This window comes from Pinus tabuliformis, chromosome 4_2, assembly GCF_031772625.1.
Source record: "Pinus tabuliformis cultivar Carrire ecotype Pingquan chromosome 4_2, CPIR1, whole genome shotgun sequence".
Taxonomy (NCBI): Eukaryota; Viridiplantae; Streptophyta; class Pinopsida; order Pinales; family Pinaceae; genus Pinus; species Pinus tabuliformis.
This window is the reverse complement of record NC_142304.1, coordinates 223,092,455-223,164,543: the sequence shown is the minus strand read 5'-3', so window position 1 is coordinate 223,164,543 and position 72,089 is coordinate 223,092,455. Positions and strand designations below refer to the sequence as shown.

At 37.7% G+C, this 72,089-nt stretch overlaps 1 protein-coding gene across 1 annotated transcript; it reads left to right on the top strand.

Annotated features, from left to right (window-relative positions):
- The first annotated feature begins 31,958 nt into the window (after window positions 1-31,958).
- On the top strand, window positions 31,959-65,349 carry LOC149168890 (uncharacterized). Its single transcript, XM_089425006.1, has 2 exons — window positions 31,959-33,103; window positions 65,259-65,349. The coding sequence occupies exons 1-2, from the start codon at window positions 31,959-31,961 to the stop codon at window positions 65,347-65,349; spliced, it is 1,236 nt and encodes a 411-aa protein (XP_089281132.1).
- Window positions 65,350-72,089: the final 6,740 nt, after the last annotated feature.

Genomic DNA, 72,089 nt, shown 5'->3' with positions numbered 1-72,089 from the left:
TTAATCACCATTCACAAATCCATTTCAAACATTACTCAAAACATCTTATTTTCAATGATACGGGCGGGGTCCCACAGCGAGGAAAATTTGACAGCCTCGCATAGCTCTAGATCCGTCAAGGGGAACTTTGAATCCTATAGCATCCTCCAAGCTATCAGCGTGATCAACAACAACAGCCACGCATAGTGGAATGCTTTTCCTTCCTCCTATGCTTCATGGTAATCATCTAAGAATTCTTTGCATAGGTACTTCGCCCAATTAAATTGAACCCCCTTGCTACATTGCACAACCAAGGATACCACTGGTATCGGCACTTCATCAGCTCGACACTCTCTCATGATTTTTCCTACCAAGATCTATGCAGCAAACTTAACAACTTCATCGAAGATGGAACTGATGGCATATCCTCACAACTTCTTTATCAACCTAAAGTCACTTTTCGTTTGATTTGCGAGCTTTTTCTCCTATGACTTCCCCAAAAACGCATCTACAAGGTTCACGCCCTAATATGGGAGTGTTGCGATTCTTCGTATCAACATGTCATCAATTGGGATAGGCCCTACTAGCCAGAGACACCCATCATGGACCAATGACAACAATTGGCGTACACAAATAGTGTTAATAATGCTTTGGCTAAAGTGCAGGACATATAGCATATTGAGCAATCATGTGCGCTCAATACCAGCCGCCAGCTTCATTGGTTCAAGTCTTGTAACGCCTGCCTCCTCATAGTATATCATCTTCAAGTACTTCTTGGGTTCCAGTTGTGGGAATTTCTCATGGTCATGCAAATCCCATTCTTCCATCTTCAGATATGGTACCCAGACCAGCAATTCACCCTCAATAGGTAGTTCCTCTGGCAACAATGGTGTAAATACCTTGAATTTTACAGAGTTGGGGTCCTTACTTATTTTGGCGGTAGACTTCTGCGTTGGTATATACGATGGCAACTGAGAAATTGGCTCTGCGCCTTCTGCCTCTTCTTCATCCAAGTCCTGAGGCTCCATAGGCTGCTTGTTTTTATCCATTCTTCCCTTCTACATTTTCTCAGTTGGGATCTTTCGCGGTGATTGTCGAACCAAGAGCTATTGCGTCTTTTTCTGCTTTTTCTCTCCTGTCATGGAGGAAGTAAGCTTTAGCCTCAAAGACCTAGGTGTTGTAGTAGGGACTGGCAGTGTTGCAGTCATGATGTTCCGTAATCCTCTCCTCAATAACTCTTGCTCAACTTCTGCCCAACTCAGGTAACCAAACATGTAGCAACACACTCGGCTCTTTAATCATAACAACACATAACAATTTCTCAAGAAGCAAAGTGTCCAAGTGTGGAGCGGGATGCAATGATTATAACCCGATTCAAAATCAAATTGTTCATTCCGCAACAAATCTTCCTCATAAATGCAAATTTGGGGCAGATTTTCCCAGATTTATGCCTTAAATGCATTTCCCCCATTCCTTTTAATGAAAAAACCACTGTCAAATTAATTGTAGTTGTTCCAACTATCACTTTCTAGGCAGGTCACGCAGTAGTCCTCCTTGTGGCGCAGCTACCTCTTGTAGCTTCCACCTACGTGATCTTCCAAAACATCGCGCAACCTTCCTTATTTGATAATTTTTTTCCTCGGCATAGTAGTTTATAGTCCTCTGATTTCTTTGAACTGCAAGAAGCACTAAGACTTTCCTACGGCCATGTAGTCATCGTGCAGGGGTGGGATCATCCCTATAAACCTTCAACCTGCTCCCATTTATCCTACTAGGAAATACTTCCCCATTCAGCTTCGTGAGTTGAACCAGGGACTTCCTACATGTATCCAACATCAAGCGTAGAAAAGAGACATGTTTTTTGACCAGCCCAAACATTGTCCAATCATCGAAGTAGACTTCCAAAAACTTATGAATGAATTCCTTTAATGCTGCAACAACCACCCTTGTAAAAATCGCAGGAGCATTTTTTAGTCCGAAAGGCATGACTATATATTGGAATGACTCCCATTCTGTAGCAAAGGTAGTCTTACTTATATCCTACGACGTAATCTTAATTTGGTGGTATCCCTAGAATCCATCTGTAAATGAATAGGCTTCCTATCTGTTAGGTCCCTATACTACTAGTGTAACCCCTTATTGTTATCCTTGCAACCCCCTTATTATATTGTTGTGCCCATGTAGTCCCCATATTCTTATTATGGTGCCCCATAGAATCCCACTATTGTTATTGTTGTGCCCTTACATTATTATTGTTATGTCAACTCTGATTACATTATGACCCCTTAGACTCCTATATATAGAAAGAAGATCTTGTCATTTGTATCATCCAAAAATTGTTCATTTGTATAATGTAAAGGAGGTTTCCCCCTCGAAGAGGCTGATTTTTATGTCGTTGATCTATCTTTTCTATCCTTTTGTGAGATGGGTTCATAACATTTGGTATCAGAGCTTTGGATTCTAGGGTTTCACTGCTCCAAATAGGTCATCGTGGCATTTTCGCTATAATTTTTTTTGCGATGTTTCAGAAGCTAAAAAAACCCATTTGAACCAAAATCTCACTGAACCTAGGGTCCGAATTGTAGAGCTTGTCTCTCTATATTTTCGAATATATGATCTGAGGAAGTTGGTGCTTTTAGAAGCTCCAGAATCCCATCTCAAATAGGTCATCGTGGAATTTTCGCTCTAATTGGTTTTCTACAATGTTATAGATTCTAAAACTAAAACCCATTTGAGCCAAAATCTTGTTGAAGGTCGGGCCCAAATTTCAGATCTTGTTTCGCTATATTTTCATAAATATGGTCTGACACATTTAGGGTTTGTGCAGGCTCCCAAATTACACCCCAAACAGGTGACCTTGGTAAAATCATCATAAATCTCTCTCTGAGCATCTGATTTGAATTTCATAAAAAGTGGTAGAAAATTGACGGACTATAGTTTGTTGGGTATCATTTTTAGAACCTAAGGTCCAAACAGTGACACATGGCATGTCGTATAAGTTCTCTCTATTGAACCAGTATATAATTAGGTCATCACAGGAGATTGGACATAACTCTTTCTTCGAGAATCCAATTGCAATCATACTTTCGGGGTTAGAAATAGGACTCAGAATGACATCACAAAACGAAATTTCAGAACTTAAAGATCTTAAATTACAGAGTTACAGTCGTTTCAATATCAAGCTCCTAAAAACAAGAGAAAACGAAATGAGGAAGTTTGATGGCAATGATCCTTAAATTGGATACTACACACGGAGAAATATTTTGATCTACATGAGGTGCAACTGTTATAAAAGGTACATATTGCATATTTATATTTAGACCTGAATCAGTTTTTATGGTATGAAGGGGTTTGTTCTCGTAAACCACTTGTCACGTGGTCAATTTTCACGGAGGAAATGATAACAGATTATGAGGATACAAAGAGAAATAGCTTCTTTAGCCAATTGATAAATCTCAAACAAAAGGGTTCAATGGCAGAGCACATTAAGGACTTTCAAAAATTGAATATAAGGATAAACGATATTCCAGGGAAGCAAAGGATTGATGTCTTCATAGGGACTTTAAAGGATAACATTCAACATGAGGTTCATCTTTGAGAACCTGATTCATTAGAGAAGGCATTCAGGTTGGCAAGAAAAATTGAAAGCGGAATTATGAAAACAAGGAATCCCACCACTCACAAATATGAATATGGAAGTGTTTTTTCTCCTAGCCTTCCACAACATTCAAGGTTTACACCACAACAATTGGAAGAGAAAAGAGAAAAAGGGCTTTGTTACATTTGTGATAGCAAATACACTAAAGGTCATAAGTGTGCTAAGAAGAAATTATTTTACGTAGATTGTGAAGAGGAGGAAGAAAATGATCAAGAAACATCAAAAGAAGAGTATATACACCAGGAACCAACCCCAGAGAAAGAAGAAATGAATCTGACCATATCTTGTAAAGCATTGGAAAGAACTACCACTCCTCAAACTCTCACGATAGAAGGACATATCAAGAATAAAAATGTTCAAGAAGTGAAAGATCACATCGAGCATCAAGAAATGAATCCAAACATATCTTGTAATGCATTGGCAGAAATTACCATTCCTCAAAATTTCAAGATGGAAGGACATATCAAGAAGAAAAAATTTCAAGCAGTGAAAGATCACATCGAGCATCAACAACAAGTTCTCCAACTTTTAAAGGATAATGCCACTTTTTTGCAAAACTGAATGAAACATTAGGCAGATCAACATTGCAGTGAAATAATTTTTGATAGGTGATTGGGTATTTTTATGGCTACATCCATACAAACAAATTTCCTTCAAGCAAGCTATTTATAAGAAGGAAATGTTGGCAATACAACATGCACTTAAGAAATGGCAACCTTACCTAATGGGAAGACGCTTCAAGGTAAAAATAGATCATGATAGTCTTAAATACTTTTTAGAACAAAGATTATCTTCAGAATAACGTTAAAAATGGGTCAAAAACATGTTGGGTTATGACTTTGAAATCATATACAAAAAGGGAAGCAAAATGTGTTGCAGATGCACTCTCAAGAAAGGATTAGGATGTGGAAGCATTGTTTTGCGCTATTTCTATCCAACCAGATTGGATAAACGAAGCAAGGGATGAATGGATGAATGACAAAGAAGTGTGGCCACTCATTCAAAAGTTCCAGAAGATCCCAGTTCAAATAATATTTCTAGAACTTGACGAGGAAGGAAGAATCATATTGGAACCTGAAGTAGTCACAGAAACAAGAAATCGACAACTACGAAATCAATCAATTTCAGAGTATCTCATCAAGTGGAAGAACTTACCTGCTGAAGATTCTACATGGGAGGATGAGAATTTTATACGGAAGCATCCAGAACTACTCAAGCATTGAGGACAAAAATTTTTGAAGGAGAGGGGCATGTTAGGTCCCTATACTATTAGTGTAACCCCTTATTGTTATTCATGCAACCCCCTTATTATATTGTTGTGCCCATGTAGTCCCCATATTCTTATTATGGTGCCCCATAGAAGCCCACTATTGTTATTGTTGTTCCCTTACATTATTATTGTTATGTCGTATTTGATTACATTATGACCCCTTAGACTCCTATATATGGAAAGGAGGTCTTGTCATTTGTATCATCCAAGAATTGTTCATTTGTGTAATTTAAAGGAGGTTGTCCCCTCGAAGAGGTTGATTTCTAAGTCATTGATCTATCTTTTCTATCCTTTTGTGAGTTGGGTTCCTAACACTATCTGCCAACATTCTCGAGGACTTCATCTGTAAATGGTGTAGGGAATGGATCATGTACACATGCATCATTCAACTTCCACAAATCTACGCAGATCCTGATATCACCCTTCATTTTCTTCTCTTGGGCCACCATACGATTAACCCATTCGGATTCTTCTACATGCTCAATTATTCCAACCGCGAGCATCTTATCGAGTTCCTCTTGTACATTTTCCTTGTATTTGGGATTCAACCGATATGGGCGCTGCCTAACTGGCTTCACATCAGGTTTTAAATTGATCTTCATCATCCCCAAATCACCTACTATCCCTTTCAAGTCAGAGAACTTAGTTGGAAATAAATCATAATATCCATGTAATAATTCAGCTACCTTATCCATTGTATATTCATCCCAATAATCGCCAATGTTCACAAATTTTGGTCTTTCTTATGAATCAGTGTTTACCTACTTTGTGTGCACCGGTTGCGAATTATCAAGTATCTCTACATTAGGTCCACCAACTTTGTGATGTCCCTCCGATTCAGGGTTATTAATTCTCTATGGATCCTCATCACCTTCTTCCATCATAATATTGTAACATTCTAAAGCATGTTGTAGCTGCATACTCCATTTAGGTTGTAACCACGTGATAGGTTTGACGGGTGTTTGAAAGATTGCTTCTTTAATTTCCTGAAGCACTTAATTAATGAATTTGAACCCATCTTTGAAATTGAACGTCAACAAGAAAATTTCTTGCATCTCATCCCAATCATCTGTCCCGTGTTGTAGCTCTGTCTCTAAATGCCAGTTATTTGGGATAACATCCAGGGTATGAATAAAGATATGCACCCACTGAAGTTGAGGTATGTCACCCCACACCTTAGTCCATCATGCTAGATGTTCGCGCAGATCATCCTTCTCGATGTATTTTTCAGTGAGTCGGGTGTTCCCGTAGCCAAATCTTAATCGCATCATTCTACGATATTCCTTCCAGTCAGCAAAATTATCCATGTGCGTACCCCACCATCTTGTAGGTGTAGCTCTTAATGTTAGATCTAAGGCTTGGAACCGATGTTCCTCTGGTACATCCCTTTCAAAATTTTCAAAAAATATATTGACATCACCCAAGCCATCATAATAGAGTAACTTACATATCTCAGTAGATACACAGTGTATGAATTTTGTGAGTTGATTACATTGCAACGTAGAGACCTCATGCAACTGATTCTACCAGTTTTCTAACTCTTTATCTGAATCTAATTGGCAGGAACTGTCCTTCTCCTAGCTGATCTTTCCATCCGTAGTGGGATTGATCCAATCATCATTTCGTGTAGTTAACTTATAGATGTTCTCAATGTTGTCACCTTCATAATAGTCACGATTCGGTTTTGTGTATCGTGCACCTTTAGTTGGATCCAACGAGATAATTACACGAAGATCATTCTTTTCAAATACCATGATTCACTTCTTTAAGTTAATGATTGTTTTCATGTCAAAGGCCCAATCAATCCCCAGCAACATTGGGAATGGATTACTATCATCAACGATCTCAATAACTTCGAAATCAGCCACTGCTCATGCACCTTCAATATCTACAGTTACTCCATGTAGGCAACCCATTGGAATTATTTTTGTTAGTTCGCCATGCGTCGCTGAATTGGTGACCACTGTAACTTAGGATTTCCCATACATTCCCAAGTTTGCTTCAACAGTATGTTAGCATCAAAGCCCAAGTCTAGGATTACTTGATCCATTTCAAAATCACCAATTTGCACAGTCAACTGCATCTCCCTACCAGTTCTCTTCTTGCTTTGGTTCCCCTTATTGACTGTGTGTTGTTCTGATAATAGCTTATCCTTGTCACTGCAGTTATCTATCAGTTCTTGTAGTCCATCTACCACCTTTTGATCCCATAATAACTTCATGCAAGTTTGTCGAAATTATTTTAACACTATGGGATCTGAATCTTGTGTTAAAGTAGTATCTGCATGTTTCTCCTTTTGTGAGACTATCGGCATCTAGTTCTGAGATGTAGAAGCACCTAAACCCATAAAACTCTTTCTTTCCTCCATGAACGTCTCATTTTCTCTATGTAAATCAAACTCATCATTCTTCTCACCGGTTTTTTGAAACCATGAATCTGATTATGGTTGTTTTCCTTCGAGATTTTCTTCACCAGTGGCTACACCGCTTCACGTGACTATGTTGATACAAGGATCTTCCTCATGCAGCTCAGATCTCATCATCTAAAAATTCTACGTCGGCTACTGGTTCTTCTTACCCTGCCTCTTCTCTATTAAGATCAGGAAATCTTCTATAACATGATCAAAATGACGATACTACTGACACAAAGGGTGCATTGGATTCTGACAGTCATGTGCAAAGTGTCCTGGTTCTTTGCAGTTGTAACAAATAATTTGGCCCCAACCTCTTCCAGCTCCTCCTCCTCGTCCTCTTCCCCATCCTTGAAATCCTCCACAAGCTATAGGTGAGCCATGGTCATTTTGCGTGTGGTTTTCAACCTTCATTCTATACAATGGATTTATGTCCATCATTAGTTCATAGCTTCGACAATTCCTCTCATCATGACCAACCGATCTACAAAAGTTACAAAATAGTTGCTTTGGAGACTATATAAACTTCTGTAAAAGGGAACAATTATCTGTTGAATGTTTTCCTGATACTTGGCAGATGCTACACTAGGTACTTGCACTGGTGCTTGATCCAAGGGAAGATTCTATCTTTAGCGGGTTAGGACCTCCTGCATCTATATAATCCTGGAATACAGGGCATTGGTCTTTATGATGACCTTCAGCTTTTCATTTTGTGCACCAAACTTCAGAATGTGTCTCTGAATTAACCTCCTTTCCCTTCTTCAGATCCTGCAACTCCATATGAAAGCTTGTTAGTTGCGTCTGGATCTGCTGAAGGTCCCTTTTATATCTTTAGACTCACTAAGACACCCTTTTATATACTCTTTTCTATTACAATGCCATGGTCCGCAAACCATGGGCAGATCTTAAAACAATAAGAAAATGTAATGGGTTTTGACCTTCCTAAAACCCCTTGGCTCCTATTGACCTGCGCTCTACGTGCTTCTCTCCTCAAAATGCGGATACTTTACAATAGTTTATCAAAACTTGACCCTGGGGACCCCGTCCCAACAACTTCCGCATGATTTCTCTCTTTGCACGGTTATCCCACATACCTTAGTGAAATAAGCTTCCATTGTGCAAAGTGTGGAGGTTTTCTTATAGACACGATACTCTACCTCTTACATAGCACATCAATTCTACACAATTAAATCCATCTTCCTACATAACGAAAGAATGCTTTGCATGCATTATCTAACTGCACAGTTCTCCCACACACCTTCCTACCGCATAGAGGCAGGTATAACCATAGTGGGAGAATATTTCATTTTTCAAAGTGTAGAGGTTTCCTTATAAACATGGTAATCTAGCTTTTACATAGCATCTCAATCCCACGCAATGAAATCCATCACTACAAGGAAAATACCTTCTAGTGGAGGTTATGACGAAGGATTTTAGTGTTATAAAATTGGAAAAATTGTCAAAATACCATCCTATAAAACATTCGTTTGTGATAGCGGATGCTTTAGCGGATATTTTAATAGAACTTCATCACAACAGAAAAAATATGGGCAACCAAAGGTTTTAGCAGATGTTTTTTTTTGTGTGATTCATAGAACAAGTAGCACTGGTGCGCTACATGTATAAACTCACAGGGATGCATAACATATACTGTGTTGGTGCTAATACATAAAAAAAAAAAAAAAAAAAACCCTAGGGAATTCATGTAAGGTATGACACCGGGGCATGCAAAAAATAATTGTTGTGTCAGTGCTTTTGTTTAAACTTGCAGAGCTGATGCATATAGTTTGTATAAATTCCCCAATGCATTAGTTATATAAAAGGACCGTTGTTTTTATGTTTCATAATGCACTGAAGCTAATAGATAAAAAAAATCCTCGGGCCATTTATGTAAGGAATGACACAAGGGCATGCAAAAATAATTGCAATTCAGTGATTTTGTTTAAACTCGCAGTGCCGATGTGTGTCATTTACATAAACACATTGGTGCGTTTGTTGTATAAAAGTACTAGTGCTATTAATTTTAATAATGCATCAAGGATGGAAATAATATTTTGTAGGACCGGGGTGTTAGTTCTATGAAAGCATTGGTGCATTAAGAATTACAATGCACCGGGGCGTTAATTGCAAATAATATTGGTGCTTGAAGAAATAAATGCCCTGGTGCTATCGTTTTCCAAAAAAGGCATCGGTCATGGAAAATAATGTTGTCGTGGTACTTTTATATTTCATAACGCACCGATGTGTTTTTATGTTATGGACACATTGTTTTTTTGTATGAGATTTTCTCCTTTTTGGAAACATTAACCTATGACAGTGAAATTACTATAATTTTTTAAATCCATTATTCATGGAAAAATCAACATATATCTTATAAAAATATTCATATAAATTAAAACTTGATTAGTGCATTTGTATATGATGTTTGGATTATTTTTTATATTATCAAATTTTTCATCTCTTCATTATAATGTTTAATCATCAATATAATTAGTGGTGTAACATTTCAAAGTGATATTGGATAACACAATATAATAAATTAAAATGTATTTTGTTATATATCAATAAGAGCCTATTTTTCATACAAAGTGGAATTGTTATTGGTAACCTTGTCTTTCAATTGGGACACTATGTCCATTACATTAAACAAAATGTTTGATTCTGTCCAACAATTATTTCAAAAAATACAACAAGTTGCATTGATATCCAAATAGATCATCATTCTTTGTTCGAATTGTTGTGAGTGCTCAAGCTACTTCCATGAATTAGTTTAGTTGGATAAAATTTTTGTTGATTACATCAATTGTTTTCGTCTTCTTAATCTTATTCCATCTGCAAACATAAAAGTAAAGTGTAATGAGTGCATTTACATTTGTGATAATAATGAAAATTGAAATAAATAATATACATCAATGTAAATTGATTAGAAATGTACCATAGCAAGAAGTGACTCATAAAATGTGCACATGGTTTCAAAACCAAGTCTCATGCCTTGTTGTAACAAGCCTTCTGCTGGCATAGTTCCATACTTCATTTCCTGCATGTTTTAAACCCCATTATAAATCATAGATTTAATATATATGATTTTTTTGTTCTATTAATTATAAACTCTGAGAAGTAAAACAACATAGATACTTACAAATTCCACAATTTATTTTTTATATGCCAACATATACCCACAACCCTTATTTAACCCGATTTCAATGAATTTTTCAGATGGATCTTCTTTGTATGTTAGCACCTATTTCAAGGCATTCAAGGATGGTTGCTGTAAAACAACTTAAAATATACCAAAATGAAACCTTGAGTTGTTATAAGGAAATATTAACAATTACTCACAAACTTGGAAATCAAGAATTTTCTTCCTTTTCGTCGTGATTAATGTGTTGAATGAGTTCCATTTTGTTTTCTTTTCTGCAAGAAAATATTTGAAAATTAATATTCAATGCTAAATTATGCTTTTATATGTACAAATTTGATCATGATTACATACATTTGAAGCTCGTTGTTATTGAGATGGCTCCTCCTGTGATGCAATTATGTCCATTTCTTTGACCATATCTTTGTACATGTTTTTGGACATTCCTACTGGCATGTTTCGCATATCAGCTCGTTGATCAGTTAGGATTTTCATAATCTTCTTTAAAAAAGTAATAAACTATTTTTATATTGATATATGAAATCTAAATATAACAAAATTGATATTAATAAATGAATGGTTTAATTAGGAATATTACCTTTTGAATGATTCTTTTTTGTTGTTGTACGTTTTAGCTATTGCAAGTATGACATGTCTCATTGACCATTTCTCTCGAAACACTTCCTATAGTTTAGATATAATTTGGTTCTTAAAATCATTGGATTGATTTTTGTATTGTAAGTGGAAAGTACATCTGTACATTCGTTCCACTAGATCCCTCATAGTTTTGTAAAAAAATTCCCCCATTTCATTAACCTCCAACACCAATCCAGATGAGCTAAGGACAAATTCATCGTCATTTACATATTCTATAATTTTTATTTTCTTAGAACTACATTGATTTCTTCCTTCGTTGTTGCTCCTTGTAGAATAGTAAACATATATGAATTAATAGATTGTTTGAAACATGTTATCTCATATTCTTATGTATATTATTAATAAAAATTCAAAAAAAAAACTCATATTGAATGGTATTTTTTCATTCACTTGATTCATGCTTCTGCAATTTTTCTATCAGGGTTCTACTCTCTTTTTCACTTAGATTAGAAATAATCTTATCGACCCTCTACATCTTTTGGCTTTGCATGATACACACCTACCAATACATAGTAGTTAAACTTACATATAGTTCAAACATATTAATTTTGAAAATAATTTACAAAGAACTTGCCTTCTCTTCTTTTTTTTTATGTGTTATCATTGTGTCGATCAGTGTTTTTGTTACTTGACACCTTCTACGACATTTTTTATCAATATGCAACCTGTACCATTCAATACAGAAGCCATTAAATATATTTTACAAATAAATCAAATAATTTTTAGCAAAAAATAGCTCTGGTAACGGTGTGTTTATCTAAATAAACACATTGGTTTGTTTATCCCAATAAACACATCGGTTGTTGGGAGGAGAATGGCTAGGCTTTTCGCAGGTTTCACTTTTCCCGCTTTCGTCGTCGAGCTTCGGCTCTTCTTTAGGGTTTATGGCGGCAGGGAAAATGGAGAGCGTCAGTGGAGCTCAATGGCCTATGACGAAGGAGCCCTCGCAAGATTCATTTCATCTGAATATGTCGTAGAGATTTGGCTCCCCCCTGTTGTAGAGGATAGCGGGTCTCTACGGTTTCTTCTCGTCGTCAAGCCAGTGGATGCAAACGTGAATGAAACCAGGGTTGTGAGCAGCTTATGGGTTTCGAAAATGCAGCGAGTGTTAAAAATGGAGGACGTTATTGGGTTTTTTTCACTGGCGAACCCTCACAGCCTCAGATCTATGCGCTTGAGCGAGTTGTTGTTGAATGAGGCCATCCGGGGCATTGTTACAACCAATTTATGCACAGGTCTGATGGCTCGTTTCCAGATCTGCATCAAATCGTTGGTGGTAATACTATTCATCGATTCGGGTCTATGGACATATGTTCGACAGCATGTTTTTTTTCATCTTCTTGAAGCTTGGGTACCGAATCACATCTGTGATGGTTCGGGCAGAAGGAACGTAAAGCAGATCTATAATATGGTCTCCATATTATTAGCTCAGAGCCACGTTTCTCAGGATTCAAATATGGATCTGGAAAAATATTTTCAATTTATTTGTAAAGATCGCAATGTCAGATTCGGCATCCCTAGGACTCCCGCCTCCTCTCCTCTCCACCCCCTGCGGCAAACGCAGGATAAGAAGGCCCTTCAAAGCTCCAGCCGCCTGTTGTCTCAGATCGGCAGAGGCAAGCAGAACTCTGGTTTCTCTATCCCTTTTCAGATCCAGATCAAGCTTATATCTGGCAAAACCCTGCTACAATGGGTGAGAACGTCGGATCTAGTGCAAGACCTCAAGTAGGCTCTGGAAATCAAGATGGGGATTCCCTCTGCAGCACAGCGACTTCTCCATGAAGGTAAACAACTCGAGGATATCTTCCCCCTGTCTTTTTACAGCATTCAGAGAAATTCCTCCATTGCTCTTACCCTTCGTCTAAGAGGGGGTGCTGCAGGGCAGTCTTCCTCAGCTGAGGCGTTTTCTTATAAAGACGCTGTCCATGCTAAGATGCCTAAAAGAACAGTTCCACCTGCTCAAGCTCCCAAGCCTTTCCTGGTGGATAAACTGGAGGAAACCCCCTCCATAGAAATAAAGCATCCATCTCTGGATGAGCAAACCCAGCATTTTGCGGAACATGGCATTATCTGCAGGTTTAATGGGCTATGGCCACGCACAGCAGACCTCTACCAATGGATCCAATCTAACTGGACCAACAACTGCAAGGTTCTGCTATGCTCAAAGGGATTTTTCATCGTAGTGTTTGCCTTCGATGAGGACTATCAAAAAGCCTTAACTGGTGGCCCATGGTTCTGGGGTGCAGCTGGTTTATTCCTCACTCCTTGGTTCCCAGATTTCGATCCCTCTACAGCAGTTATCACCAAACTCCCCATTTGGGTCAGACTTCCAAACCTCCCAGCGAATCTCTGGCACTTTGCGGTATTCCAAGGGATTGGCAACTCTCTAGGCTGCCTATTAGACACAGACGTCTCTAGAGGGGAAAAGGGCTTATACACTTTCGCCAGGATCTGTGCAGAAATAGACATAAGCAAAGGTCTCCCGGACCAGATCAATCTCAAAATTGGAGATTTCCATTGGACTCAGACTTTGGATTACGAGAACACAGCCTTCCGCTGCCGCAACTGCCATCATACAGGCCACCTTCAGAGCTCTTGTCCCACGATGCCAGCCCAAAAGAAGAAAGCCAATGCTAAGCAGAAATCCAAAAGCTGGAAGCCTCATGATCCTCCTCCCATGGACGATTTTGACTTCAGCTCCGATGAAGAGGAAGAGAATAAGGAAGGTGTGGCAGCAGCATCGGAACCGGATCCGTCCTCGGCAGGTCCTGTGGTTTCGTCAGTCATACCAGCCTCTCAGAAAAGGAACCATGAATCCTCCACCTCGGACTCAGAAAAGGAGACCTCTCCGTCGGCTCATCTCAGTTTGCAAATCATGCCAGCTCAGCAAAATCCTCCTGAGTGGGTCAAAGTTGGTAAAAAGAAAGGGAAAAAATGAAAAATAGTGGATTCCGCACATGTTGGGTAGAATCCTCTGTTCAGTTCTTGCTCTTTTGTTCCTCTTGTTTCTTCTTGCTCAGCATTGTGTTCTACTCTTTCTCTCTTAGGAGCCGAGGTGGATAACCAATCCTTTCCGGCTGCCTATGTTCTTGCTTCTCTTGCTTGTAACCTCGCATTGTACCATATGTTTTCTTAATAGAATTAGTTTTTACTGAGAAAAAAAAAATAAACACATCGGTTGTTTAATTGTTCAGTGCCATCATGGAAAATTAATTTTTTTAAATAATTTTAAATTATAATGGTGCAATTTGTAAGGCTAAACGCACCGCAATGATTTAACGGTGCTATTTGGAAGAGGTGTGTCGACGCATTATATTATAACAGGAGCAACGATGAACAAAATAGAATTGATAGTGTTATAATATATTGGTTCATTGTTTTACGCACGGGGCACCGATGTGTTATATTACAGAGGAAGCACCACAGAACATATAGTTTTTTTTTTAAAACAGAGAGGGCCGACAGGGTTTGGATCTAATTCAATAAGTAATTCCCCTACCTTAAATGTCAAACACCTTGTATATAGTAAGTACACAAGCCCATTAAATCTAAAATGCCTAAAATGAAAAACCCTAATTGTAAAGTGGTAGAGGAAGTTAAACCCTAAGGTGAAATTTTGTAGGAAAAACCAAGGGTTTGAGGTAAATATTGAAAAGAAAAATGAATTTTAATTAATTTTAAATAGGAACAGAGATCGTAAAAAAAATTACTAGTAAAATCTACAGTAAATTTTTTATTATACATGGTTTTTAATTATTTTTTTCTAAATAGTAAATAAATCTAACAATATTTGTAAAAAAAATTATAGTAAAATTTAACTTTTTGTTATCCAGGGTTTTGAGTGAATCACCATACCTTTCAAATTCTGATATTTCTGCGGTTCCAAACTATTTTGCTACTCCACAGTGCTCCCAATATGTCTCTCTTGCAAATGATCTCTCTTTTAATAAAAACCTAATAGAAATTGTAAAACGTTTTATTAGTAAAATAAACAATAAAATTTAAAAAAAATTACTATTCAAGGTTTTGAGTGAATCACCTACCTTTAAACTTTTGATCTTATGAATAGTTTTGCTACTACACAATTCTCCTGGTGTGTCTCTCTCACAAATTACTCCCTTGAAATTTTGGGAAAAATAATTAAATAGTGAATAACATTTTACTATTTAAAAGACTTTATGAAATTAGATTTCAAAAAGTCAATTGCCACACATTTTTTTATTTCAATTTCTCTGCACATCGGTGCGTTCGATAATCAAACGCACTGACATGGTACATTTTTTATTTTTATTTTCGAAATCTCGAAACGATGCAATTAATTTTTTTAATGCAATGATGTGGTTTCTATTTAAAAGCATCGGTGCTCTAATTGTTATAAGAGCACCGAGTTGCTTGCATTCATTTTTATTTTCTAAAATCTAGAAACTGGTGCATAGTGGTGCTTTTTTTTCTAAACGCATCGGTGTGTTTTTGTACAAGAGTACAAATTTGATAACATTTTTTTAAATGCCTTAAACTGGTGTGGGAATTATTTGAACACCCCAATACTGGCATGTTTTAAACACATTGGTGCGCTTTATTCTGATAAGCACATTGATAAGGTCTAAAAGTTATGTATTATAGTATTGCATATTATACATTATAAGAGCATCGAGTTGGTTGAATTCATTTTTATTTTTTAAAATTCGGAAACAAGGGTGTATCGGTGTTATTTTTTTAAACGCATCAGTGCACTTTGTTCTAATAAGCGCACCTGACTGGTCTAAAAACTATCTAAAATTTTATTTTCACATGAAATGGCATATTAACCTCTAATTATTCTTTACGATGCATCCACATGAATTACAATAGTTCATAGTATACATTTTCCGCTTAAATTCGCCTTATTCTTGAAAAATGGTTTGAAAACTATATTGAAATTCAGATTATGGTTATATGGTTCTTGAGATTAATTTTAGATATGCACACAAAATTTTATTTCTGATTTTTCTCAAATGCGGGGACAAAATCTCAATAATATCAAATGGTCAATTCTTCAAATTCTAGCTTGTTCCATATTGTTGATCAAAGTCTTTCACAAATTTATCCATTTCCATCTCCAATAAGTTCAAATTTTATTTATATTTCGATTATCTAATTGAATTTATTTATTTTCAATCCATGTAAATTTGAATAAAAATGTATCCAAATTTGCAGGATCCTGATTCAGAATCAAGTTCAAATGCAAAAAATATTCCTCCATTTCAAAAACATCATAAGCTCTTATGAGGAGAAGCATATCACAAGCAATTGGTAGATGAAAATGGATAGCCTCTTCACCCAGCGAATTGGAACATGGCATCTTCTAGCCCTAATCCTGGATCAACTATGGTAATAATTATTTGGTATAATTTAATGTCAACAAACTATTTACATTGACGTACAGGAAAATATCATCGATATTTTCCTAATGACGTTCAATATTTTTTGAAATTAGGATTCTAGTGATGATGAGCGACCCACCTACCATCTTTTGATGCACCCACTACAATGTCAACTCGAGAGAAGGTTGCATTAAGAGCAAGAATTGGAGAGGAAGCATACAAAGAATGGTTGAATCAACCACATATTCAATTCCAACTACATCCAGATTCACCAATTAGGAATGACTACAACAATAGTAGTTCTTCATCACAAGTTGGAAATGGAGGCAATCAAATAGAGGTTGGTATGGATGATTACTTATGAGATACGAATGACATGGAGGCAATGTTGTTATATGCATTCCAGAATGATGACCTAGGGGATGATACTCATATCATTGATACCTTATTCAAAATCTTGAAATTTGTTTCAATCGCCCCTTTTTGGACCTGGCAGCAATTCAAACTCTACTCAGTTGGGGGAAGCGATGTTGTTATACAATGTGAAAGAAACATTGGCATGTCAAATGCATATTTCTCAACAATATTGAGGTAATTGACCTACATGATCAATCAAGTTCCTTATATTTTGTCATGCAATCAAAATTCAAAAGGTCAATTTTATGAATGTTAAATATTGATGTTGTACAATTATATTCCCCACCAACTGCAGGATATTCAAATATAAGGTTCTTCTGAGTGATAACGTCTTGTTGGGTAGCTGCAAAGAGACAAAGTAGTTGCTGAAAATATTGGGCATTGATTACATATCATACCATGCATGTCTGAATGATTATATTTTATATAGAGGAGAATATGTAGACAAAGAGATATGTCTGAAATGTGGGCATGATAGGTACCATAATTAAAAAAAAAAGGTAAATCACATGGTCCTCCTCATAATATATTGAGGCACATGCCTATAATCCCAAGGATTCAAAGACTCTTTCATTACAAAGAATTAGCTATGTTGTAGGGATGACATGCCTCACACAGAAGTGAGTCGGGAGTTATGTGAATCCCAACAGATTCAATAGCCATGAAGCATATAGAGGATACATGCCCTGAAAAATTCAAGGATGAAGTAAAAATTCTACGACTTAGGATAGCCATGGATGGAACCAACCCATATTCCCTCCAAAACACCAACTATTTTGTTAGGCCTATAGTAGTGACCCTCCATGGTTGTCTTTGAAGAATAAACATCATATGTTGGCTCTCATAGTCCCTAGTAGAAGACAAGTGAATAATATAGATGTCTACTTACAACCATTGGTAGATGAATTGAAGGAATTATGGGAAGGGATACATGTGTACGATGTATCAATACCCATCACAACAGAGAGGATTTTTACATTGTATAGCATATGTTCTTACACCATACATGATTATATAGGATTAGGAGTTTTCTATTGTAAATTACATTTTTATTGATTAGTTTATATAAGTAACAATATTGTTTCGCATATTAATTTAATTCATTGCAGTTGTTCTGATCTTCATGGTCACTAATGTGTCGGCATATAGTTTTGCAGGTATTGTAACCAAAGGTTATCCTAGATGTAAATGTTTTAGACCTTCTCTGAAGGCTAGGTGGTCCGACGTCCTATGAAAGCTAATGTATGACTGCTCCACGGTAGTCCTCCCAGTAATTCACCCTTACAAAAGAGCAACATCTGTTTTCAATGGTAAACGAGAGAGAACCCAAAGGCCTGCAATAATGACACCAATTGAATGGATTAGAGCATATGAGAGAGAGAAGGAAAAGTAGTTTTCATAAATGTTCGATTCAAATGGGGATCCTATGTTTAATGATCTAGAATTCTTCGAAACCTGTGTTGAGAAATTGCCCATTGGGATGAAAACAAAATGTTTCTTTTATGAGATCCCATATTGGGAGCATCTTAAGATTGCCCGCTTACTAGATCCCATGCATATATTTAAAAATGTTTCATCTTCTTTATGGAGGGACGTATCATCGAAAGAAAGTGACACATTTATTGATAGTAGAGATCTTATTTCTTCAAAAACTAAAAAGAAACATTGTCCAAGACAAGAAACTAGAGAAGAGGTTGGTCCCTCTTGGTCTTTCAAAGAAGGTGATGTCCCACGATTTTAAATGAATATGATATTTCTTTAGCAAAGGAAGTTATAATGAGTGTGAGGGTGCCTTCTTTATGTGGGCCTTCACTACATCGTTGCTTCACTGTGGAGGACTGTTTGTCAGGGTTGAAATCGCATGAACATTTGAATCTTTTAAGAGTGTGTATGTCAAAAAGAGGATCTTTTTATTTTTATTTTTATTTTTATTTTTATTTTTATTTTTATTTTTATTTTTATTTTTATGTAAGAGATATTTTATAATTTTTTTTGTATAATGTACTATTTATTGTGCAGTGTCATTATCCTTTGCTTGTGTGTGGGTGTGTGAACCATGACTTGCCCCAAGGGCTACGACGTGCCATATCTAAATTATCTACATTTGTATGTTGGATCAAATCAAAGGAGATTCATATGGCTAGCATTCCATGGTGGTGTCAAGAGATAGCTGAGATTATTTGTATGTTTGAGAAGGAACTGCCAACGTGTTTCATGGACTTGCAAGTTCACCTATTAGATGAGGTTAAATTAGTTGGGGTGGTTTCTTGTTGTTGGATGTTCTTCTTAGAGAGGTACATGAAGAAATTGAAAGGTTTTGTTCAAAAAACAGCAAAACTCGAGGGGTCTACAGTAGAGGGGTATATATCATATGAGTATTTATATTATGCCAATGAGTACATCAAGCAAATCGACAACACACCAGATGTGGCTATTTGAGACGACGAAAGGGATGAAGACAAAAGAGAAGGGGATATTCTTGAACCGAATGGAAAGAAGCGCATGATAAAGAGTAAGTGAAGGTTTATCATTTTTCAAAGTACTACATAGTAACTATTCACATTGAACTTCATATTAATGCATATTTTTATCTCATGTGTACTATATATATATATGTCGGTTTGATTTCATCAGCGAATTCAGAAATTGAAGCCATCAACAAATTCATTATTTACAATATGGAAGTGACACAATCGTGGGTCGCATTGTATGAACAGAAGAGGAGGAAATGGGACAGTGACAAGAAATAATTCAAACAGTTGAATGGTAGAAGCATGTCTTATTCTGATCATTTAAAAGAAAATATGTCAATGACATGCCCTAACAGTTGGGTTGTTGATCAAGTTAGAGAGAAATATGGTGCATCTGGTCATTACCCACGTTGTGAAGAGGATGTGCTAAACATAAGAGTTTGATGCAGCAATTCGGTAATTATAATCTCTTTTTGTACAGTTTCAACTTCATAGTGCACCTTTAAATTGTAACATCTATATATATTTTATATTTTTAATTATTGCTCGGGTTATTAGACACTTGATACATTGACTTTTTCACTTTTTTATAGATGCATTTGTTCCTATCTATGTGGGCATATGGACATCATTTTCGCACAGAGGATTTTGATGATGGATGCATGACACAAGATTGTGGGGTGAAACACGAGTTCGACCAATCTAGTCGCGCTAGCCACTACGATCAAAACCTAATGGAAGGGATGTTAGGTTACGTTGGAAAGATACAAGAGATCATTCAAGTGGACTTCTCTTCATTCCAATGTGTTATTTTTAGGTGCAAGTGGTGGGACACCTTTTATCATAATAATGTAAAGGAAGATCGTGATAGTGGGTTGATATCTATCAACTCTAGAAAGATGTTGCATGAAGCTAGGGAGCCTTATGTTTTCCCAAAACACTGCAACCAGGCATTTTGTTACCCGGATGTGTTGGATAGGGTTTGGTGGTTCATATTAAGACACAACCCTAGATCAAAACATATTTTTGAGAACAACAGTGTTATCATGCCAAGCGAGGAAGATAATGAGGGTGATGACAACGGAGAGTGATATGTACCTTTGTTATTTCATCATTTATACTATGTATGTTTTTGCTTTCTTTATTTCACTAATTATACTTTTTCATTTGTCTTGTTGGCATTTTATAATAAAATTGGTAAGATTCACAATTTTTTTACACGTTTTTTATATTGGAAACATTTATACAATTAAAACTAAGTATTTCCAATTGTGTACAATATCTATGATAATAAGGATTCAAGGTAACAACCCTTCTCAAATAGGAAAATGAGAATAAAATAATGAATTTAGAAATAACATTGAAGATTTAGTCTTGATTTAGATACTATTGGTTTATTAATGAGCTCACATGTTTTTCCTTCTTGTTTAGTTCAAAATCAATAAGAGGCATTTGTTTGACTTTCAAATAGACTTGGTGATGCAAACTTTTTCCTATTTAGATTAAGTAAAATAAATATATGTTTTTATGTATTAATTATAAGAAAAATATTTAAAGTAGACATGTCTTTATAAGTTCGGTAATAATAAGTGATAAGGCTACATAATAAGGCATTGTTTCATGTGATATATTATTAAAATATATCCTGCCTAGAATGATCTTTAAAGGTCACTATCCCAATCCATATACATCATGTCATTGAAATTCACGAGCATAAGCCATATACATCATGTCGTCAGTTTGAAGGACATCAATTGCACGATACGGCAGTGACGTGAAAGGCAACCCTGAAAGTTTTCACGGTTTTAGGTGTGTGACTGATCAGACCCATGAAACCCTAATTTGATATTTTATCTCCATACCACTTGATTTATGATGCATAATTGAAGGTGATGGAAAAATTGCAAGTAAAATTTTATGTATTTTAGGCAATGGATCACTTTGCAAAACACATAAAATACTAGTTTTTAAAATTAGTTAATAGCATAACAGAGACAAATATACCATATCAGAAACACATAACACTTAAAATGATAAAGGGGTTCACCCCTCTCCTGGGCTACATCTCCTAGTCCAACTTCCAATGTTTGGCATTTTTCATTAAGTGCTCAATTTTTTGTTTAACTGGATTTATAGTGCTCAAAATGTAAAAATTATGTCCCCATTGGCTTCAGAACAGTAAAAAACCCCTAGCTAGGATTTTGTTGGGCTCAATTTGGCCAAAAACTGAAGAAGTTATGTTCTCTAGAATTTTTCCCTGCTAATTGGTCTACAAACTACACTGACCTCCTAACCATTCTATGAATCTGACTTTTCCAGAACCACCAAGCGAAAATTTTACCCCACGCTGGCGAGATTCGCGTCGAATTGGGTGCACAATGTTGCTTCATTTAAATGCCCAGTAAGGCATGTATGTGGAAAAATTGGGCCACATGGGGACCATGTGCCCAGGCGCTAGGGATAATGCCCACCCCCATCATCACAGTCCTTTGACTCACCGCGTTGGCTCACATGTGATGCCATATAACCTTGGTTGTCCCCAATTTTCCGCACCCACCTGTCAGCTCTCCACTCTGCTCGTGCCACAATACCGTGTCACCATATGACTCGAGGGTTGGCTTAACTATTAGCCCCCATTCTCTGCCCAGGACTACTAGCTCTCTATGTCAACCGACTGTGGTCCCATGCCCTATGCCCTGACAGTGGGTTGGGCTTAACTCTAGTCCCATCCCCCCTGGCCTGTAGCGCTCTGATGTATGACTGTGGTCTAGTGGGTGCAACTTGTAAGTGTCAAAGCCTTGGGTTGGGGCTAACCCCGAGCTCTCAACTCCTTCTTCTTGCAGTCCCATGGGCAGCGAGGTGACTGGGGGCTAGGTCTTAGCCCCATCCCCCAACATCGAATAACATAAAGTTTAAATAAATGTTGGCCACAATTCATATCAAGTAACACCGTGTTCCTAATGATAAGGCATTGTATTGGCATTACATAGGTCTTGTGTTTGAATCTGGTCAGCTGCAGTTTGGCCATAACAAAATTTTATTGAACCCTAGGATGCCATGTGGCAGCCCATGATTGGGCCACATGACATCCCACCATTGGCCCAAATAAAAACTCAACCACCAATCAGAACACAACAGATTCAAACAAATACGAAGAGGCCACTTGGGAGCCTACCATTGGCCCAGATTGTATAGTCAACTTGCCCAGTCAGTGTACAGATTGCCTAGTCAGCAGTCCTGCATCCAACCTACAAATTTTTTACCTATTTCAAAAAATTATCAGAATGCGATATCGGGAGCATACGATATCGATTTTGAGCGATTCAAGTTGTGTTGGATTCAATTCGTCGAGATATATACTTTGGCACAGGTTTCGAGCACTTTTGAACACTTTTAATTTTGAGCACTTTACTGATCCCCTAGATCACTCCTCCCAACTGGAAGCTTTTGGACCTCCAAAAGACTATTTTCAGTCAACAAACAGATGAGGGTACAATTCCCTCACCCTTCCCTTTTCAATCCATTTGTCTTTGCCTAGTTTTGTACCTTTGAGCCCCATATGAAGGTGCTTCACGTTCCCTCTTCTTGAAGTTCTTGATTTTCTGTCAAGGATAGGATATTTTTGTAATTCTTCAAGATTTTCAAGGCAGAAAACTTCTCTTGAAAGAATTTGAACATTCTCTCCTGGGTCTTCAATCAAAGGAGGCTTACCCAATTTCAAGTTATTTTCACCTTGAAGCTTTTCTTTGCTGATGTAAAGCCTTACTTCATCTCCAACCTAAAAATTGTGGTCAACATGATGCTTATCATGTTTAGCCTTTTATTTGGCTTGGCTCTTCACCAAATGTGATCACCATCGCCATGCACCATCCTTCCTCAAATCCAAAACATTAGAAGACTCGCAAGAAAATATATTAGAACAAATGTTCCCTTTGTCATGTAGCTCTCGTGTCTGCTTCTTGATTCCCGCATTCTCTAACACTGGCATCTTGTTCATATCAATGTTCAAAAGTGATGCATCATGTTGCAATTGAACTTCATGTTGTTTTCCTCTTTTAGGAGGCAACATGTCAGATTCCTGAAACATCTTATCACATGTGTTAACAATTCAACTAAATCAGATTTTAATGTTGCATCACATTCTTGGAAGGCTTCAGATTCATCAACATCTTTATGTTTAATCATCAATAATGCAAAATTTTGACTAACATTTACAAACCTCTTCATTTGTCCAACATTCATAAGAGACAAATTCAACTTCTTGTGATGTGCTCTAATAGTATACTCAATCCCATTTTTAGATAAATGATACTTGTTATCATAGCGATGAAATATGGTTTTCATGTCATATAAGTATGGGCTTCCCAAAACAATCCCACATATGTCAAGTGGTACCACATCAAGTTCTACCTCATTAATAAAATTTGCAGTGATGGCGAATTTAAGTATGCATTTTCTTGTCACTTGCAATTTGGCATTGTCACGTACCCAAACCAAAAGATAAGGTTTAGGATAAGGAATGGTTTCCAAATATAGTGGTTTCCAAATTTAGTTTCTTAACAATGTCTACTGAAATGAGGTTTACTTATTATCCACTATCAAACAAAGTATCTACTTTTTTATGTTTTCTGGTGACTCTAATATGGAATATATATATTCTTTCTCTTTCATTTTGAGTTTCAATGAGTTTGCTAGAAGAACTATTACTTGCAATTGAATCCTTACCTTTAAATCCCATTGCTATAATTTTGTTTCATTTCCATAATCATATCCTAGATCTTGTTGTGTATTTGCAGTGGTCTTTTCTTTCTCCTTGTTATTAAAATTTTTGGGTCTCATCTTAGGATGAAGTTTCCAACAGTGGTCTTCATCATGGCCTTCTTTTGAACAGTGTTTACATGTGAGTTTTTCTCCCTCTTTATTGACTGAAGCATTATTTTTATCCTTGCCTTTGAACTTCCATTTTCCTTTTTCTCCAGACTTAAATGACTTCTCACTAGTTTCTTCAGAAACATTCTTCCCTCTTGCTTCTAAATGAGTTTCCTGTACACAAACTTCATCTAGTTTTGTAGGGTTAAACATGAGAATTGTGTGTCTTAAGTAACTATGCAAACCTCCAATGTATTTTAATAGAGTATCTTGGGAGGACAAATCTATATCCAAAATCAAAGCTCATTTTCTAAATTCTTGAGTATAGCTTTGCATATTTTGACCCTTAGCTTGCCTAAAGTTTTGCCAATCCATTATAGCCTTTTGCATGTATGCTAATCGATAAAATTATCTTCTTATTGCAACAACAAAGTCATTCCAGGAGGATAAAACCTTACCATGTTTCTTCATGTACTTCTGAGTTTTCTCCTCCCACCAAATAAGTGTTTCACTTTCCAACCTAAGAGAAGTAAGCTGAATTTTGGTCTCATCATCCTTGATTCATTGTATCATGTAATACACTTCAATCTGATGAATCCAATTATCTAATTTCTCAACATTTACCTCTCCATCATACATAGGCAATTCAAACTTTATGTCAAGCTTTAACAAAGGATTTTTACCATGTCCCTTTGGAGATATTGGAGGTGTTTGTGAAAGGGTAGAAGAACTAGAAGAAGATGAGGATGAGGATGGAGGTGAAGGTGGTGGCTTGTCACCATTTCCTCCATTCCCTTTTGGAGGTTTGTGTCCTTTTCCTCCATCTCCTTTTGGAGGTTTTGATCTCTCTCCTTGCAACCTTGAGTTCCTCTCCTCATAAAGAAGTTTTACCATTTCAGATATTTCAAAGAAAGCTTTTCTAAAATTTCTTTCATCTTTTGGCATCCCTTCAGGACCTTGTTCATGTGCTATGACTAGTGAATCTTGAGGTATGATTGTTCTCCTTGAAACAATTTGATAACTTGGTTCCATAAGTTATCCTTTTCCTCTTTTAATCTTCAAATCTTGTAAGCATCATAAAACACTTGCAAAAAAATTTAAACCTTCAAAATAACCTTGAGCTCTAATACAAAATTGATATGTAATGCAAACTTGAAGGTGATGGAAAAATTGCAAGTAATTATGTATTTTAGGAAATGGATCACTTTGAAAAAACACTTAAAATAATGGTTTTTAAACTTAGTTAACAGCATAACAGAGACAAATATACCATATCAGAAACACATAACGGCAAAAATGATAAAGGTGTTCACCCCTCCCTTGGGCTACATCTCCTAGTCCAACTTCCAATGTTGGGCCTCTTTCATTAAGTGCTAAAAATTGTGTTTAAATAGATTTACAATGCTCAAAATGTAAAAATTATGTCTCCAATGGCTTCAGAACAGTCAAAAACCCTAGTTGGGCTGTTTTTGGGCTCAATTTGGCCAAAAACTGAAGAAGTTATGCTCTCTAAAATTTTTCCCTACTAACTGATCTATAAACTACACTGACCTACTAACCATTCTACGAATCCACCTTTTCCAGAACTGGCAAGTGACAATTTCACCCAGCGCCACCAAGATTTGTGTCGAATTGGGTGCAAAATGTTGCTTTATTTAAATGCCCAGTAAGACCTGTAGGCGAAAAAATTGGGCCACAGGGGGTCATGTGCCCGAGCCCTGGAGCTAACCACCTGCCCCCGTCGACATAGCCCCCTGACTTACTGCATTGAGTCACATGTGGCACCATATAACCTGGGATGTCCCCATTTTTTCGCGCCCACTTGCCTGCTCTCCATTGTGCCTGCGCCACGATTCCGTGTCACCATATAACCTGAGGCTTGGCTTAATTGTTAACACCCATTCTCCGGCCATGACTACCAACTCTCTGCGCCGACCCACTGTGGTCCCATGCCCTATGCCCCAACCATGGTTTGGCTTAAATCTAGCGCCCACCACCCCCCGGCACTTGTAACACTTTGGTGTATGACTGCGGTCTGGTGGGTGCAACCTATAAGTGTCAGAACCTTGTGACGGGGCTAAGCCCAAGCCCTTGGCTCCTGCTGCCTGTGGTCCCATCCCCCAACGTCGAACAAAATAAATTTTAAATAAATGTTGGCCACTATTCATATCAAGTAACACCATGTGCCCTAACAGTAAAGCATTTTATTGGAATTTCATAGGTCTTGTGTTCGAATCCGATCGGTTGCAGTTCAGTCATAACCAAATTTGATTGAACCCTTGGGTGCCACGTGGCGGTCCATGATTGGGCCACATGGCATCCCACCATTGGCCCAAATAAAAACTCAACCACCAATAAAAACACAGTATATTTGAACCAATACGAATAAGCTACTTGGCAACTTTCCATTGGCCCAAATTGTACAGTCAACTTGCCCAGTCAGCAGTCTTGCATCCAGGCTGAAAAATTTTTACATGTTTGGGAAAACGATCAGAACACGATATCAGGAGCATACGATATCCGTTTTGAGATATTCAAGTTACGTTGGAATCACATCATCGATATCTACGCTTTAGCATAGGTTTCTAGCACTTTTGAATTGTTTAAATCTCGAGCACTTTACTGATCCCCTGGATCACCACTTCCTTCTAATTTCACTCTTATTTTACCATTTGAACTGGAATCATTTAAAAAAGTATAAAATTTTCACAGTTCCATTTCTGAAATCCAAGGTGTCATGGTGCTTTGTAGTAGGGATCTCTAAGATCCAGGTAAGACACTTGGAGTGTGTATTGTAGGACAAAAATTAGTTGTTCTCCCTCTCTCTGGCCTCCCATGGTCGGACCATACTGTATAGGTCGACCATTTGCTCCTATTCCCTCTGTTGACATCTCTGTTACAGGATTGACACATAAAATATATAAACCTCATACATAACATACATTTCTTTTTGATCTAATAAGTTCAAGGAAAGAAAAGGTCTACGGATAGGTGGGACGATGTGGCGGAGCTCCTGGCGATGGCGGAACCCTAGGTTCTATCTGCGGTGCTGAACCATCACCATGGCGGTTTTCAGACAGCCCCCGGGTCTTTCGCTATGACGGGCGGACTGCGGCTTGTTTTGTTTTTAGTTCTGGGCGGTTTATTTTTTTCAGCGGTCCCCCCTGGGCACCCACCTCTGAGCCCACTGTCGCTCTGACCACCCTGCACCTGGTGATACCGGCCCTCAGTTCGAACCCTGCTCACGGCTCTTTTCCGACAACTTATCATGGGTGACGAGGATTTGGTTGATTACGAGGCGGACCCTAGGCCGCATCAAGAGATTTGGGCACACACCAACAGGCCTCTTTTGACTCCGCGAAATGTTGCTTTGGGATTTACGACAGGTGTTCCGAATCTGCAACCACACTTGTCTGCTGCGGATAAAAACAAGGGTCCGGCTTCCTTAACAGCGGAATCCCCGCCCATTGCTTGTCCTCCGCTCTCCCCGGCCACTGCTCAGTTACTTGGATCATGCTTCCTGGGATCCCCTTTGCTCGACGTCTCCTTACAGGAACTTAATCGGCCTGCGCTCCACCCTCCCCCTCCGCCTCCTCCCCCCTCAAGCTCCCACTCCCCCTCTGTATCATTCATGCCACAATCCCTTCATCAGCCCTTCATCCCCCCTGTTTCCGGTCTCCCGGGTTCTGTTACTCCCTCCCCTCGATCTCCTATTCCCTCTGGTTGCTTCACCACTCCGCTTCCGGCTCGTTCAGCTACATCAGCACAGCTCAGCACATCTGATCCGTGCCGGAACCTGCTGAAGGGTTTTCCTTTTGGGAGGCGCTCCGAGAAGGTGACCAAGGGACGCTGTCTCCGCTCCATTGATCCTGACTACAATATCAACTTGGGACCCGAAGACCCCATTCCGGACGTGATGGAGGCGGCTCGTAAAGTGCTAGTGGGCAGAGTCAGAGGTAGGAATTATTCTGCGGAGCGGCTCAAGCGTTGGGTAAATGAGATTTGGGGTTCCTTTTTCAAAGAACTCCCGGAGGTCATGGTGCTTACAAGGGGCTGGTTTGCCCTACACTTTCAGAGACCAGAATACACTCAGTGGGTACTTACCCAATATTGGCATATTGAGCTCGCGCCGGTGCTACTTAAAAGGTGGGATCCCCTGTTTGATCCTGAGCGAGAGCATCTAGGCGAAGGTCCCATATGGGTTCGGCTCCCTGGATTACCCTGGCAATATTGGAATCAATTCATCTTCAAAAAGATTGGTGACACTCTAGGTACCTATCTGGAGCATGATAGGTCATATGAAAAGACGGGCATCAGGACTATGGCAAGAATTCTGGTTAATATGGATATCAGACCTGGGCTGGTGGAAAAGATCACTCTGCACCACAATCATGTCTCGCGCAAACAACCACTTGATTACGAAGGAGTACCTTATCGGTGCAGGAGATGCCACAAAGTTGGGCACCTCTTCAAGGACTGCCCACTGCTTGCGAAGGGGATTTCGGAGGACTCCAAGGGACCACGCCAACAGAACACGGTGAATCAAAATGAAGAAGAGCACCAGCCATCGGAAGATGTACAGCCTCAGCAGGAGATCCCCTCCTCGAAGAAGGGGGATAGCACATCTAAAACGGCTCGCAGCAGGGACCTGGTTGCACCTGGACCTCCGCGGACCCGCTCTCAGACTGCTGGGAAGAAATCAAATCCGGCTGCAACTGTACCTACTAGACCGGGTAATGACTCCGACCCCTCTTTTTCACAATCTTGCTCTAATGTAATGACATCTAATATTCACTCATTCATACAATCTTCCCGCTCTGAATCGGCTCCTATTCCCTCCATCACTTGCTCTATTGCCCCCCCTCCGCCTTTCATTTCTACTACCCCTCCCATGTCTAACCAGTTCCTGGGGGTCGTGGATCAATCTTCCTCTCCGGAGCTATCCGGTTCCCACCGCTATCATCTTCGATCTGGGGCTAGGCCTCGAATACTAGGACTGGGTTCTTCCCCGGGTCGTCTCCATAAACAGAAGAGGGGCAGACCATCACAGATCTCATCGGCTAAGTTAAATGCAGTGGCGGACGTTGCTATGGGGCGACAATATACTATTGAAAGGGCGCTTAGAGCTATCGAGCCCATACATTGTGGTGAATCATGATCTGGCTCTCCTTCAATTGTAGGGGACCTGCCAACCCCAAAAAACGACTGGCACTAAAAAGACTTCTTCATGTATCTAGATGTGATATTATCTTTCTACAAGAAACTCTATGCACTGCTGAGATGGCGGTGAACTGCCTGCAAGGTTTTCTTCCGGGGTGGACTCTGCATGGACTGGACGCAAGTGGGCGATCCGGAGGCTTACTCATTGGTATCAACCCAAGGAAGTGTAAGTCAATCTCCACCTGGGGGGGCAGAGGTTTCCTGGGTATGGATATCATGGCAGGGGATCTGGGCTTCCCGATAAGATTTATTAACATATATGGTCCTAACCAGCATCGTCTCCCCTTCTGGCAAGACTTTCTATCTGGTAACCATATTACTCAGCATACAGTGATTGGTGGGGATTTCAACTTCTCTCTGGGAGTTGGCGAATCTTGGGGTCACAATGCCCAGTCGGATACCATTGCGGATCAAATGAATTTACTGCTGGACTCTCATCACCTGGTGGACATCCCCATGAATAAGAAACTTCCTACTTGGCACAACCAACGCATAGGGGAGGCTGCACTGGGGAGGCGTTTAGATAGATTCATGATGCACCAGGATCTCATTCAGATTTGTCCACTATACAGACAATGGGTTGGCATTGGGGGTCTCTCTGACCATCATCCAATTTTTTTACAGATTAGTGATAATAATCCCAAGCCGCGATCCCCTTTCAAATTCTTCGCTGGCTTTCTCAAGGATCCGGATTATAACCTCATGGTCACGAACTACTGGGTTGCCCAGCCCCCTCTGCGGTCTCATCGCAAGGCCCATGATTTCTGTATTAGGCTTAATAAACTCAAAGTGCTTACTGAAGAGTGGGCGACAGCCAAGAGGAAAAGAGATGAACAGATTTTGACGGACACTGAATCACAGATAGCCTCTCTCACTGATGAAAATGGATCGGGTTACCTCTCTGATGAATCTAAAGTCTTTCTCAACGGTCTGTATGGACAAAAAGCAAAAATTCTACTGGAAAAGGAGGAGCATTGGAGGCTCAAAAGTAGAGCCATTTGGCTCAAAGCGGGGGACTGCAACACTAAATACTTTCACAACTTAGCCAACGGCAGGAAGGCTTCGAACACCATTTGGCGACTCCCCAGTGTGCCAGATGGTTGGGCTACCACCCACCAGCAATTGGCTAGTCTTGGGGTATCCCATTTCAAGGGTCTCTTTACAGCTCCACCAGAAATAAATCTTCCAGATATTATTAGAACTGCTGAAAAACTCCCTCGTTTTGTTGGCCAGGAGGATCTGGAAGACCTTACAGCTCCTGTTACATCTCTGGAGCTCGAGAATACTCTCAAATGGTTCAAGAAAGAGAAGAGTCCGGGACCGGATGGATGGCCGGTGGAATTCTATCTGGCGTTTTATGAACTGTTGGGTGAGGAGATTTTAGCCGTTGTCGAGGAAAGCAGGCTCTCGGGGCACATCCACCCTCCTATGAATCGGACCTATATAGCCTTGATCCCCAAAGCTGATGAACCCTCATCTTACAATGACTTCCGGCCTATCTCCCTTTGCAATTGCCTATACAAAATCATAGCCAAGATAATTGCCAATCGTATTAAGCCGATTCTCTCCTCCCACATATCTGCTGAACAATTTGCTTTCCTCCGGAATCGTCATATTTATGAGGCTATTGGTACTGCTCAGGAAACCCTACATTCCATCAAGCTGAAGAATCTGAAAAGTGTATCTTTAAAGATTGATCTTACTAAGGCTTTCGACAAGGTAAATTGGCTTTACCTTAAGATGACGCTTATACACCTGGGCTTCCCCCTGCTTATCATAAACTGGATCATGGGATGTGTTACATCTGTCTCTTTTTCCATTCTCATCAATGGAGCTGCATCAGATCGGTTTTACATCGACAGGGGTATCAGGCAAGGATGCCCTCTCTCCCCACTACTCTTTCTCATTGTTATGGAAGGGTTGAGCAGGCTTATTGCGGATGCCAAAAGAAATGGGGAGTTAAGTGGCCTCAAAATTACCGAACAGCTCTCCATTACACATCTACTGTTCGTGGATGATATTCTTATATTCCTTAATGGCAGTGTTAGAGATAGTACGGCCCTGAACCGCATCCTTCAACTCTTCTGCAAAGCGACGGGGATGGAAATCAACAGGGACAAATCTACTAGATCTGTGATGAGATGCACTCAACAAGAATCTCTTTTGGCTGCTCAGTTCTTTCCCTTCCAGGAGAACAATCTCCTGGAGGGCATAAAATACTTGGGATTCAGATTAAGGCCGGATGGATACAATACTGGACATTGGGGGTGGCTCATCAATAAAATAGAATAGAGGATAACTTGTTGGCACCACCGTCTACTTTCAAAAGCGGGCAGATTACAACTGATCAAATCTGTCCTCGAGGCCACACCGGTATATTGGATGTCCCTTACCTGGGTTCCGAAAGGCATTCTACAGAAAATTCAACAGATTTGTTCCAGGTTCCTGTGGAATGGGAATAAAAAGGGAAAGATTTTTGCTTGGACTAAATGGTCCCTGGTATCCATGCCCAAGCAGTGGGGTGGATGGGGACTCAAATCCCTTCCCGCTTTTGCACTCGCCTTAACAGCAAAGCAGGGATGGTCTCTCCTCAAGATGGATAGCTTATGGGCTGAAGTCATACACAAAAAATACATCTGGCCCTCAAACATACTTGACTGGCTTCGTAGACCTACCTGGCAACTTCAAGGAGTGTCGGCCATCTGGAAAGCCACCCTAAAAGCTCTGCCCCTCATCAAGGAAAACCTGCTCTGGAAGATTGGCAATGGGTCCCAGGTGCGGATTGGGCTGGACCCATGGCCTGGGTCTGGAAATGCTCACCTCCTCCCGGCAGACATGATCCAACATCTTAATTATATGGGTATCAAATACCTTGATCAGGTCGGAGACCCCATCCGAACATCTATCTTCTCTCAAGCTTGGAGATCGGACCAACAGTGGCAATTAACAGATGAATGGATGGTATTATGGCAGCAATACTTACAGGCTCTCTCTGAATCTCATATTAAGCTACATGAGCATGAAGATGAACTTATATGGGCACCTGCAAAATCAGGTTTATATTCTCCCAAAGCTGGTTATTTGAAACTCATTGAGGACAAGAAGCCAGATTTGATAAAAAGATGGTGGACGAATATTTGGCAGATTCAGGCACCGCCCAGAGCCAGGCTCTTAATGTGGAACATACTGGCGAATAAACTACCAACGGGGGAAACACTGAAAAGACGTTCATTCGCTGGCCCTACCTGGTGTGTCCTTTGCAACAAGGCGGAGGAATCTACCTACCATTTATTCATCTCTTGCGAAATCACCAGGGAAATCTGGCAGCAGGTCAGACACATTCTAAACATCACAACTGACTGGCTCGCAGATGACATCTCTTCGGCCTGGGATTTATGGTGGTCAGCTGTCTCCTCGGAAAAAGATAGGAATCTGCCTCTGATTGTGGCCATGTATATCTGGTATAAGCGTAATGATATTATCTTTGCGGCAGGCAGGGATAACTGGCAGCACCTTCCTCCATCTATTGTTTCGGCCTTCTCTGAAATCCCCTTTGACAATAAAACCAATACCCCCAGGCAGATCACCTCCGAAATTATCAACAGAAATATGTCGTGGGCATACTTTGATGGAGCCGCATCTGCACAAGGGTGTGGTGGGGGTATCCTTTTCCACATTACAGAATCTCATTATTTTCACCTGAAACTGGGGCTTGGCCTGGGGACCAACAATCATGCCGAACTTATCACATTGAGACATCTTCTCTATTTCGCTCTTTCTAAAAACTGCAGACAAATACAAATTTTTGGTGATTCTAAGATTGTAATTGATTGGGCAAACTATATTTCCCATTGTCACACATACTCTTTGAGACATATCTTGGAAGAAATTGTTTTTTTCAAAACATTTTTTAACCAGATCACTGTTTCACATATCTACAGGGAAAGAAATACAACTGCTGACCGGCTCTCGAAAGAAGCGGCGGCTCGGCCTCTAGGCGATTGGATGATCGAGGAACACAGTCCAGAGGGGATGCACGTTTTCTACCACCGACCGTACATAGATGGACTGTTACAAGGGGGAATCCTCCCCAACTGATTTTTGGAGTTTTGTGTTAAAATTTTTCTAGCCCATGCTATGTAAATATTGGACTGACTCTTACAGACATATTATGTATATATTTTTTCGAACAGAGGTTATACCTCTATTTACTTTTGCTCACTACAGAACAACATGTTTATCTGAACTTTTTGTAAATGGATACAGCCCTATCGTATCCATAGTGACACATATGGGACAGATCTTATGGTACTACTGAATGGTGGAAATACCACTATATTAGCATATGCCTTTGGCATCTACAGCATGTAATCTCTATTATACCTCTTAATAGAAATTATGAACTCTATTTTCCCCGGAAAAAAAAAACATACATTTCTTTTTAAGTAAATGAAAAATGTCTTTATTAATATGGAAACATAACTTTCAATTTAAAAAATAAAATAAAAAAAACCATCAATGCACCAAAAATACAGTCATGCACCGTATCTGGTTCGCTATCATACATAACCGCACTGACACGGTGCGCACATATGTATGAAATACTGCTATTGGTTCACAAATTTAAATTTTCATAGCGGTGCGTCACATTTACACACCGGTGCGGACTTATAACCATTGCACATCGGTATGGAACGTTCACGTTATCGAACACACCGAGCTAAAGCTATATTTTTAAATATTATTTTTATGGTGCGTTTGGTAAATATGATCCCTCCGCTTGGCGCAAAATATATCAAGCACATTGCATTTGTGATGGTGATTAAGAGGCATTTGTTTGACTTTCAAATAGACTTGGTGATGCATTTTTGTTTCCTATTTATATTATGTAAGATAAATATCTATTTTATGTATTTATAACTAAATTATCTAAAGTAGACATGTCTTTATAATTGTGAACATGATGTAATATTAGCTAGGAGAAATGTGAAAACATGAATTTTAGTGACTATTTAGTGATAAGTGTGTGGAAAAAATAATATTTTTTTAGTTGTTCATTAATAAATAATCAAATATAATATTTGTCAAAAGTTTACATCTAATATAGTATCTTTTTTGTATTATTTAACTCATATTTATTATTAAAAAGACTTAAATTTAAACCAGTCCAATAGCAAATAAAGAACCAAAATAGCACCAAAATGTTATATCTGTTTTGCTAGAAAAAAATTCACTTGCCACTTTAAGGGAAATTTTCCAATAGGGCAAATACCCAACTACAAGTAACTTCACAAGCCTTATTTTATATTTCTTGATCCTCAACTTTATAGAGAGAAATTTTTAATTTAAATTGGTAAGAGTGTTACAAATATTAAATTTAAATTGCATGAAAATCTCAAAACTTTAGTAATAAATTGAATTTTATAAAAATAGATTTTTTTAAGTTATTCTAAATCTAAATTAATTGCCCCAAGAAGCGCTCTAGAGCTCAATATGGGAAAGATGTTGTCACGTAACGTTATATTTAAAATTAGTAAAATAATATTTTAAATTAACAAATTAAAAATAGTAATAACAAAAGAAATTAATGTCCCCCATAATTACAATACTTCAATTTACACCTTAATCTTATATAACTTTATATAGAGATATAAATTAACGGAAAATAAAATGAATAAATAAAAATAAAAAATAGCTTATATAAGAAGAAAAATTTTGGGTAATAATCACATCAAAGAGAATTTGTCCACGTGTTTTGAACCAACAAGTGTTGCACTAACTATAAAGAAACGGCTATAAAAAAAAATGCTATAAAAGCGCCCACATTTTACAGGGTCAAAAAAATAAGGGAAGAATATTATTTTAATCATAATTTGAATAATTAGGTCAAATGAATACCAATAGATATTATATTTTTCTATATATCATACCTACATTAGAAAAAATGGTAGACTAAACTAAGAAAATTATTATTTTAATATGAATAAAATAATTAAAAAACAACAACTTAAATTCCCAAACTAACTCGGACTTGACTAAGAATGAGGAGAATAACTAGTTAAATTATATAATGTAAATATATATATATATATATATATATATATATATATATATATAAAATAAAACCCTTTTCCTAAAAAGAGGAGGTCAAGGAAAATTATCCAAAAAGGACAAACTTTTACTAACTACAAAGCTTAAAAACGACAAAATTATAAATACCTAAGATAAATTATAAAATATAAAAATAAAATAAAAAGAAAAAGGAAATAGAGAATGAATAAACCCAAGAGGGAGAAACAGAGGAAACCAAAACCTCTAAAAAAAAGGAAATCGACAAAACCATGGGATTAAAAAGGAGAAAGACTAAGAGGAAAGGGTTGGGATTTGTCATAGCTTTTATTATGAGGAATAAATGTAATGAGTAAAAAAATATAATTTACTTTTTACTACAAGGAAGAAATGTAATTTTTTCTACTTTCCATTTACATGTGTTATTTAAAACAAAAATAGGTCCAACACTTACTAATTTTCCATCCCTCTAGCTTTTATTGTGAGGAAGAAATGTAATGAGTAAAAAAATATAATTTACTTTTTACTACAAGGAAGAAATGTAATTTTTTCTACATTCCATTTATATTTGATATTTAAAACAAAAATATATTTATAAAATATATATATATATATATATATTACTCCCCGCCAAAAGTAAAATATTTCATTGTCCATATTAAATAACATAATTTTAAGGATACTTTATATAGAAAAAAAATAAATTAATTTAAATTGAAAATCTTCTTATATTTTCACTTTAGTGAGAAAGATTGAGAGAATTCTTATTCATTAATAGTTTCTTTCTAATTCAATGTATGAGGGACATTTGTAATTTTTCAATGTTTAATATGGATTTGATATGTAACATTTTAGAAAATATAAATAATAAAAATAATGAAATGTATATATACTAGAAAAAAAAAAAATATGAAGCATATTTTAACATTTTAATGTGAAAAACATGAATTATAAATAAAATATTTCAATGTCAACTACATATGTATTATACCAACCTATATCCATCTTAAATCCATATCTACTAAGCGCATAGAGGGATCAAATCTATTTTCCCCTTAAAATATTTTTGCATCTCAAGAGATTTTATCAAATCTCTTTTCACTCTAAAAGATGTTTGCATCTCAAGAGATTTGATCCCTCTGGGGGCTTTGTAGATCCAAAGTTAAGATAGATCTAGGCTAATTATAAAAATTTATAAGTTAAGTTTTTAAAATTTAACAATATATTGAATTTTATAAACCAATATTGAATTAGTTAAATTGTATTTTTGAATAATTTATTATTAATAATAATTTATATTAAAAATTGTATGAGTTACACATGTTTGTCTTATTAAGAACTAAGTAAATTATTTTACCTTTAATTATTTTTTCCTTGTGAGTATTGAAATATTTTACTAAGTAAGTTAGATTGAATATCAATGAACTATCTAAGAAATAGAAAAACATTTTTGGTAATTTTACAATCATAATTTCAACCATACTAAACTTTGTAATTTATAAAAGTATCTTTGCAATTTTTTTTAAAGTAAGTCCTTTTGCACACAATTTCATATATAAAAGTTTGATATAAGTTCACCAATACATAATCTATAATAAATATTATTTCATAAAAATAAACATCGTGATGATAACCATCTAACAAATATAAACATCATCTAAGATACACATTCGAATTCACTACCATCATCTAATCATATACACCTCTAGCACATTAAAATGTCATTAGCTAGCACACAAATCTTATAATCTAATAGGGCATCATCACCATGATCACATCTAACAAAACACAAACATTGTAATCTAACATCATCACCACACCCATCCTCAAATTAATATAAATCTCATGTCAAATAATTTCTATCAAATACACATCTATTTGCAAGCACAATAAACCAACATATTTAACATGGCCTAAAAATATACAAATCAACACCAACATATAAATTAAATACATAAACATGAATAAAAAAAATGCTCCATACACACACACACACACACACACACACAAGTCAAATAACTACATCAAGTCAAATAAGTGCAATCAATTTTTTGTCGATACAACAGACGTAGTAGCGTCAGCCTAGTCTGTAGTAGAATACGATGGGTGGTCAAATACACCCTCAAAATTTGTTAAATTCATCTGAGGTGGAGGAGGTGGTGGTTGGTCTGAAGTAGAAGACGATGGATGGTAAACTATTGCCTCAATGCGGTCTTTCGAACTCTGAGGTGGAGGAGGAGGTGGTTTCTTTTCTCTATCAAGAGAAACATAAGGCACATCCTCTAGCTCTGATATCTCAATATTAGGCGAATAACGAGGAGGTGTACTACCAGAACGATCACCACCACCCTAATGGCCATGATCTGATGGGGTGGTACTACCAAAAGCATCATGATCACCGCCCTCATCATCATGATTATGATCATCACCCTCATCATCATCATCACCACCCTCATCTGATGTATCTATCGTTTGATTCCCTACATCCCTCCTCATTGCCAGTAGCCTACTAGATTTGATGATATGATGCATAAGATTCATCATCTCATGCGGAAAGTGCCTCAAAAAAATGGCAGACCATCTGATACAACATGGCTCCGGAATCAAAGAATCAACATAATACAAAAGAGGGAAACTAATGTGGTGCCCATCACTACTAGAGTGTTCAATGGTGGTGATTAATAAAGAGAGGCACCTAACCTCCTATGTGACAAAAGAATAAATCTATAGTTGTCCACCATAGACCTAAAAATTTGTTGGATGGACTGCATGAGGCCCGACATATCTCTGAGTGTAGGCAAGATGACTCTCAGTTGTAACCCCATGGGAGAAATCAGATAACTGGGGGGAATCCTCCCCTCCTGGATAGACAAGTAATAAAATATATGTCCTCCTCAATGGGCCTATACCACACCCCAAGACCAACATGAAAATCCTACTCCTAGGCACTCCATCGGTGGATCAGATGCGACAATAAGATAGAGTGCACCTTCAAGGATGTAGCCTCCTCATATTACTTTAGGAGGCCTACATTCCTTAAGAGCGCTATGTTTGTTGTAGTAATAGGGTGAGGCTATAGATCCCTCTCCCTCTCTTTGGCTTCTCATGTTTGAACCATATTGTATGGGTCCGCTTGCTACTCCTGCTCCTACTGCTATTCCCTCTGCTGACGTATCTACTACATGATTGACATATAAAATACATCAACCTCATACATAAAATAAAAATTAGTTTTATTAAATTAAACATGTATTTATAAATATGGAAACAAACTTTCAACTAAAAACAAAAGAAAAACATCGGTGCACATAAAAGACAGTCATGCACTGACATAATCACACTAACATCGGTGCGCACATAAGTATGAGGCATGTTTTTGGTTCACAAATTTAATTTTAAATAGTGATGTGTCACACTTATGAACCGATGCGCACGTATAACCTTTTCGCACCAAGACGGAATGTTCAGGTTATCGAATGCACTGAGTTATAACTATATTTTTAAATATTATTTTTGCGGTGCATTTGGTAAATATAAACGCACCTGGACTAACACACTGGCATACAATATATTGTATCCATGCTGGATTTTTATTTATGAAACACACCGTAACAAACATGGTGTGTTATGTTCGTGCATTGATATGTGGTGCACCTTATAAATTTACATGTGCACTGCTATCGGTGCGAGTCAAATATATCAAACAAACCGCGCAAGGAGATTTTTTGTTTTTCAAAAACAAGGGAAAATTTAACCTAATTTGAAATTCTAATATACTAAAAAAATAAATTAGAGAGAAACATAGACATACCTGGACATTTGGTTGTTGGGGAGGCATTGTGGACATGTAATGGAGAAAAATAAATTCTAGCACGATTTTAAAAAATTGGAAAGTCAGGCAGTGAGCACGGTACAAAAGGATGGTAAGAAAGAGAAACACCAACGTTAGGGCGCTTGCATGAGGCAAGAGTGGCACCAATGCTTCAAAGCTCTCCAACGCAATAGATGGTAAAAATGAAATTTACGGTTGGGAGAATTTCTTTTATTTAACCCTCCTCCGGTGCATTACGCTAATTGCACCAGTGCAGACTAGATCCAAGAGAACCACGCTTTTTTAAAATTAAAAAATGTTTTGTGGTGTTTTTCTTAGGACGTCCTGGGGAATTCAAATACATGTAACACATCGGTGCTTTTTCTGACTATACCCACTCTATTTTTAAAAATTAAAAATCACCTAACGGTGCTCTTTCGTAGATGACTCGATGCATTTTAGTACCTTTACTGCACCAGTGAATCATTGGAAAAATAGCACCAATTTTTCTTAAATTTAAAAACTATAGCGGTGTTACTTAGTGGTATGCACCAGGACATCTTAGTACATGAAGGGAACTGGTGCTATTGATTATTCAAGCATCGGTGCATTGTGTTATTTAGCACACCGTGTTTTTTTTTTATTTTATAAAAAAAAAATCATAGTGCACCATGTTATATGCAGCACCGGTGCTTTTATGGATAGTAAAGCACCAACACGTTTGTATATTGTAGACGTACCGTCCAAAAAAAATCCGCTAAAACATCCACCTGCCCACCTCCGCTAGTGACCTCTACTACAAATGGATTTTTGAGCTATTTTTATAGGGGCTTCCACAAAAACCTCCTCTAGAAATTCTTTTCCTTTTAATCCATATTTCTCCACAATGAAAGTTTGATCTATATCTCTGCATTCTAAATTATTATGTTGTTATGTTTCGTACTTCCACATGCAGTCTCCCTCCATATAATCTCTGCCTCTACCATTAATTAATTGGTTAAGGCCATGCTTCTTTCAGTGGGGCCCCTATTTTCTCATTATTCAAGAATGCAAATTTATTTGAAAATGCTCCACATGCATTCTCTATCCGCACAGTTCTCCCACACAACTTCCTGCCACACAAAGAGACAAGTAAAAAGATAGTGGAATAAGCTTTAATTGTGTGAAGTGTGTAGGTTTTCTTATAGAAATTTTACTCTAGCTCTTACATGGCACCTCAATCCCACTAAAAGAAAGCCATCTTTTTCCACAATGAAAGCTTGATCCATATCTCGGCGTTCCAAAGTGTTCTTCTATGTTTCATACTTTCACATGCACTCTCCTCCATGTAGTTCTCTCACACACCTTCCTTCCCCACAATACTAGTGACTCGATTTTCCGCAAACCCCTTCTTATGTATTTCCTGTACATCCATTTTCCAAATAAAAAATTAGTTGATGAATACAATACGGACAAGTTGTTTTTTAAAATGTTGTTAGCATTCTAATTTGCATTTATATTCATGAAAGCTTCATAAAACATATATTTCTTTGAGCATTTGTGAATTGAACACTTATTGTCCAACACTAGATGAAGTTTTTTTTTTAATTTGTGATTTGTGCGGTAGAACAAGTGTGTGCAAGAAAAAATACAAGTTCGTCATGTTCTTCCGCACTTCCACATACATTCTCTCTCCACCCAGTTCTCCTGCATACCTTTGTGAAAGAATATTTCATTGTGCAAAGTTCGGAGCTTTCCTTATAGACATGGTACTCTAGCTCTTACATAGCACCTCAATTCCACACAATGAAAACCATATTTTTCCAAAATGAAAGCTTGATTTGTATCTCTACATTCTAAATTGTTCTGTTACTGCGTTTCATACTTCTACATGCACTCTCCCTCCACATAGTTCTCTCACACACCTTCCTTCCACACAATACTAGTTTTTCACTTGATATTTTACACACCCTTTCTTCAGTAGTTCATCCATTTTCTGAATAACAAAATAGTTGACGAATACAACTACGGTCACGTCACTTGTTAAAATGTCATTAGGTTCTCCACACTAATTTTCATTTATATTCATGAAAGCTTCATAAAACTTAGATTTCTTTGAGAATTTGTGAATTGAACACTTATTTTCCAACATTAGATGAAGTTTCCTTTTAATTTGTGATTTTTTTGGCAAAACAAGTGTGCGCAATAATAAATACAAGTGTGTTGTGATCCTCCGCACTTTCGCATGCATTCTCTCTCCGCACAGTTCTCCCACATACCTTAGTGAAAGAAGCTTTCATTATGTGAAGTGTAGAGGATTCCTTATAGATGTGGTACTCTAGCTCTTACATTGCACATCAATGCCGCACAATGAAAGCCATCTTCCTCCACAATGAAAGCTTGATTTTTATAATCTTCGCATTTTGAATTGTTTTGTTGTTGTGTTCTGTACTCCCGCATGCACTCTTCTTCCGCATAGTTCTCTCACACACCTTCCTTCTACAAAATACTAGTTTTTTACTCGATATTTTGCACACCCTTTCTTCCATAATTCTTGTACATCAATTTTTCAAACAACAAAATAATTGAAGAATTCAACTACAAACACGTTACTTATTAAAATTTCGTTAGGTTCTCCATGCTAATTTGAATTTATATTCTTGAAATCTTCATAAAACTTAGATTTCTTTGAGAGTTTGTGAATTGAACACTTATTTTCCAACATTAGATGAAATTTATTTGTTAATTTGTGATCTGTGCAACAAAAAAAGTGTGTGCAATAACAAATACAAGTGTGTTGCGATGTTCCACACTTTTGAACACATTCTCTTTCTACGCAATTATATCGCATACCTTAGTGAAAGAAGCTTCCATTATGTGAAGTGTAGAGGTTTCCTTATAGACATGCTACTCTAGCTCTTACATAGCACATCAATCCCGCACAATGAAATCCATCTTCCTCCGTAATGAAATCTTGATCAGTATATTTGTATTCTGAATTGTTTTGTCACAATGTTCCATAGTTCACATGCATTCTCGCTCCGCACAATTATCTTGCACACCTTACTTCTGCACAATACTAGCTTTAAAATGACTAAAGCCATTGAAACCGCATCTTAGTTCAAAACACATTAGCGCATCTCTCAAAGCGAAGATTATTGAGACAAAGAACTCTAGTATTCTTACTTCACATTTGTATAAGGCTTCACATTATCAAATGCACTAAACACTACATACCATATTTCCCTATAATGTGTTATTAAGGCTATGTCTCTTTATTAAACAAAGAATTAGTGTGGAACTAAGGATTACCAGTGAACATTAATTTTTTTAACATATTATATTAGAATCAATCTAATGATAACAGATAACATACAAACTATTGAAAGCATTTAGTACTAGAGCATGCAAGAAAGGACAAGTGTGCAGCTCAGCCATATACGGAAAAATCATTTCTAAACTAAACGTTTTCAAAGATGCATCACACTTGGAGCGACAGATATTGATTACACTGTAAATTATTTTCCACTTAGCATTGAAGAATTAATTAATGCTTGTCGGTACTCTTAATATCTATTCACCAAATCGATATGCAATCACGTTATCGCTCAAGTGATTAATAGCATTTATTTTGATGCATTTTTTAATGATTATTGGCTACAAACATATTAATATATTTGTATCTATCAATATTATAAAATACTCTTTTCGGCATTTATTCAATGAATCGACACTTAATTAGCACATCGTTTGAGTGCTTAATAGATTTTATTGTTTGTAAACAATTCAAGAATATGCACAGGTTTTTGCATGACTAGGTTCTATCGCACACATTGGTTTTCACACATCCTTCCACTCTGCTAGAAAGGAAACTGGTTGCAAAGAAATGTTTATGCATGCATTCACTGAAAAATATTGAAAATATTATTTTTATGATATTGATCAATTTGTTAAAAAGAAATAGTCAGTATACAATGTCGATCGACCGATTAAATGCTTACATTAACTGAAAAAGAAAATAGACGAATATGCAAATTAAGTTACATAAATATTTTAAAATTAGAGAAATATTTTTTGGTTTATGAAAAGATTGGGATATTTTCGAATTTGATGATGAACTAAGGTGGAACAATACTATGCTCTGATTTTAGTATTTTATGTTATTATTACCTGTTATTCTATAACTTTTCTTTTGCAATCTGTGACTATTCATTTAAATAGTTTCTTTCAGGACTAGGACCCGATTCATTAAAATGCAAATCTAAGTGGGTGGTTGTTGTTGTTAGTTGACTTGTTTCTCTATTTAATGTAAAACCTTTCATTATTTTAGCATGTCCATAGCATTATTAGACTCGAGTCTTTTCTTTTTTCTGGCAAAATACAAGATGCCACGTGAACAAGGCAGAGTGAGGTGTGGAGTTGGTGAACGAGTAGAGTCAAGTTGACATCACCTGGAGAGCATTGGTCAGGGGGGAGGCTATAGATCCTAGCCCTGTCAATATATCTGATTTTAACGACTTTGCATTTGATGAACACAACAAAAGTGTAAAAGAGAATGAATGAAGGTTCTATCGCACACATTGGTTTTCACACATCCTTCCACTCTGCTAGAAAGGAAACTAGTTGCAAAGAAATGTTTATGCATGCATTCACTGAAAAATATTGAAAATATTATTTTTATGATATTGATCAATTTGTTAAAAAGAAATAGTCAGTATACAATGTCGATCTACCGATTAAATGCTTACATTAACTGAAAAAGAAAATAGACGAATATGTAAATTAAGTTACATAAATATTTTAAAATTAGAGAAATATTTTTTGGTTTATGAAAAGATTGGGATATTTTCGAATTTGATGATGAACTAAGGTGGAACAATACTATGCTCTGATTTTAGTATTTTATGTTATTATTACCTGTTATTCTATAACTTTTCTTTTGCAATCTGTGACTATTCATTTAAATAGTTTCTTTCGGGACTAGGACCCGATTCATTAAAATGCAAATCTAAGTGGGTGGTTGTTGTTGTTAGTTGACTTGTTTCTATATTTAATGTAAAACCTTTCATTATTTTAGCATGTCCATAGCATTATTAGACTCGAGTCTTTTCTTTTTTCTGGCAAAATACAAGATGCCACGTGAACAAGGTAGAGTGAGGTGTGGAGTTGGTGAACGAGTAGAGTCAATTTGACATCACCTGGAGAGCATTGGTCAGGGGGGAGGCTATAGATCCTAGCCCTGTCAATATATCTGATTTTAACGACTTTGCATTTGATGAACACAACTTTGGTAATGAACTTGCATATCTCAAAAATGCTTCTAGAACAACTCTTAAGAAACAAGCATGATGACCATAATATTATCATCTCATTCATGAATGATATCCAACATACCCAGTAATAGATGCAAGACATATTAACAAATTTGAAAAGGGATTAGGAGCGTTTATAGGAAAAACTAAATCACTTTGAAGGCAGATTGGCTCATATGCAAAAACATATACATTGTGAGCTTCATCTTCCGCCATCAATGGGTTCAGGAACATAGACTATTGTTCCATAACTACCCCCCATAGTTAACTGTTTTTTAATATGTACTAATCTTCAAAGTTTTCTAGATCTATATTTTCCTTTTTTGGCAGTGAAGAAACTTTTTGTTGAGTTGTTATCAACATTGTAATATTTGTTTTTTTGGCATAAAGTGATACCTAGTTTCAATTACAAATGCTTATAACATTGTCGATCGTTCAAGATTTCCCTTTTCTTGCCATCACATCCACATATTTTTTGTCCTTATTTGCATTTATTTTTATTTGAAGTTTGATGAGATGATCATTTCGTTTTATTGAATTCATTTTTATTCTTTAATATCTTATGCTTAATGCTTTATTGATCTTTAGCAAGCATTAAAAATAAAAATAAAAATTATCATATTGTAGACCGCCGTGATCAAATGTTTTAAAAGGAAAAAAGGTTTAAAATGAAAGCTTCTTAGGGATCAGTTGCAATCTCAGTTATAACAGTGTTAGAGCACTCAGTAACGAAATAGCCATTCAAGAAATTAGCTTATATTTATGTGCATTGTTGAGGAAGAAAGCATGATATAGTCCATGATCCTTAACAAATTCCCCTGCACCCAATTTCTCCACACACCCTTTCTGCTGCACTACCCCGACAATCTTTCTCCTTTCTCCACAAATTAATAACAAAGAGTAATTTAGCATTTACTATTGCAAAAATAAATATGGAGTTTTTCATTATGCTTTGAAAAATAAAACCCATAGTGTAATGTATTATAAGATCATGCTTTCAACTTCAGCAAAATAATTTATTGTATCATAAGTCCTGTTATTTTTAAAATTTGATAAAATTTATTATTAATTAAATTTGATTTGGTCATAAATTTAAAGTTAAATTTGTTTTGGTCATAGCCAATGTTTCATTGTGCAGAGCTTTCCTTGTGTTGAGCGACTCGGTTTGGGCGAAAAATCATTGTCTTTTGATCAATTAAAGGAAATGTTGAAATGCACAAACGAATAGACAACTAGTTTTAAAAACATGTTTATTTGGCTATCTTAGATCAATTTATTTAATTAAAGAAATAAAAAAAATTGATGAATTGTATTATTAAACTTTGGAAAAAAATCAAAATACCTAAATGATATATGCAGAGTGTGGACGAAGTCTTTATTCTGCTTCGTCTGCATTCTCGAACATAGGCATTGCAGAAATCACAATATCAATTATAATCATTTCATTATTAAAACAATATAAGCACAATTACAAAAGAAAATTGTGAAGATAAAGTAATTGCTAGTTATGTTTTACCAATAAAAACATTATTTATATACGAGAAAATGTGTGTATCAAATAACGCAAAAGTTGACGATTTGCAATTTGCAAAAAGAAATCTATGGAGGAGGAATTTGATTTTATAGCTTTTATTCTCTTTTTTGTGATGTTTTATCTATTGTGCATAGCTGAGTGGCCTAATATATTTTATGTAGATATTTGCTAGTTGTGCGAACTTCAGCATCTCCGCACTTACTTTGTATCAAGATCAAAGTTTGAAAATTGGCACCAAATATGTCGCATGCAAAAATGTATATAGACATACAGGACATTGCAGGGTAAATTGTTTGTTCCTTGCTCCACATAGGCATTTTCCCACACATTTTTCAGTATATAGACAAAAATTGTGCAAAGATTGTCGCGGCAATCATGTGTGAGAGTGCACAAACAAGTGTACGAGGAGAGTGCATGTGCGAAGCAAGAAACACAAAAAGCTCCACACATGATACCTCTAAATACTTTAGTTAACATGTGTCAATTACAATGTGAATTATAGTGGAAATTTTCAATTTTAGAAATTTCTAATGTCTAATCCATTCAAAATAGTAAACTTTCACAACTTGATTTTTAAATTTATGTTTTTTTAAAGTAGAGATTCCTTGTGCGTAGCTTACAATGAAAGCTTTCATTGTGTGGAGCTTATAATGAAAGCTTTCATTGTGCAAAAAAAAAAAAAAAACTTATAATAATTTTGGAAGGCTAGTTCTTAGCTTAATGTAAAATGGTAGAAACCATATCGGGTCACAAACTATTACTTAATTGACTTATTTGTACTATGGTCCCTATATCCAATTTTCCCACACAACACTTATTCCTCACATGGATTGGAAACACAGTTCATTTAATATTGGATAATACAAGTTCACTTGACAAAAGTGAAATCACTAATGCTCTTAGTATTTGGAAAATGTCAATACCAAGGTTTGTTCAATCTGTTTTGGTAGCAAAAAAATGGTTGATAGAAAAACAAGCTAACAGAGTAAATGCGTTGAATACGCATTGGTTCACTGAATGAATTCTGAAAAGACTTGTATTTATTGGTAGGACGGATTTAGTTAATCAGAATAGAATGAGATTTAGGGTATTAATAAAATAGTGTGTTGATATCAATTTCTAAAGCGTGCCAAACAAAAGAATCATGAAACGTAATTGTATCAATTGGACTATCTCGAGTTGGAATTTAAGAAAAATGGATATGATTTAAGATAATCGATTTCATAACTGTCTTTTCTAATTAAAGATTAGGAAAATCAGTACTAACCAAATTGATGATGACCATTGGTTAATCAATGCCATTAAAATAGATAGTAGTTAATTGTCCTTTTAGAACTTTGATGTCAATTTGTGATTTAGATGAATTATCACCTTTGACACATTATATGTAGGCATGTTGGCTTTGAACTAGTTTCTAATAGCTTTCGGAAAGCAATTTTCCAATGTTCATATTTTTGTAGACCCGCTGGTATTGAATTTTCCACTAAAAGTTCTAGGCAACTGACTTGCTTCGTTTCTTCTGAAACTGATAAGTGTTTTCAGGATTTGCTTTATCATTTTTCTATTGTTTTTTGAATTTGATACCAACAGTGAAACAAATGGCCCAAATAAACAATGGCAAAAGAACACAGGAAGAGGTATATGCAGAGAGCCAATATATCTTAATGTTCAGCCAAGATATATTAATGCTTAGCCAAGATATTTTAATGCTAAAAAATAAGATATTGGAACTTCAACAAATTCTTAGGCATCTTGAAGATGAATTGGACATCATAAGAACGTTGTTAGAAGAGCCCTTGCAAAACATGAAAGAAGTAATCAGACCTCCATTTTCGTAGTTAATCAATAGAATCATTAACCTCCAAGAATAATGGTTCATTAGTAAAGAAATCGTTACCAAATTTTACCACTTGCTTAACCAATTTTGAAATTCAGTGTATGCTAAAGGCTATATATTGTAATCTTCTCGACACAGTAAAAAAGACATCTCAGAATATTGTGGAATATACATATATGTATACATGAAAAATAGTTTCTAAGTTATGTTGTAGTATTTCTTATTCGACTTACAAATTTGTTTTAGCTCTATATGATATGCTTGATTTAAAATATTGTTTAAATTTTGTGTGACAAAGCCTTTTCGATAGAAAGATTTGTAAATTTGATAAATCAATAAAACAGTGTAAGAAATCACATTGCAAGGAAGCACAGACGACATAGGATAATCAAAAAGATAGTAAATAATGTTAGTAAATAGCATATTGCAAACAACAATAGTCTATAGCAGGGGGTAGGAGTGCATTATGTGGAGTTCAAACGAAAAAGTGACTGGGTAGGCGGGAGAACAAATCTCCCTCTACATAATGTATCAACATTAACATTTCTTTGAACTACGTAAAAAAAATATCTGAATATTGTCGAATATACGCGTATGTATACATGCAAAGTATTTTGTAAGTTATGTCATATTCTTCCATACGTCGTTTCTTCATATAAGCATTTGATTTACAAATTTTTTTAAGTTATGTATGATAATGATTTGTTTAGAAATTTGTTTAAATTTTGCGTGACATACCCTTTTTGATAGAAATTAGTTATAATATCAAGTTATTAGAAATATGTCAATGTGGTACAAAGAAATGGAAATATGTTTTCTAATATTGTTTCACTAATTATAGGATTCGCAATTTCAATGAATCAACAAAGCAATGTAAAAAATCACATCGCAAAAAAGTAGACATGACATAGGACAATGAACTAGTTACACATTAGAATCAAAACATAGTAAATGATGTTAGTAAATAACATGGTACAAATATTTTTACTTGAGGGGTGGAGGGGGAGGTGGGTGGGGTGAGATTGTACGGAGTATGAAAGAAAAATGGTCGAGTGGGTGTAACAGACCTGGGTTAAAAGTCATGTAATAAAGTTAATAAAAGAAAAATAAGACCAAGGTCATGGGACACGTATTCCAAGTTGAATGTTGGGCAAAACATCCTAGTGGGCATCACTTATTGTTTATTATGGCTAAGGGGAAATTGACAAAGGCAATGGCAAAGGCTTTGAAAAGGCAAAAAGGAATTTTCGCATTTTATTTATGAAATAAAGGAAATTAGGAGAAAAAGAAGGTGACAGATCATAGGTTACATGTGAGTAGGAAAATGAAGAAAAATAAAGAAAAAATGAAGAAATTAGAAGCATCAATAATAAAAAGGATTCAAAGGATCAGTTCACAGCTTTTATGGGTTTAGCCTTTTTTGTCAGTTAGTTTTGGAATTGATTTTTAGAGAGGAGAATAGCACCAAGAGGAGAAACCAATCAAGCAAGTGAAGGCAGGAAAAGGGAGGACAAGGAAAGCAAGGATCAAGCAAGGAAAAGTTGGATCAAGCAAGGAAAATTTGGATCAAGAAGCTTCAGTAGGAATACTTGCAAGTAACAAGTTGAATGTATGATTTCCTAGCTGGTTTTTGCATGCATGGTATATGCATGTGTGTATTTGGTTAATTTTTTTCATTGGCATGGGTTTTTCCAGGTTTTGATAGTGGTTTTATCCTTTCCTTGCCATTTTCGGATAGCCATGGTGTGATGGGATTCATCCTTGGTTGAGCTTTGGATTATCGGAAGGTTTTGGATCTAGGTGAGGTGGTCTTAGGAAAATACCAACATTTGGGGGTGGAGATGGTTTTCTCTAGGAATCATTTAATAGGTGGGCGGAGACAAGAAAATTTCCCAAGGGATGATTAAGGAATTATGAGGCATCCAAGCTTAGTTTGGTTTTGTGATCTCGAGGCCAGTTTAGGGTGATCTCGAAGCCGGTTTAGGTGAGATCACAATAGTGTGAGGGTGGAGGTGGTTTAACCTCTGGATTCCATTATTTATTTATGGATTGGTTTATCCCATGAGATCCCACATTCATGCTTGGAATATGGAATGGGGGTGATTGGTTGAGATAAATATTTGGTTCAACTCAATCTATGGTCGGGTGGTACGTGGAAGTCCCTAACTTGGTTGGATTTTTCATATGATTGATAAGAGATATTTTCCCTTCTAATTCATGAGTAATTATACTTGTTATTATGTGGATTTAATGTTTGTTCTATCATTATTATTTATCTAGTTATATGTTGGTTTCAAGCATGGTTTTATAACATATTCAAGTTATGGCTCTTATCATGTTTTACTTGTAAATGACTAGTTATTGAATGCATGACATAATTGATGTTATGGAAGCTATTGTGAGACGGCATTAGTCCTTCTTAGTAAACCTCATATAAGTTTTAGATCTCTATGTTCATATATGTATTCATGACCCGTAGATTTCATGTTTGCCATGTGTTTGACAAAATGGTTGTCATGGTTAGGCTTGGTTACGTTAAGTCCTTGATTGAGTTTTGTGTAAAGGATTTTTCCTTGTGTCATTTATTACTGTGGAAAGTTTCATTAAGTTCTGGGCAATGGTCTGGTGACTAGCCTTAAAAAATTGCCTCAGATCTCACAGTCACTGGCACATAACTAGGTGAAAAAGACTGCAGTCGCTCCCTTGCAGGCTTGTGGATGTGACTATAGAGTTACAGGTGAATTTAGGTAGTTTTATGCCAGTGTCTAGGGCTCCATATCAGTGAAAAAGTAGATTGACTCAGGGTTTGGGCACCTAGAAGGGTGGTTTAACTCTTGGGGGTCTTGTAGCACCTAAGGGAAGTTAGTAAGGTCTTGTTTTGTTGACACCATTTCCTTAAGGTTATCTAGAAGGTTGAGTCATGTCATAGTAACACCCAATTCATGTTTACCCCGAGTAGGTTGTTTAAAGTGGGTAGATATGGGAGGAGGTGTTATGAAACCAGCTCACAAAAAGATAGAAAAGATAAATGAATGCCTTAGAAATAAGCCTCTTTGAAGGGGCAGCCTCCTTTACATTACACAAATGAACAATTCTTGGATGATTCAAATGAAAAAACCTCCTTTCTATATATAGGAGTCTAAGGGGTCACAGTATAACCAATCTGACCTAACAATAATAATATAAAGGCACAAAAATAACAATAGAGGGATTCTATGGGGCACAATAATAAAAATATGGGGACAATAGGGGCACAACAATAACAATAAGGGATACAACAACAATAGTAATGGGGGAATCACTAGTATTATAGGGACCTAACATGCCCCTATCCTTCAAAAAAGTGTTGTCCTCAATGCTTGAGTAGTTCTGGATGCTTCTGTATAAAATTCTCATCCTCCCATGTGGAATCTTCAACATGTAAGTTCTTCCACTTGATGAGATACTCTGAAATTGATCAATTCCGTAGCTGTTGAGTTCTTGTTTCTTTGACTGATTCAGTTTCCAATATGATGTTTCCTTCCTCATCAATTTCTGGAAATATTGTTTGAACTGGAAGCTTATCACATATAACCTTCCTTAAGCATGAAACATGGAAAACTGGGTGCACTCGAGAATCTGCAGGAAACTCTAATTTGTATGCCATAGTACCTATCTTTTGCAACACCTTGTACGGACCATAATACTTTGGTGATAATTTATTATCCTTATTAGCTTGCTTGAGGGACATTTGTTTATATGGTTGTAGCCGTAGGAATACCCAATCACCTACATCAAAACTTATTTCGTTGCGATGTTGATCTGCCTGTTGTTTCATTCTATTCTACGCCAAGGTGAGGTTATCCTTTAAGAGTTGGAGAACTTGTTGTTGATGCTCGATGTGATCTTCCACTTCTTGAACCTTAGAATTTTCTCTTAAATATGATGTGATGGATGGTGGATGATATCCATAAAGTGCCATAAATGGGATCATTTTTGTTGCAGTATGGAAGGAAATGTTATACCACCATTCAGCCAAAGGCAACCATTTGACCTATTGTGCATGTTTATCATATACAAAGCAACGAAGATATCCTTCCAAAAATTTATTTACTATCTCAGTTTGCCCATCAGATTGAGCATGATAAGATGAGCTATGAGCTAACTAAGTACCAAGACAAGAAAATAATTCGGTCCAGAAATTTCCTGTGAAAATGGGATCTTTGTCACTTACAATAATCTTTGGGTTTCCATGTAGCTTTTGAATTGTTTCCATAAATGCAATAGAAACTGTACTCACTTTAAATGGATGAGATAATGCACAAAAGTGTGCATACTTGGTAAGTCTATCAACTACCACCATGATTACACTCTTTCCTTCGGACTTGGGTAAACCTGTGATAAAATCCATTGAAACCTCCTCCCAACATGGGCTTGGAATGGATAAAGGTTGTAATAGTCATGGGGTCTTAATTGTTTCAACTTTATTTTGTTGGAAAACCAAACATTCTACCACAAACTTTTGAATATCCGATTTAAGGCCATCCCAAAAAAAATCCTTCTTAACCCTGTGGTAGGTTCTTAGAAATCCTGAGTGCCCTCCTAAGGGAGAGGTGTGAAATTCCCTAAGAATCTTTTGTTTGAGTTGGGAATTCTTGCATAGGTATAACCGATCCTTGTACCATAACAAACCATTTTTCCATCTAAATGTATCAGATGTACTGGGGTCTTGTTGTATCTTTTGAATGAGTGCCCACACTTCCTCGTCATTCTTCCATTCATCCCTTGCTTCGTTTATCCAATCTAGTTGGATAATAGAAATGGCGCAAAGAAATGCTTCCACATCTTCATCCTTTCTTAAGAGTGCATCTGCCACAACATTTTGCTTCCCTTTTTTGTAGATGATTTCAAAGTCATAATCCAACATCTTTGTGACCCATTTTTGCTGCTCTTCTAAAGATAATCTTTGTTCTAAAAAGTATTTAAGACTATCATGATATGTTTTTACCTTGAAGTGTCTTCCCATTAGGTAGGGTTGCCATTTCTTAAGTGCATGTAGTATTGCCAACATTTCCTTCTCATAAATAGCTTTGTGTAAATACTTTCCTTTGATTGGATGACTTTCGAAAGCAATGGGTCTTTCTTCTTGCATTAAAACAGCACCAATTCCATTTCCTGAGGCATCACATTCCACAATAAAGGTTTTTATGAAGTCTGGTATAGCTAAGACTGGTGCTTGGGACATTACCTCTTTAAGATGTTCAAAGGCCTTCGTTTCTTCTGGAGTCCATGAAAATGCATCTTTCTTCAATAATGTTGTTAGAGGTGCTGCTGTCCTCCCATAATTCTTAACAAACTTGTGATAATACCCTGTCAACCCATGAAATCCTCGTAGATGTTTTATGGATGTGGGGATTTTCCATTCCTTAATGGTTTTAATTTTGCTAGGGTCTACCTTAACACCTTCATGAGATACAATATGACCCAGATATTCCACCTCTTGAACTCCAAAGAAACATTTGGATATTTTTGCATATAATTGTTTCTCCTCCAATAGTTTGAGCACCATGTCAACATGTTGGACATGATCCTTCCAAGACTTGATGTAGATTAGTATATCATCAAAAAATATTAACACAAATTTTCTAAGGAAGGGTTTGAAAATGGAATTCATCAAACCTTGAAATGTAGAAGGTGCATTAGTAAGGCCAAAAGGCATAACCAAAATTCATAATGACCCTCATGAGTTCTAAATGTTGTTTTTGGAATGTCTTCAGTCTTCATTCTGATTTGATGATATCTTGAATGAAGATCCAACTTGGTGAAGTAAATTGATCCATGCAATTCATCCAATAATTCATCAATGATAAGAATGGGAAATTTATCTTTAATAGTGAGCTTGTTGAGCTCCCTATAATCTGGACACATGTGACATGATCCATCCTTCTTGTGAACCAATACTACTAGAGCAGAGAAAGAAATTTGACTATGTTGAATTATACCAGCCTCTAGCATTTCTGCAACCATACGTTTAATTTCACTCTTTTGGACATAGGGATATCTATAAGGCCTGATGTTTGGAGGAACACTTCCTGGAATCAAATTAATAGCATGATCATGATCACAAATAGGTGGGAGGCCTTTGGGAGTCTCAAATACCTTGGAATGATTGTCCAAGAATTTTTGGAGATCTGGAGAAATGGATGATTTCGATGTGGGAACCTCTAGTGAACATAATTGTGCAATTATGCCTCGTTGATCTTTCTTTAGAAGCTTTTTCATTCCATTAGAGCTGATTATCTTTCTCGGTTTCCCTATAATACCCCTTAATTCAACTTCCTTTCCTTTTGAAGAGAATTTCATGAAAAGTTCTTGAAAATTAAAAGCTGTTGTACCCAAGGATTGTATCCATTGGACTCCTAGTACAACATCAGCACCACCCATTGGAATGGAAAGAATTAGGCTATTAAATACATATTCTCCCATGGATAGCTTGATATTATGGCACTTTCATGAGAAATTTATGGTTCCTCCACTTGCAACCATTACTTGACACTCTGGTGCTGGATATAGGAAGCAATTCAATTCCTTGGCTATCTTACAATGAATAAAATTATGGGTACTTCCTGAATTAATCAACACTATTACCTTTTTCTTCTTGATATGCCCTTCTATCTTGATAGTTTGAGGAGTGGTAATTCTAGCCAATGCATTACAATATATGGTCGGATTCATTTCTTCTTTTTCTAGGGTTTGTTCCTAGTGTATATCTTCTACTTTTGAAATTTCTTGTTCCTTTTATTCCTCCTCTTCAAAATCTATGTAAAATAATTTCTTCTCTGCACACTAATGACCTTTAATGTATTTTCTATCACAACTGTAACAAAGCCCTTTTGCTCTTTTTTCTTCCAATTGTTGTGGTGTCAACCTTATAGGTTGTGGATGGCTAGGGGCAGTAACACCTCCATCTTTATGATTGTGAGTGGTAGGCTTCCTTGTTGCCATAATTTTGCTTTCCATTTTTCTTGCCAACCTGAATGCCTTCTCCAATGAATTTGGTTCCCAAAGACGAACCTCATGTTGGATGTTATCTTTTAAAGTCCCTATTAACACATCAATCATATGCTCCTTTGGAATATCTTTTACCCTTATATTCAATTTTTGGAAGTCCTCAATGTGCTCCATCATTGAACCCTTTTGTTTGAGATTTATCAATTGGCTAAAAAAGTGTTGCTTTTTGTATCCTCATAATGTGTTATCATTTCATCCGTAAAAATAGCCCAAGTGACAATTTGTTTACGAGAGCAAAGCCATCGATACCATACAAACTGATTTGGTTCCAAATATAAGTTGCAATGCGTACTTTTTGTGTGTTTTTCACATTATGGAGATCGAAAAATTTATCCATCTGTAGTATCCATGTTCCGGGATCCTTGCCCTCAAACTTCCTCATATCGATCTTTGGAACATGGTGTTTCTTCGATCCAATTTTAGAGTCTATGAAATCATGATTAACATTTATTTTGTTCTCATCATGAGTTCCCTTTCCTACCCTTTTGCCATTAGTAAGCATTTCTTGTAGAAAATTTGTCAAATCTGTCTTCAAATTTGTCTGCAAATATTCCATGCCTTTCTTTAAATCATCCATCTTAGCTTCCACGCCGTCCATCTTAGCTTCCACGCAGTGCATCTTAGCTTCCACATCATTCATCTTAGCTTCTACACCTTTCTTTAAACCATCCATCTTAGCTTCTACGTCTTTCTTTAAACCATCCATCCTAGCTTCTACGTCTTTCTTTAAACCATCCATCTTATTTCCTGTTACTTTTTTGTTGAAAATAATACTGAGAGGGGGGGTGAATCAGTATTATCTAATTCTTTTAATAAATCTTCCTTATTTGTTCTTTGAATTATTTTTGCATGTCAGTACCATAAAATAATGAGCATGAACAAAGAAAAACAGATAGTCACACCAAAGAACACAAGATGTAAGGTGGAAACCCAATGTGGGTGAAAACCACCTGCTGCAAGATGTCTCTATCTTCTTTCAAATTAGAAACTTCTTTTACAATGGTTTTGTACTGGTGCAGTCCTTTACCAGTACGCAGGCTGCAACCTGCAGAGAGCTACAACTCTCTCTCTCTCTCGTTTTCCAGTCTCTCCTGGAAGGGAGCTACAACCCCCTACTTCTTTTCATAAAGCATCAAATGATCATCAAGTACATAAAAGTTACAGTCCACTGCAGTTATCAGATCAGAAATAACAGAACTAACCCAGAACACCTCATCAACAGAAAAATTCAATCAACAGAACATCTTAAGACAGATACGCAGTTTTCCCTTCTGTGGCCTGCGTCGCTACGCAGTTCACCTTCTGCTTTCCTGCGTATACCCACAGAGATCCTTCTGCCGCACTACGTGCCCACACACTGTTCCTTCAACCGCACTGTGTACTATTACTGCAGGTACGCACCCAGAGACATTATCGCGCTGCGTACTGTTACTGCAGGTACGCACCCAGAAATACTATCGCGCCGCGTACTTTTACTATGCGTACACACCTGAACCTTAGTCGCTCTGCGTACCCACGCAGCTCTCCTTCTTCTGCTCTGTGTACCCACGCAGGTCTCCTGTTTCTGCTCTGCGTACCCACGCAGATCTCTTGTTTCTGCTCTACGTACCCATGCAGATCTCCTGTTAAACACCTGCGTACTTCTGATTAGGGCCGAATAGGCAGTCCACCAGAGTGGCACAGTTGCTCAGATCTGATCATGCGCTCGAGAGATCACCCTTCACAGATTCGCCTTCAACTTCCCTTTCATATAGATCAAGCTTTTAAGACCATAACCCAATATTTCAGATCTAAAGATATTCAATTGCAAAAGATGCTTAGCCAAGTGATCTCCTTTGCTTTATATAGGCAAGCTCCTCCTAAAATCATGGAACAATACCACGAGCCAAAACCGTAATAACACAAATACCGTCGGCTAAATACCAAGAGTAAATCATAAGAAACCCCACGTGTGCTTTTCTCTGCCTTGAAATGTGTGCACTGGGGTATGCACCTCCTGAACGGCTGGCCTGCGTATCTGGACGCGGTCCCTGCATGGTGTACCTACGGGTACGCACCTTCTGAACTGATTTCCTGCGTACTTCTTAATTTTCAACATATTGAGAGCCTTGCCACGGGAGTTGCCATCAAGTACAACATCTGTAACATATAGCCATACCAGAAACATAATGCCAACAATCTTCCCCTTTGGACTTGATGGCAACCTCACAATCTTCAGCTTCATTCTCCCCCTTTGACATCAAGGGCAAAGGGGTATGCTCCCCCTAAGAACATGCTCCCCCTGAATATGAACCAGATCTGCAACAAAGAACCATAATCCACCATGAAACAGATAGAGACATATTGCAGCTATTTCCAAGATCTCCTTCTGACCATCCTCCATAATGCCAACAATGCATTATATGCTCCCCCTGAACCTGTACCATCAATCAGAAAAGGTTCAACAATAAGATGATGCATCAACAACCCCCAGCTTTTGCCTGAGGTATTCAAAAGTGTCCCTGGGCAATGGTTTGGTGAGAATATCAGCAACTTGTTCCTTAGAAGGAACATACTCCAACTTGACCTTCTGTTCAAGTACTTGTTCCCAGAGAAAATGGTACTTGATTGGTATGTGCTTGGTTTTTGAATGCATAACAGGATTCTTTGAGATGCTGATTGCACTTGTGTTATCACATAAGATGGGGATTGGTGGTGTACAAGTGATTTGAAAATCCTGCAAAGTCTACATCATCCAAAGAAGTTGGGTGCAACAAGATGCAGCAGCAACATATTCCGCTTCAGCTGTAGACAAGGCAATTGAACTATGTTTCTTGCTGAACCAAGATACCAGTCTGGAACCCATAAAGAACGCACCACCACTTGTGCTTTTCCTGTCATCCACGCTTCCGGCCCAATCTGCATCTGTATAAGCATGAAGTGTAAGATCTATATCTCTAGGATACCATAAGCCATAATTTTGAGTCCCTTGAAGATATTTGAAAATTCTCTTCACTGCCTGAAGATGAGTCTCCTTCGGATTTGCCTGAAATCTTCCAACTATTCCAACTGCATGCATGATGTCCGGTCGGGTACCTGTCAAATAAAGTAAACTTCCAATCATAGATCTGTAGGTTGGTTGATGTACTACTGCAGATTCATCATTTGCACTGAGGCTACATCCTGTGACCATGGGTGTACATACTGGTTTTGCATCTTCCATACCATATTTCTTCAAAATCTGTTTGAGATACTTGGTTTGAGATAAAAAGATTCCTCCTTTTTGTTGGATTTGCAAACCAAGGAAATATGTCAGTTCTCCTAGCAAGGACATTTCAAATTCTTTCTGCATGACCAAGGCAAAGCTTTGACTCATAGCTTCTTCATTGCTCCCAAAAATAATGTCATCTACATACACAACAAGTATTAGCAATTTGTCATTTTCAACTTTTATATAAAGATTGCTATCTGCTGATCCTTTTGAAAAACCTTGTTGATGAAGATATTTGTCCAAACGGTAGTACCAAGCCCTTGGAGCTTGTTTGAGACCATAGAGAGCCTTTTTCAATCTGCATACAAGATTTGGATCATTTCCAAGAATGAACCCATCTGGTTGTTCAATGTATACTTCTTCTTCCAAGTCTCCATTTAGAAAAGCTGATTTCACGTCCATTTGAAATACTTTGAAGTTTTGAAAACTTGAGAGAGCAAGGAACATTCGGATGGCCTCAAGTCTTGCAACAGGAGCAAAGGTTTCTTCAAAGTCTATTCCTTCTTGCTGCACATACCCTTTACAAACAAGTCTGGCCTTGTTTCTAATTACTTCTCCATTTTCATTCAATTTGTTTTTGAAGACCCATTTTGTTCCGATAACATTCTTATCCTTTGGTCTAGGAACCAGCTCCCAAGTGTTGTTCTTTTCGATTTGCTCAAGTTCTTCATCCATTGCTTTCACCCAAATTCATCTTTGCATGCCTCTTTCACATTTTGTGGTTCAGTGGAGGAGAGTAATGCCAAATAGCTTGAGGCTTCTGCAACTGTTCTTCTTGTTTGTACACCTGCTTCTTTCAGCCCCACAATCTGAGATTCTGGATGATTCTTCTGAACATATCTGGATGGGGTTTTCTCTTCTATTCTTGTCTGCTCCTCTGGTTCTTCTTGAGGTTCTTCTTGAGGTTCTTCTTGAGGTTCTTCTTCTTCATCATTCTGTCTTTGAGGGTAGCCTTCATCTTCTCCGATGTTTTCATGATGAACTTGCCTAGGAATGTATCCCTTCTCATCAACCACTACATCAATGCTGTCAACAATTCTGCCAAGTCTTTTGTTGTAGCATTTGTATGCTTTGCTATGTGGAGAGTAACCAAGAAGAATGCCTTCATCTGCTCTAGGTTCAAGTTTGCCAAGCTGCTCATCAGTATTCTTGATATAGCATTTGCTCCCAAAGATTTTGAAGTGCTTTACCGAAGGAGTCTTACCACTCCAGAGCTCATGAGGAGTTTGAGTGCTGTTCACCCTGACATTTGTTTTGTTGAGAATAACAACCGCAGCATGTGCAGCTTCACCCCAGAAAGTTGCGGGAGTTCCTGATTCATCAAGCATAGCACGAGCCATTTGTTGGACTGTTCTGTTCATTCTTTCCACAACTCCATTTTGCTGAGGAGTTCTAGCTGTAGAGAATTCTCTTCTTATCCCATGTTCTTCACAGAAATCGAAAAATTCATTTGAGGTAAACTCCCCACCTCTGTCGGATCTGAGGCACTTAATTTTGTGACCTGATTCATTTTCAACCAAAGCTTTGAAGGATTTGAATTTTTCGAATGCTTCATCTTTGTGCTTCATAAGTCCTAGCCAGACAAACCTGGAGAAATCGTCAATGAATAATATCAAGTATTCTTCTCCTCTAGGTGTTCTTTTCCTGAATGGACCGCATGTATCTGTATGTACTAGCTCAAGAGGCATGCTAGCTGATCCTTCCTTCTCTGGAAAGTTAGTTCTGGTTTGTTTTCCAAACTGACATGATTTGCATATGGTGTTGTCAGGAATTTTGATATCTGGAAGATCGCGAACTGCCTGATATTTGCATGCTTTCCTTATTTGTGAAAAGCTTAGATGCCCCAACCCCGATGCCATAGCCAGTGCTCATCATCCTTGCTCAGATAGCATTGTTGTTGTCCTTCTTCAAATATGTACAGATTATTTGGAGTTCTTTTGCCTTTGATCACTGTTTTACCTGTATCAAGATCACGAACAAGACATCCATTTGATCTGAATATAACCTCGGTTCTTTGATCACACATCTGGCTGACACTTAGAAGATTATGCTTCAATCCATCAACATACAAAACATTTCCAGCCTTGACCTTTTCTTTTAACTGAGCAATGCCCTTTCCTTTTATAGTTGCAGGAGTATCATTTCCAAAAGAGACTTTCTTTCCCTTTTCTAGAGCAGAATAAGACTCAAGTTTTTCTTTATCACCTGTCATATGCTTCGAACATCCACTGTCAATGTACCATAGATTTTCCTGTCCTTCTGCATAAAATGCTATCCCACATCTTTCTGTTTGAGGTTCCTTTATTCTCCATGTTTTGGTGCTTGAGGCTTGTTCCTTTTTCTGCTGAAACCTGCTCCTGCATTCAGAGTCTTCATGACCAAAGTTATTGCAAATAGAACATTCAGCTTCATTTTCAAGAACCGAAAAGTTGTTATAGGTCCTTTTTGTAATCCCTGTCATACTTCTTTGTTTTTGAGCTTCCCTAGTCATGATCGTTTTATATGCAACACATTGAGCTGCTTTGTGACCAAAGTTATGGCAAGAAAAGCATTGTCCATTGAAGAAACTTCTGCGGTTATCGAATCTACCAGCCAACTGATTGTAATTTCTATTTTCATCTATTCTTGAACCAAATTGAGAAGATTTTACCTGTGGTTGGTTGTAGCTTTTGTTCACCCTTAAGATGGATTGCCCCTGATAGTTTCTGTTTGTAATTCGTCCCTGCTTTACCTGATGATCTTCATTGTTCTTTTGCTCATTTCTTCTTGCTGCATCAAGATAACTTTTTGAGGTGGATGCTTGAGAAGTTTCTCCATTATAGCCCAGACCTGTCTTGTTTAGTGGAGACCGCTGCACATTGATAATCTCATCCAAAGTTTCAGATCCTTTGACAAACTTGAGATTAATAGCTTTTGTTTTCTCAATCTCTTTTCTAAGACCAACAATTTCACCTTCTAATTTTTCAAGATGTTTTTCCTTTTCATCAATTTGAAATTGTAGAGTATCAATGATCATGTTCTTTTCTTCTATACATCTCTTGAGTCTAGTAATTTCATCATAAAGTTTATCCACATCTATAGCATCCATATAATCATCATCTTCAAATGCCATTAACAACTTATATTCATTACCTTGTTCATCTTCATCACTGTTTGATAGACCATCACTATCTTCATGAGTGTAGTAGCTTTTCTTATTTGCGTTCTGTTTCTTGTTCCATCTAGCAGGTTCCTTTCCTTTATCCTTATAAGGACATTTTGCAGCATAATGACCTACTCTTCCACAAGCAAAGCATTTAAAAGGTAACTTACCTCTAAACCTTCCAGAACCCCTTTGAAGATTTCTGACAAAATTTGATTCTTCTTCCTCTTCTTCCGGGACGTGGCTTGCTTCATAATAATCTCCTTTGCCTGATGCTTTGAAAGCAGCTTCTCTTCTATCTGATGGACCTCCCTTTCTCATTTCATAAGCAGTTAGAATTCCATGTAGCTGAGACATAGTAAGAATTCGAAGATTTTCCTTTTCTTCTATTGCAGATACTTTAGATTCAAACTTGGGGGACAATGATCTTAGGACCTTTTCAACCACAATAGCCTCTTTTATTTCTTCACCCAAATTCTTCATACAATTAACAACCTCATCTACCCGAAGAAAATAGTTAGCCACACTTTCATCATTATACATTTTGAGAGTCTCATACTGAATTCTGAGAGTTTGAAGTTTAGCACGCTTTACCTGTTCGTCTCCTTCATAGCTCGTGACAATTTTGTCCCATATCTCTTTTGCGGATTTATAGTGCATTACCTTCATGAATTCTGATTGAGATATACATCCTAATAGAGTACTCACTGCTTTCGCATTTGTTTCATACTTCTTTTTCTCGGCTGCATCTGTAGGAGTAGCTGAAGGAAAAGCATAGCCTGTCTCTACGATGTCCCAAACTTCTGTACCAAGAGATTGGAGATAGGCAGTAACTCTTACCTTCCAATAATTGAAGTTTGTCCCATCAAAAACCGGTGGCCTGATTGATGCTTCTCTCTCGTAGTTGCTCATGATGAACGATCTACCTTCAAGCGATCAAGCTTCTCTGAAGGACCTGCTCTGATACCAATTGTTGAAAATAATACTGAGAGGGGGGGTGAATCAGTATTATCTAATTCTTTTAATAAATCTTCCTTATTTGTTCTTTGAATTATTTTTGCATGTCAGTACCATAAAATAATGAGCATGAACAAAGAAAAATAGATAGTCACACCAAAGAACACAAGATGTAAGGTGGAAACCCAATGTGGGTGAAAACCACCTGCTGCAATATGTCTCTATCTTCTTTCAAATTAGAAACTTCTTTTACAATGGTTTTGTACTGGTGCAGTCCTTTACCAGTACGCAGGCTGCAACCTGCAGAGAGCTACAACTCTCTCTCTCTCTCGTTTTCCAGTCTCTCCTGGAAGGGAGCTACAACCCCCTACTTCTTTTCATAAAGCATCAAATGATCATCAAGTACATAAAAGTTACAGTCCACTGCAGTTATCAGATCAGAAATAACAGAACTAACCCAGAACACCTCATCAATAGAAAAATTCAATCAACAGAACATCTTAAGACAGATACGCAGTTTTCCCTTCTGTGGCCTGCGTCGCTACGCAATTCACCTTCTGCTTTCCTGCGTATACCTGCAGAGATCCTTCTGCCGCACTGCGTGCCCACGCACTGTTCCTTCAACCGCACTGCGTACTATTACTGCAGGTACGCACCCAGAGACATTATCGCGCTGTGTACTGTTACTGCAGGTATGCACCCAAAAATACTATCGCGCCGCGTACTTTTACTATGCGTACACACCTGAACCTTAGTCGCTCTGCGTACCCACGCAGGTCTCCTGTTTCTGCTCTGCGTACCCACGCAGGTCTCCTGTTTCTGCTCTGCGTACCCACGCAGATCTCCTGTTTCTGCTCTGCGTACCCACGCAGATCTCCTGTTAAACACCTGCGTACTTCTGATTAGGGCCGAATAGGCAGTCCACCAGAGTGGCACAGTTGCTCAGATCTGATCATGCGCTCGAGAGATCACCCTTCACAGATTCGCCTTCAACTTCCCTTTCATATAGATCAAGCTTTTAAGACCATAACCCAATATTTCAGATCTAAAGATATTCAATTGCAAAAGATGCTTAGCCAAGTGATCTCCTTTGCTTTATATAGGCAAGCTCCTCCTAAAATCATGGAACAATACCACGAGCCAAAACCGTAATAACACAAATACCGTCGGCTAAATACCAAGAGTAAATCATAAGAAACCCCACGTGTGCTTTTCTCTGCCTTGAAATGTGTGCACTGGGGTACGCACCTCCTGAACGGCTGGCCTGCGTATCTGGACGCGGTCCCTGCATGGTGTACCTGCGGGTACGCACCTTCTGAACTGATTTCCTGCGTACTTCTTAATTTTCAACATATTGAGAGCCTTGCCATGGGAGTTGCCATCAAGTACAACATCTGTAACATATAGCCATACCAGAAACATAATGCCAACATTTTTGTGCGAGTGAAATTTGTTGCGCTTAGTCTCGTAATTTTGATATATCATGTTGCATTTCTTCCTCTTCTTCATGTGTCATGCTAGAGCTTTCAGGTTGCTTAATAGGTGTTTCCATTTTCTTTCTTCGGGGCATCAATTACCGATAATAATGCTTCACTATTCCCTTTGAATTCCTTCAAACTAATTTTTCAAACCAAGCTTATGCAAAAATTTAAAAAGAACTACACACCTTTTTTCACTTTGTAGGAGCTTGATATTGAATCTAACATATCTCTGGAATTTTGGATCTCCCAGGTCTGAAATATTTTCCTTTGGTAACCCTCTGAGCAATATTTCTAACCCCGCAATGATTGGATTTTCCAATAAAGAGTTATGCCAAATCTCCCACGATGACCTCAGTATAGACTGGTTCAGTAGAGCGAACGTGTACGACGTGCAGCGAGTCAATGTTTCAACCTTAGGTTCTGAAAATGATACCCAAAAAAACTGCAATCCTTCCTCTTTTTGTAACTTCTTACGAAAATTTAATCTGATGCTTAAAGTGAAAGTTATGACGATTTTCCCAAGGTGACCTGTCTCGAATGTAGTTCGGGGGTCTGCAAAAACCCTAACTTCCTCAGATTATATCTCCGAAAATATAGCAAGACAAGACCTAAAATTTGGACCAGAGGTTCAGCGTGATTTCATCTCAAATGGGTTTTTTTTTAGCTTCTGAAATGTCGTATAAAAAAAATTATAGCGAAAATTCCACGATGACCTGTTTGGAGCAGTGAAACCCTAGAATCCAAAGCTCTGATACCAAATGTTTTAAAACCAGCTCACAAAAAGATAGAAAAGATAGATTAATGCCTTAGAAATAAGCCTCTTCGAGGGGGAAACCTCTTTTACATTACACAAATGAACAATTCTTGGATGATTCAAATGACAAAACCTCCTTTATATATATAGGAGTCTAAGGGGTCACAATATAACCAAGCCGACCTAACAATAATAATATAAAGGAACAAAAATAACAATAGAAGGATTCTATGGGGCACAATAATAACAATATGGGGACAATAGGGGCACAACAATAACAATAAGGGATACAACAACAATAGTAATGGGGGAATCACTATTATTATAGGGACCTAATAGGAGAGATTACAAAGTGGTATCAGAGTAGGTTACACTCTCATTGGGCAGTATGGTTATGGTTAGGTCCATGTTGTTAGGCATGCATTGTCATGGTTATGGTTGCCATGCACAAGGTTATGGTGTGTAGTTATTATGGTCACGAATGATGTTGATATATTGATATGATTATGATTATACATGTATCATGCTAACGTGGACTGATTTTCAAATGAGATAAGCCTCCCATGAACTTCACTAAGGTATGTTGATTATGTTCGTATTTCGGTTTAGCTAACATGGTATACTTGCAGGAAGAACAGAATCAGAGATGACAAGAAAATGGTAGACTACAGTTCACATGACTCTCCCTACATACTAGATGAGAAACATGGTGATGAGTAACCCCCTCACATAGAAAACACTTTTTAAGTTTGAAGGCAAAGATCTGAAGCTATAAGGCAGACAATGATAGGTTGATTGAGGCTCAGGAGAGACTTGCAAGGGCTTAGGAAAAGCAGGCAGGGGGAATCCAGTGAACCTTTAGAGCTTTTTAGAATTGCAGAGATAGGTATAGTTGAGGATTAATCAAGAACATGAAGAGAAGACTAATGGGGCCTATGGTAGCAGGTCTTGGTTAGGATACATGTTGGACAGAGGGGACACAGCCAGAGGTGGTAGATCATTGGATACACCTGACAGGAGGATTGGTATGTATGGGCATCATTTTAGTTCTTCATCCATGAGACATAATTACCATCATCATGACCGTCATCCTTATAGGAGGAGTGAGTATTTTCCTGAGGAGTTCAAGAATGTAAAGCCACCTACATTTGATGGAGAGATGAAGAAGTCAGAATATGTAGATGCATGGTTTCTTGGGATAAAGAAATTCTTCAAATTTCATAGCTATTCATAGAACATCAAAGCCAAAATAGCCAACTTCATTCTCAAAGGGAAAGAAGATATCTAGTGGGAAGATGTGAAGAATGTCAAAGGCAGTCAATAAGAAGAGTTTTTTGGGATGAGTTCAAGAGACTCTTCAAGAATAATTTCCTCTCTAAGAGGTATTTTGATGATAAATCTAAGGAGTTTTATGAGTTGTAGATGGTTTCTATGACCGATGATGAGTACACTAGCAGGTTCTTGGAGTTTTTGTGGTGTGTACCTTACCTCAAACATGAGAAATAAAATATTAAAAGGTTCATCAACGGGTTGCCAACAACATATAGAGATCGGATTGAGTTTGATGAGCCATAGTCATTGGAGGAATCCATCAGGAAACTTAAGCAATGTTATGAGCAGTCAAAGTGTAAATCTAAGCCTAAGTGTCATTTATAGGGAAATGATAAATTTAAAGGGAAGTGGCCACCAAAGGCGGGTAGAGCTTAGGATGTAGGTGAGAATGAAAATGTTGCTCCTTACAAGAATTTTAATGCAATTGAGAAGGAAAATGGGTCGCACCCTGGAATGCGGCAGAATAGAGGTGAATGTAGAGGACCATTGCAGTGTTGGATTTGTGGAAAATATCATCGCAAGAAGGATCTTCCATTGTACCGAGGTGGCAGGCCTCAAATCTATAGTGCGCGGGAGGCACAAACAGTTGGAGATGTGGGCCATAGTATTCCTTAGATTTATGTAGCTATGGACAACAAGTAGGCCAATCACTAGGCATCCATTATTAAGATGGAAGGTAAGATCTATGGTCAAGTTGTTTCTATTTTCATTGACCCTTGATCTAATTATAGTTATGTTAATCTTGACTTGGTGGATAAGTGTGTTTTGAAAAAACAAGTGCATGCAAAGTCTTGGTTGGTGTAGTTGGCTACAGGAACTAAGAAGAGAGCTCATCATTGGGTAAGAGCTTGTGCATTTGAGTTGAACGGTATGTCTACATCATCACATTTAAATGTGCTCCCTTTCGGATCATATAGTATGCTTTTGGGAATAGATTTCTTGTATCTGCATAGAACCAAAGTATATTGTTATGATAAGGCTATTGAGTTCCTAGAGGATAATGGAGAAAAGAGAACCTTGCAAGGAAAAAAGAAGCCTACATCGGTGAGGATGGTCACGTCTATGCAGGAAAAGCATAGTTGTAGGAAAGGGTGTGTATTTTTTGCAGTGCATATTTCTATTGATAAGAGTAAGGATGTTGAGGATGAAGAAGTCTTCAAGAGGCACTTAGTCTTGTAATAGTTTCAGGATGTATTCCCAAAAAATATTTCAGAGTTACCACCTCACAAGGAAGTAGACTTTTCTATTGAGTTGGTACCAGGGGTAGCACCTACATCAAAGGCACCTTACAGGATGAGCACTTGCGAATATTGGAATTGAAGTTGCAGTTGAAGGAAATTATTGATAACGTATACATTAGGCCAAGTGTATCATCTCTGGGTGCACCTTTGTTGTTCATGAAGAAGAAGGATGGTACTCTCATATTGTGCATTGACTACAGGCAGCTAAATAAGGTGACGATCAAGAAAAGGTATCCATTGTCGAGGATTGATGACTTGTTTGATCAATTGAAGGGAGAAGTAGTGTTCTCCAAGATCGACTTGAGATCAGGATACCATCAGGTACACATCAAAGAAGAGGACATCTACAAGACTTCTTTCTAGACTAGATATGGAAATTATGAGTTTGTTGTGGTTCCTTTCGGTTTGACCAATGCTCCAGCTACTTTTATGTGCTTGATGAATAGTGTGTTGTGTCCTTATCTGGACAAGTTTGTTATTGTATTCATTGGTGATATATTTATATATTCTAAGAATGAGGAAGAGCATGTCAAATACTTAGCAGCAGTATTGATATTGCTAAGAGAGAATTATTTGTATGCTAAGCTTATCAAATGCAGCTTCTTTCGGACAAAGGTATGTTACTTGGGACATGTTGTCTCCAAGGAAGGCATAACAGTAGACTCGGAAAATATAAGAGTTATCGTGGAATGTGTTGATTTTGGGTAGCATCGGATATGCTCTAGCCACGAAATTTGGTGGAGAGGATAAGGCACATGAGATATCCAATACCCAGAAAGGGTTTGGGCAGATTCTAAACAGTTTGGAAGATATTAAAATAATTAATATTTTTAATGGAGTCCCTAAGTCTAAACTTAGGGAAATTAAAATTTTAATGTGAATTAATATAAAACTGTGTTAGAATGGTCCAAAAGTCATGGATCAAGCCATATCTAATCTTAGCCATTGATTAGGGACTTAATATCGACCATTGATCTGTCAACAAGAAAGGTATAAGAGGAGGCTTGAGGGTCACTTGGAGAACACACTAAGAGATCAAGATTTCGACTTTCTAGGGCTGGGTTTGCTGAGAAAGTTAGAGATTGATCTAGGGTTGTAGCTGAGGGGTAGTGAATACAGAAGCAGGGAGGCAGAGATAGTGCCAGGAGGATCAGTGCAACAGCCAGGAAAGTTGACATAGAGGGTAGAATCCGGAACTGCCAGGAACAGCTGGAAATGCCAAAACTGCCGGGAAAGCTGATGCAGAGGGCAGAAGCCAGAACTGTTGGGAACAGCCAGAACTGCTAGGAACTGCAAGAACTACCGGGAATATCTAGAACGGCCAGGAAAGTTGATGCCAAGGGCAGAAGCCAGAACTGTCGAAAACAGTCGGAACTGCTAGGAATTTCCAGAACTGCCGAGAAAGTTGACGGAGAGGGCAGAAGCCGAAACTGCCGGGAAAGCTGACGCAGAGGGCAGAAGCCAGAACTGCCAGGAACAGCCGGAACTACCGGGAACTGTCAGAACTGCTAGGAAAGATGATGCATAGGACAGAAGGTGGAATTTTCAGGAACAGCCAGAACTACCGAAAACTGCTGGAACTGCCAAGAAAGCTGACGCAGAGGGCAGAAGAGGCTGACGTTGGGGTTTTTCGTGGGGCAAATTGGAGCTGAGGAGTTTTTGGAGTGTTTATGTTGGGTTTCAGTCGAAGCATCTGTCTCCGAAGGAGAGGTACTACTGTAGATATTTTTATCTGTTGGGTAAGTCGGATTTGGCACCCAGATTGTATTCTGAAACTGCTTAATAAATCAAACCCTCACATAGTTGCACCGATTTTACCGCATTGGTTTTTTCCAGGGCATTAGTCCAGAATAATGTGTCATTTGTGTGTTTGTTTTTGTTTCCTTCAGTTGATGATCTGTAATGTGTTGAGCATGTACTTGTGTTTATTTTTAGTATTTACATGGTAAATTACTTGTTAATTAATCAGAACAAGTATGAAGGATTAAATCAGAAAGTACATGGAGGATTTCTAACTGTTAGACTTAGAAACTTCAACATCGTATTAGAGCATGGTTGCAGATCATAGGAGAACTAAGGAAATTAGCCAAACAGAGCAGTAGCAGCAGAAAACAGTTGTCATGAGTGACAGAAGTTATTCCTAGCAAAGTAGCAGCAAGGAAGGGGTGGCTAGTAGGAGGCAGCGCAAAGGCTGATGGAGGCAAAGGCAAGATCACACACAGCCACACAAAGGCTAAGAGGGATAACGCGGTTAGGTAAGGAGCTTGATTTGTTGATGTCAGGATTGCGCAGAGCCTATGAGCTCTAACCTTTAGTTGATGAGGTTTAGGAGGCTGTGGGAAAGTTGCAAAGTGGAGTTAGTGGACTATTGTACTTAGACTAGTACCTAACAGGACAAGGCAAAGGTAAAGGGAGTTACTGATGAGGCGGATTTCTAGGCAAGGAATCTGGATCAGTGTTGTTGTTGTAGAGATGATCGGAGAGGGGAAACTTGACGTTGGCAGAAGGATTTCTAGGAGGGAAATCAGGACTCAGAGGGAGTCTAGCAGAGAACATCGAGACAGGAAGTAGAGAGACTCATTAGGAGTCGAACAGAGAACTTCCAGATGGGAAGTAGACTCAGGAGGAGTCGAACAGAGAACTTCCAGGTGGGAAGTAAACTTAGCAGGAGTCGAACAGAGAACTTTCAGGTGGGAAGTAGAGAGACTCAAAGGAGTCGACAAGAAGAGCAAAGAGATGGTCGTGAATGGGCTGAGGAACTAGGATAGGTTGGATGAGGCATCCAACATTGTCATCTAGAAGGCCAGCATCCTATCTGTTCTATGTGCCATGAGTGCTCATGCGCCACTTCAGAAGAAGTGGGGAGACATCGAGTTGTAGTCAGGTGGACTACAAGCGATGAGGGGACAGATGCTCGAGGTACCCAGCCTCTTGGATTAGACCTTGCTATGGGAGCCCCGAAGAGGAGTAGTAGTACTGGTGATGTCAGTAGAGACGGATGCGGATGGAGCGACAGAGGGAGCTACAGTGCAGGACTCCCAGGATAGCACGAAGCTAGCAGGTTGGAACAATGCAAGAAGCACGGGAGTGTTGCACTAGTGCAGGATGGCACAGAGAGGTGTGTAATGGTGCGAGATGCAGGGAGTTGTTGCAGTAGCGCAGAGGTCAGAGAGGGAGCACTTTTCAGCGACAGAGGGAGCTTCAAAATCGGGAGTGTATCTAGCCTGACAGAGATGTCAGAGTTGGGAGATCAATTACTTACTTCTCATTAACTGAGTTGCAGTGCAGCAGTTAGCAGTGGCAATGCTTGGGCAACACGATGCAGCATGGTGAGAGGGGATGCAATGCAGATGCAACAGTGGCAGTGGCAAGGCCATGGGCAATAGCACAGGTGCAGAGGGAATTGTCATATAGATACAACAATGGCAGTGGCAGAGCCATGGGTGGTAGTACAAGATGCGGCAGTACAAATGATGGGTAGCAGGCCTAGCATCAGGGATTAATGCTGAATTATTAGAGTAATACTCAGTGAGGAGTATTGCTAGAGCACAATCCTCACTAAGAGGGAGTGTTGATTTGGGGTAGCATCGAATGTGCTCTAGCCACAAAATTTGGTGGAGAGACTAAGGCACATGAGATCTCCAATACCCAGAAAGGCTTTGGGCAGATTCTAAACAGTTTGGGAGATATTAAAATAATTAATATTTTTAATGGAGTCCCTAAGTCTAAACTTAGGGAAATTAAAATATTAATGTGAATTAATATAAAATTGTGTTAGAATGGTCCAAAAGTCATGATCAAGCCATATCTAATCTTAGCCATTGATTAGGGACTTAATCTCGGTTGTTGATCTGTCAACGAGAAAAGTATAAGAGGAGGCTTGAGGGTCACTTGGAGAACACACTAAGAGATCAAGATTTCGACTTTCTGGGGCTGGGTTTGCGGAGAAAGTTGAGAGAGTGATCTGGAGTTGTATGTTATGAAACTAGCTCACAAAAAGATAGAAAAGAGAGATCAACGCCTTAGAATTCAGCCTTTCGAGGGGGCAACCTCCTTTACATTACGCAAATGAGAAATTCTTCGATGATTCAAATGACAAAACCTCCTTTCTATATATAGGAGTCTAAGGAGTCACAATATAACCCAGCCGACCTAACAATAATAATATAAAGTCACAAAAATAACAATAGAGGGATTCTATGGGGCACAATAATAAAAATATGGGGACAATAGGGGCACAACAATATTAATAAGGGATACAACTGCAATAGGAATGGGGTAATCACTAGTATTATAGGGACCTAACATGCCCCTCTCCTTCAAAAAAGTGTTGTCCTCAATGCTTGAGTAGTTCTAGATGCTTCTGTATAAAATTCTCATCCTCCCATGTGGAATCTTCAGCAGATAAGTTCTTCCACTTGATGAGATACTCTTAAATTGATCGATTACATAGCTATCGAGTTCTTGTTTCTGTGACTGCTTCCGGTTCCAATATAATTTTTCCTTCCTCATCGAGTTTTGGAAATATTATTTGAACTGGGAGCTTGTCACCTATAACCTTCTTTAAACATGAAACATGGAAAACTGGATGCACTCGAGACGCTACAGGAAGCTCCAATTTGTATGCCATTGTACCAATCTTTTGCAACACCTTGTATGGACCATAATAATTTGGTGATAATTTATTATCCTTCTTAGCTTTCTTGAGGGACATTTGTTTATATGGTTGTAGCCCTAGGAATACCCAATCACCTACATCAAAAATTCGTTCGCTGTGATGTTGATCTGCCTGTTGTTTCATTCTATTTTGTGCCAACACGAGGTTATCCTTTAAGAGTTGGAGGACTTGTTTTTGATGTTCTATGTGATGTTCCATTGCTTGAAACT

What these genes read in the sequence shown, in the direction of transcription:
- LOC149168890 (XM_089425006.1), top strand. Translation starts at nt 31,959, where the DNA reads ATGCCCAAGCAGTGGGGTGGATGGGGACTCAAATCCCTTCCCGCTTTT. An exon ending in GGAGCCGCATCTGCACAAGG is followed by an intron (nt 33,104 to 65,258) that starts GTGTGGTGGGGG and finishes GTATACTTGCAG; the next exon opens with GAAGAACAGAATCAGAGATG.